We start from the raw sequence: 65379 nt of genomic DNA on the forward strand, positions 1-65379 counted from the left end.
CACTGTCTTAATATCTGAATCTGCGCCTGATTTACAAAAGGCTTTAGATGTGTTTGCAAATTATTGTGATATATGGAAACTTAATGTCAATATAGCCAAAACAAAAATCCTCATTTTTTCAAAAGGTGCAATGTCAAAGCGTAAATTTTTGTATAAAGGAGTAACTATTGAAAACGTAAAATCATTCTGCTATTTGGGTATTGTTTTATCAAGAAGTGGAAAATTTAATAATGCTAAAAAACATTTAGTAGAACAAGCGTCAAAGGCATTGTATGGTGTTTTACGTAAAATACGTTATTTTAGCCTACCAATTAATTGTCAGTTAGACCTATTTGACAAGGTCATTAACCCAATTTTACTTTACTCGTGCGAAGTGTGGGGTTACGAAAATTTAGATATTATTGAAAAGGTACATTTAAAATTTTTGAAATTTATTCTTAATCTTAAATCTAGTACTCCAAATTGTATGGTGTATGGAGAAACTGGAAGGTATCCATTGTCACTCTTTGATAAAATTAAAATGATAATGTACTGGGCAAAAGTTTTGACAGCCCACGATTGTAAACTCACTAATGTAATCTATTGTTATTTTTATAGATGTTACAAAAATGGATCTTTTATACATCCATGGATAAAATGTATACATGATATACTCAACTCGTGCGGGTTGTCATATATATGGGAAAATCAAACAATATGTAGTTATAACTGGCTTAAGTCAACAGTTAAAGAAATATTACAAAATCAATTTGTACAAGATTGGAGAAGTATTGTAGATAACTCACCAAAATGTATTAATTATAGAATTTTTAAAACAAATCTCAATTTAGAAAAGTACTTGTTGATTTTACCTACAGATCTACAGATCACGTTTACAAAATTACGAACATGTAATCATCGATTCCCCATTGAAACAGGTAGATGGCATAATATTGAAAAACATTTAAGAAAATGTACAATGTGTGATTCTAATAGTATTGGGGATGAATTTCATTATATTTTAGAATGTACATATTTTGTAAACGACAGAAAAATGTTTTTACCCAAGAGATATTATGAAAACCCAAATATTATAAAATTTAACGAGCTCATGAATACTTTTAATGTAGAAAAACTAAAAAACTTGTCAATATTTATTAAGAAAATATTCAAAGTCTGTTCTTCCAGAAACCAACTTTAACAACCTATTGTATTGTGATTTTAACTTTTTTTTTTGTCATTATTACTTTTACTGTACATGTGATCCTTGACTGTATTCGTGTACATTTGTATATACTGATTTTGAACCTCAAATACCAGTGAACTGGTCTTGAGCGAATAAAGAATTGAATTGAATTGAATTGAAAACGCATGTGTTTGTCTACCTATAAAAATTATCCTTAATCTGTAAATTACAATGGTGAATTCCATCTCGTTACAAAGATATAGATTTTTAATTGTTTATTTTCCTGCCAGGAAAATATACCTTTTCATGAATATTGATGAAGGAAAAGCGAAACCGACCTCATTGCGCATGTCCGCGGAGAACTAGGTGGTCGATATTGTTTGCCTAATTAAATATCCAACTTGATTTTTAATATGCTTAACAGTTGTTAATTTGAAATACATACATGTATAATGAGTAAAATATGTTTGTCATTCACGATACCCTTACTTCTGCATTAACACTTATAGGATCTATAAATAGCACATAGGGGAAAAACACAGGTCTACGTCATTTTTTTAAAGGAAGTATTCATATCTACTCACAGGCTTGTATATTTTTCTTTTGTTTGTACTCGTATATCGGACAAATTTATGCTTTACTGAAAATATCCTTTCCTTTGTGAAACTATCACAATTATGAAGATGTTGACCCTTCACCAGTTTTGGTATGATAGACTAAATTTAGCTGTCGATATCACGTGATAGATTGATATTCACGAGGAGGCATTACTTTCCTGGCAGGAAAATAAATATTTTTTAGTGTTTGATATTTGATATATTTGTTACGTGTTCGAATTGAGCATTATAATTAACAGCATATAGGTAACTTTTATTAGTAATCAAACATATACATTTTCCCCTTTATTCAAAATTGACGCAAATTATAGCGTGTATAGATTTAAAATTCCTATCTTATCCTAAGGGTAAGTTCATATTAAGGAAAGAAGAGGCACAGTAACAGCCGCAAGCTTGAACTTTGATTTTCGCTTGTGACGTTGCAGTTAATACGTTTAACGTTTAACGACAAATCAGCTTGAAAAACATTTTTACCGGTTTATTGAACCAATGTAAACAAAAACAGGGCACGAGCCTTGTTTACATGACAAAGAATTTTGAGCCATGTTTCTTGCTTAAAACTCAACGACTGACTCTCAAATTTTATTTGACCATTAGAAATGCATTCTTAAAGCACCGTATATGATAAAATATATGAAAAATAGAATTTGACAAAAATCGTGACCATGCCCCTTTAATTAAAACTCCAAACCTTCCATATCTTAAAATATGAAGAAGAAAAAAACCCATATATTTTTGGGAGTTGATTTTAATATTAAACTTTCCTATGTAGTTACTTTGCATGTCAAACCGGAAGTGAAACTGTGTTTTGAGCTTTGCACAAATAATTGCCGCTGATAAATTCGATGTAATGTATTCTGAAACATTGTTTTTTTAAGGAAACCTATTTATAAATACTTTTAAAATAGTCAGATATAAATGGTACGAATAATTTAGATAATTTTTGTAGTCTCATGTGTTACGGGTCATACTAAAACACGCCTGCCGACGCCTGCCGGGGAAAACACGCCTGCCGAGAGAAAACCGCACGCCTGCCGTTTACCTGATGGATTATTTTAATATTTTCTTTGATATTTTATTTAACTTAACTAAATTAAGTATCATAATAACAAGAGTTGACTTTATATTGATTATTTAGCACAAAATTAGCAAAAATGTTCAATGTTGGTAAAGATAGATAACTCTTACGTAGAATCCATACGCCTGCCGAGGAAATCTAGACGCCTGCCGTTAATTTGATGGATTATTTTACTTTTTTCTTTGATATTTTATTTCTTTTAACTAAATAGATGATAATAGAAATCAAAAGTTGATTTTATATTAATTAATTAACACAAAATAAGTAAAAATCGGGTAAGCTGATAGCTCTTACGAAGAAATCATACGCCTGCCAAGAAAATGTATACGCCTGCCGTTTAGTTGATGGATTATTTTAATAATTTCTTTGATATTTTAGTTTACTTGGCTTAATAAACGATAACAGAAATAAAAAGTTGACTTTAAATTCGTTAATTAACACAAAATTAGTAAAAATCGGTAAAATAGATAACTCTTACGCAGAATGCATACGCCTGCCGAGAAAATCTATACGCCTGCCGTTTATCTGATATATGATTTTGTTTCTTGGATATTTTATGTTTCCTAACTAAATACATGATCAAAGAAATAAAAGGTTATTTTGCATTCGCTGTTTAATGAAAATATTATTAAAAATGTTCAAAGTCTGTAAAGAAGACAAAGAGTTCTTACCCTGCTTACGCCTGCCGAGACACTGAGTTGTAAGCCTGCTGATTTAATCATTTATCCATGCCTTTTATTTTTATTTCTTGAAAAACTTCAGCTTTTTACATAGTTATAGTTTATTAGTGTTTTCATAACCTTATTTTTTGTTGCAATTAATTAAAGATATATTACAAACTCGAATCAGGGACATACATGTACTGTTAATTACGTGTATATACATGTACATGACTTTTGTATGTTAAGATTAAAGTTTTCGAAGAACCCTTAAAATATGCATGTATTTTACGTATAATCAAAATATTTTATGTTATACATTCTGAAATAAGAAGGAAAGTATACTGATGTGAATATATATATAATTAATGCACTGTTATACTAAGTTCAGAAATACGTATGGAGTCAAACTGTAAATACTGTGTTGGGTGAACATGTAAATACAAATTTCAAGACATAATATTTACACCAACTCAATCAATTCAAAAGATGCAATTCGATAATTTCATTTCTTTAGAGAAGTGGACTGGCATAACCTTTATCCGTGTATGAAGGCTATATAATGTATTTCTTAAACAAACAGGTTAGCGTACTTAAATTGTGTATGCATTCCAGATTTTATAAATATTTATGCTCCTAAATTATTAATTCTAGTAAATGTATATGGGGAAAGGTTAGACTTTTTAAGCAAAGTGCATTTACATTTTCGTACACAATTAGTTCTGTACAATGTTTGTAACTGTTTACATCTTGAAAAACTTTTTCATCTCAAGACTTTCACTGCCTAGTTCACCAAACTATATCTAAATCTCTAGATTCTGATTCTGTTTCGCTGCGTTTTTAAAATCAAATATTACACAGGACATTCATAAGCCTGTAGCAAAATTTTACATTGCATGATATCAGTGTAGCGGATAATTATTCCATTCAAGGGAAAGAGGGGTAGGGGGTATCAGTTTGAATATTTAAAAAAAAACCCGGCTTTTTCTAACAAGAAAATCTAACAGACTCAATCATACCCCACTATAGACTTTTGAAATCCAATACACGCTTAACCTTCCAGTGATGACTTATTCTGTTCGTAGAAGAAATAAAGCAGACTTATAGAGCATGCAATTACCAAATCAAAGCAGAACTCTGTAGGTTGATTCAATATCCAACACAATCAATATACCGGTATAATTATTGCAGCTACATGTTCAGTATATGCTTTATTTTGAGGTTATCATTCAGTATTAAGTTCATTCGATTTTTCCAAGCTGATGAAAATGTGACCGGGTTTAAATTTTACGATTTATGGTCTCAGTTTTAAATGGAGAAAAAAAGAACCCTGGTTTAATGATTAACGTTGTAAAGTGATTCAAATCGTGTCGATATTCTTGGTTATAAGCCTGGACTGTCTCGTAAATGATAATGAATGATATTTTCCCCTACAAAATAAGTTTTGTTTTCTTTATATTTTATAAGCTTCACGAAGATTATAGTAACACAAATGTTTCAATGTTTACGGTTATGAATGGACTATACAAAAGTCATGTTTTATGAAGAGGCGTAAGTCTGACCAATTAAAAACTGATGGCTTATTAATCAGAAATATTTTTTTTATTAAGTGCTTGTACATGATATATACATATACATGTATAAGGATAAAATCGTATTATTCTTCAATTTCATATCGATACATAAAAAATACAAATATAAGAGTCAGAAACCATGATATGGCGACCTTGCTCTATCAATTGGAATAATTAAAGTGGACTGCAAGGTTTTAATAATACTTTGGGTTAATAATTAGGTGTAAGTTCAAAGGCTATACATAGTATCTTAAGACATACTTAGGTAGATCGACTCGTTCATAACTATTTTTCTCAGTCACCTAAAACACATGAGAGAGAGAGAGAGAGAGAGAGAGAGAGAGAGAGAGAGAGAGAGAGAGAGAGAGAGAGAGAGAGAGAGAGAGATGGGGGGGGGGCTTGTGTACAAGGTGCGTGCTTCACGGCCGTCTTCCAATATACAGGTAGGTAAGGTCTATTGTTTCTTAAGAGACAAAAAACCGTTCAATTCACACAGAATACACAAGAAACTAACACGTGTATGTATACACGTGTATCAGTAGAGCAACGATCACTGGTTATCTTTGGACATGTAGCCCCAACCCCGATTCGCCCAAAATATTATAGCAAAGAACATAATGAGTAAATTATTTTGTTATTATTACATGATTTGTAATATAATGAGATAAAAATACATTAATCTGTATGTGCATGTTCAGATTGTGGTCCCGTTTTTCTATTTACAAAACTGTGAGTGTAACCGTTTGAGGGATAGTGAAGTGAGTGATATTGTAAGCCGTATGGTATGATTATATACATTGAAGAATCAATAATTACGAATGCATGCATTATTCTTTCTTCTTTTTTTTTTTTATCAATAAACATATCAACCTCCACGACGTACGATTAATTATAGTCAGTATGGTTGATTAATATAAAAATAATAGAAATAAATTAAAACCGAAAAAACCACTTCGTTCAGATGTCGAACATTTGGAATGTGAATGTCTTACGCTTACCGACTCGCTGCAGTTTTCTCCATATTTTTATTGAATTTTTTTTTATTGAAAAATACATGTAGTAGAACAGTTGAACGCAGGTGCAACTACATCTATAAGTATTTCTTTCTCTTGATATTTGAATTGTTTCCGTTATTGAAGAGAGAAAGAAAGAGAGGGCAGTGGATGGAAAAGACGGAGAGAGAGAGAGGAAGTGAAAGAAGGAGAGGAGACAAAGAAAGAGAAAGAGAAAAAGAGATGCTAGAAAACAGCTTAATTTCTTGCTTTAACACGCAAACAACTACATATATACACGTACGTACACGCCACGTTTCTTAAGCCCTCTCCTTTCTCATAAAGGTTTCCATATATATATCAGTGGCGTCGGAAGCAAAGGGCTAAACTAATCCTCTGAAATCTTGACAAAGAAGGAAAAATCCTTATCCGTGGGGGGGGGGGGGGGGGGGGTTATAGTTCCCAAATCTTGAAACTCCTAATCCGTTGGGGGGGGGGCTATTATACCTATGACTCCAACATCTCCATATTTCAATATTTCCATCTTTTCATTGGAAATGTGTGTGTGTGTGTGTGGGGGGGGGGGGGGGCTGAACCCTCTATGATGTTATGTACCCATTGGTTAGGTCTAACTTTGCAAAAAAAGTGTGTGTGTGTGGGGGGGGGGGAGGGGGGCTCAGCTCCCCTAGCCCCCCCCCCCCCGGTTCCGACGCTTATGTATAGGAAACCACTGGTATCACGATTTCTGTTGCTTTACATTTTTTTTTAAAACACGATTTGTTATCCAGTATTTAGAAAAACTTTAAAACAGGATTGGTCTATAGGCCATAAGATCGTGGAACAATATTATAGATCGATCCTTGTGATCAGTAAGCTGTCGTAGATTAGGATATTTCAATATCAATGTTTTTGCTAACAATAACAATGTTAGTATAACTCATTAACGTCCATCAAATATTCATATCAGTCACCATTCATTAATTTTTGGGGGGATGATCTAAGAATTTTTCTTTGGCTTTGTAAATGATTTTCACTCATTCTTTTCATGAGTTGATCTACTCGGGGGGAGGTGGGTAGAGTTACCCCCCCCCCCCCCGGTAAAACACGAATTTTTTACTGAAGTGGGGGTGATGGAGTCCCCATCTCCCTTGGAAAATAATTTTTTTTTTAAGTAAAATCACCAAAAATCTTGCCCCGACACCCCAACCCCGGACAAACCTAAATACTACCCCCCCCCCCCTGAAAAAAATATACTGGATGCACACGTTTCGTGTTACGTTTTAATATCATTGAAATCTAATTATTATGTCTTTATTCGTTTACTTGGTAAAGTTAAATGAAATATGAAATATTGTTTGAAAATACAAGATTATCAATTTTTGCGTTAGGCGAAAAGTTATGATATTGATTATAAGTATCCCTCTTTACAACACACAAAGTTTTATTTCATTCTTATTCTATGATCATGTACACAGTTGACGGAAGAAGAAAATTAATGAAAAAAATCATGTCATGCAATAATATAGGTATTCGACAAGCGTAAAAGCGTACACATGTATATTCCTTGGGCGTTTTGTATCTATAGACGTGTTGATAAATCTTACCCTGTATTTCTATCATAAAAAGCTTCAGCGACAGGCTTAATCAAAATATCAAATTCTGATAGAAAACAAAACTTTTGTCAAACTTAAAAGGGATGACATACATATTATATCATTCCGTATCACCCGACTTCATATAATATGATTAATCAATAGCAGCAATAAGTAAAGTTATGAACATAATTATAAGGCAAAATGTTAAGTCTATATTTAGCAATCTTTAAGTAATTTATAAATTAGTTTATACAAATAAAAATGACATAAATAAAATGGCAAGCGTGCATATTAAATCGACAGTCGTAAGATTTCTACATAAGAGTTTTCCCTTTATTTTTAGCCCTTCGCAATTTTTTTCCTTTTTATCTATGCTTGCTATTTAGTACAGTAAAATAAAATACTAACATAAGAAAAATATTAATTCATCTTCAGGTAAACGACAGGCGTGTGGTTTTTTCTCATGTTGTGTTGATTAAAAAATGTGGTAAATTTTTAATTAATCTGATCATTTATCAAGTTAGAAAATATGAAATATAAATAAAAAATTTAAAATCATCCACCAGGTAAGCGGCAGGCGTGTTCTCTTCTCGGCGGGCGTACATGCATTCTGCGTAAGAGTTATCTATTTTACCGATTTTTACTAATTTTGTGTTAATTAACGAATTTAAAGTCAACTTTTTATTTCTGTTATCGTTTATTAAGCCAAGTAAATTAAAATATCAAAGAAATAATTAAAATAATCCATCAACTAAACGGCAGGCGTATACATTTTCTTGGCAGGCGTATGATTTCTTCGTAAGAGCTATCAGCTTACCCGATTTTTACTTATTTTGTGTTAATTAATTAATATAAAATCAACTTTTGATTTCTATTATCATCTATTTAGTTAAAAGAAATAAAATATCAAAGAAAAAAGTAAAATAATCCATCAAATTAACGGCAGGCGTCTAGATTTCCTCGGCAGGCGTATGAATTCTACGTAAGAGTTATCTATCTTTACCAACATTGAACATTTTTGCTAATTTTGTGCTAAATAATCAATATAAAGTCAACTCTTGTTATTATGATACTTAATTTAGTTAAGTTAAATAAAATATCAAAGAAAATATTAAAATAATCCATCAGGTAAACGGCAGGCGTGCGGTTTTCTCTCGGCAGGCGTGTTTTCCCCGGCAGGCGTCGGCAGGCGTGTTTTAGTATGACCGTGTGTTACTACGCCGGAGTTCAATATAGTCTCGTTCAACCAGACGCTTGGCTGTTTCCGTAAATCTCCGACAAGCAGATAGTCTCTCTTGCTAGTCGGAGATTTACGGAGACAACCGAGACTAGACTGAGTTAAATATTGCTTGGATCCATACAATTTTTCAGAAATATTTTCATTACTGATACATAGTTTGATGGCATTAATTCAGTCTATAAATATTGCACAACATGATTCATGACGTGTTTTCCCGGAATTCTGAAAATTGTCGGAAAAGCCCAAAAATTCTTATCATAAAATTGTGCGTAATTCAAATACGGATAAGAAATTACTTGTCATGCGAAATTACATGCCGTTGATTTTAAGGTAGGTCCCTACTCAGGATTTTTGTGGTAAAAGTAAGGGTTTTTTTCATTTAATCAAGTAGAATAATACTTTATGTAATTAAAAACCAAAAAAATGCATGTCTTAACTATTTACTTTCATCACTAGAGTCTCTAGAAGATGCATAACCCCCTTTTTCGATCACAATATTTCAACAAAAATCATTATTAAAAAATATTAAAGGAAAACAAAGTTTCAAATGTTTTAATTTATCATTAAATATGTAAGAAAGTAATAACAAGTGTGATTAACATCATTTGGTTGATTAAAATGAATTGTTACAAAATGAAATGTTACAAAAATGCTATTTAAAATTTTTTATATAATTTCACATTTTTTAACTTATCTTAAAGTTTTTATGGTTAAACACTGATTTTAAACTTTAAAATATTAGATTAACGTCTACTGCAACCAAAACAGCTTTAAAAAAGTACTTCACATGCTTCTTTTTTTCTAAGACCCTTAGAACAATATACTCCATTATCAAATGCAGCTAAAAAGTGTCACAAACACAATTTAACAATAATTTATTATATATCAGAAAACAGCATTTCATTTGTTTGCTTTGATAAACACTTAAAGTCTTCTTTCAAAACTACATGTATTGAGTACAAATTAATATTTTGGATAAACAGTATCTTTCCTCTGCATATATAAACACAAACGAACTAAAATAAATTCACGGTTTCAATCTATTAGATTCATTGAAGATCAAAACCTTTATATACTGGTACTGTCTGGTAGACATTATTTACACTTGACTGCTTCTATCAAATTCAGAATTATCAATTAAACATTAAAAAATTAGAACCAAAAACGGTAAATCCGAACAAATATCGTTCTCGATTTTAAAGCTTATCATATCCGTTATATTGATTACGCGTCTGAGCAGGGATCTACCTTAAGATAAATAATAATCGATAAAATCAACCCCCGTCAGTACTTCAATATTTTGATTAGATTATTCTCCTCCGAAATGATGCCTCGGTCTATTAGTACTTTCAGCACTTTGATTTTAGTTTAGAGGAAGCAACATGACGTCATAGATTAGAGTTCAATGGCAGTGTTCATAGCAGTGGAAAATTTAAATCATACAAACGATATTTCCTGATTTTTTCATTGTTCCGGGCTTTTTATTGACAACCCAGGCACGTAGCATCGATTTTGAAAGTGGGGGGGGGGGGGGGGCAAACTCATCCAAAATATCTTGGCAAGCAAAAAAAAAAGGCGAATTTTATAAGAAAATTATTTTCTGCGAGAAAAAGTGGGGGGGGGGGGGGCTGTCCCCCGATGCTACTTGCCTGCAACCCAATCACAGTAAATGATAATTATTTGATTAATTGTGTTACATATGTATACTTTCCTTCCCTTTTAATGAAAGAAGAACATACACAGATCTATAGAGGAGCGGTAAAGGGTTTCGGCCGGACCCCCTCAAATAGCACATCCTGCATTAAACTTTATTTATTTGTTGTTGTTGTTGTTGGTTTTTGGGTTCTTAAAAAAAAATGTTTGTTTTTTTTGGTCATCAAAATGCACTCATCAAAATAACCAATATCAGATAATTGTTTATTTACTAATTGATGTATGCAGTATTTCACAATACAATTGTGCAATCTACTCTTTGCTTAATAAAATTACACTTCCTCATAGAGTCTTTCCGCATATATTATAAATGAATACTTTGGTAAATGACTAGGCCTACTACGTTTATAGTGATATTGGCCTCTTGTAAAGGGGAACATATGGGCATTTTCACAGCGTCATGACAAACGTTTCTAGCAAGAAATTGTGAAGGGTCTTAATTGACATGTTCTATAATATGCGTCCTTTCCTCGTTGATTTATAGCGCGGAAGCTGAATTTCATTAATATTTTTTGTCAACAACACAAAGAGGTGTGTTCCCGTTTTTCACACATTTATAGATACATGTTGTTAGGTATAGAACAGTAGGTGTGAGTTTAAAACAAGAAGAGTATAGAAATAATAACAAACTATGTTTATTTTTTAAGTGTTCAAATTTAAATTAATTAATTTCACTGTAGGCTTCAGTGATCAGTGCAAAAGGTTTTGAGAAATTACATTTGCAATTAAATAATTGATCTTCTCTACTACAAATTCTGAATTAGCCGATTTTGTCTGAAGTCAACTGGGTACAAAAATTTAGATCTTGCTTGCGCACATCTTCGCAAGCAAAGGTTCCGGTTAATTTTCTCTAATCAGAATAAACGAAACGTATCTTTGGCCGGCGAAGCACCATGACGATTGTTGGTCTTTTTCGACCTCATATTCTTTTTTTTTATATATAAATTCAAGACTTCAAACACGGAATCAATCAAAAAATTGCTTTGATATGCGATAAAACATTTAATAGATTTTAATGAATAAGAGAATAACACGTACATCAAGAAATTTCAGGGCTGGAGTCGATGACTCTCACAAGTAATTTAATTAAAGAAATTAAATTACAATTACTTTCGATTTTAAAAGCTATCAATTACAAACTGATTACATTCATCCAATTTTATAAGTAATCGATTACATTCGATTACTTTTTCTTCTTGTGTGTGTGCGTGCGAGCGCATGTGTGTGTGTGTTTTCCAAATGATCTTTTTTTAGTTGCGTAAATATACAAAATGTATCTATATTTAAAAAAAATGAAATTAATCCGTCCATCAAAAAGACTCAGTTTTAATTATATGGATACAACAGAAAACTATTTACATATATTAACTGACTGTGTTGACATAAATTGGTATGTTTTTACCACAACATTTAACACAATGGTTGACTAGGCACGCTTTAATGTATCGCTGTTGTTAATTAAAATTCTATAAAAAGCTTTACTATTTCAAACTCTTTGTCTTTGAATTCAAAATTTGGTATCACAAACTTTAAAAGAACTGTGAAATTGAGGTAGATCTATTAAAGCTGCTTGGTCGTATTTTATATCAAATTTAATGAACGGGGGATTGTTTTATGTTCAGTCATAATTGCTCGTAATTCATTTTGAAGTTCACTTTTTTAACTAATGAGCAGCTGTCTTTAATGACAAGTAAATGCCAAGTTGCGATTCATAATTCAATGTATTTACATCAAAATTGGACACTAATTAAATATTAATAAACATTTTACTGCTTTGATTAAAAACACCTTGTTCTGGGGTTTTTTCTCTTTTAAATCCACAAATATCCTTCGATATCTTTCAGAGAGCAAAGTCGCAGTTTAAAAAAAAAAGTAAATTACAGTCAAATATGGCTTGATCGGTTTGAAATATTTTCATAAAAATACAAATCGATTCAGTTCTCCCGTTGGCTGAACACTGCATTTCCCTGCATCGCCGTTTGACATCGGTGCTTTCTGAAATTCTTACAATGACGTATCACTTCAATTGGGAAAAAAAATAAAATAAAAATAATTTAAAACGGGGGTCGTCTGGCTAAAGCTTTATTGTTTTTATATTTACCACAACCCTCTTGATTTGGCATTTTGCTATCAATTAATTCTTAGCAAAAAAAAAATTCAACGGTCGCCTTCAATATGCGAGCGAGTCATGCTTTCTGGTTTTTTTTTCATTGGTATTATGTAACTATGTACATGTACATAGTTAACAATACTAGAACTGAAACGCCATAAATGTTCCATATAATATAAATTTTGATTATAAAAATTCGGCAGTTACAAAAACACACTAAATAGTTTATGGAACAAAGTCATTTTTTACTTTTATGGTGTGATCATTATGTACAGTCGGGCATATGATCAACCCCATTAAAGCCGTAAACCCAAATAAAGCCGGAAAAGCTTTATGATATATATGTATAGTATTTGATAACGTATCAAGTCCATAAAAATCAAAAAAATGATTCCTAAATACTTATATTTAAATCATATTTCAATAATTGTAAGTACAATTAAAACCATTAATATTTTTAGCTTACCTCAGCTAAGAGGTCAAGTGAACTTTTCCGATCACTTTTTGTCCGGTGTCTATCTGTCTGTCCGTCCGTCCGTCTGTAAACTTTTCTTTTCTGGCTTCTTCTTTAGGACCAATAGACCAATTTCAACCAAACTACACACAAAGCATTCTTGGGTGAAGGGATTCAAGTTTTTTTTAAGATGAAGGATCACGATCTCTTTAAAGGGGAGATAATTAAGATTTTTTTTTTTTTTAAATTGTATTTTTCGAACATCTAAAAATTATTCGGCAAACTTGTTGAATCTTGATCCCCGGAGGTAAGGTGGGGCCAAAATGGGGGTCGTATTTTTACATGGGAATATAAAGAGAAAAATCTTTAAAAACTAATTGTCTAGAAAAGCTATAGTTTTAGTGAAAGCATTCTCAGAAAATGTAAATTCAAGTTTGTCAAATCGTGATCCCCGGGGAAGGATGAGGCCTTGTTTTTATGAAAACCCCGCTTGTGCCCCAACAGTGAATGTCGATTTTTCAAATACTATAGATTGTGTATTATCATGCGGTGAAAAACAACTAGTAATGGTACTTAACGCGCCAATTTTAGGCAATGTGCTAATGCTGAATTTTTGTTGGCCGTTCCACTTTCCTTCTACGCTCATTCAATTTTCCTATGACTAGGCCACACGATCCAAATAAGGATATCTGTTAAAACAGAAAATGGAGCAGACGAGCCTACAGATTTTACACGAACTTGCGATTTTTGCACGCCATAAGGTTTTCTCGATAATTTACGGCACGGTACGTTTTTGATACGACGAATAATTTTCTTGCTTGGAATAGCATGGCTTTTACACGCTCAATTACTCTAGTGGAGTGACAAAGCTAGAAAAAGTGGCTTATTTATTCGATTTCAAGTTTCGTAAAGTTATCATCCTCTTCAAACATTTTTGCTAGGTCGTATAGTTTTCTCCAGTCAAATATTCCTAAAAGTTGATAAAATCGAGGATTTTAACGTGTTTTCCCTTTGTTTTGCAACTGGATATTCTAGTTTATACAGTTTAACATTAAGATGACTATATATTTATGGAATAAGAGTAATTGTAATCCCGAATGTCGAAGAAATATATTTTTCATATCATTTTTGTTTTCATATTTTGTCTGTATAATTTGATTTAATAATTATTTTTTTTTAATCACGTCGAAATGCTTTTATATCAAACCAGTTCAAAAACATTAAAAAAGGCATAAACTATTCCTAATATATTCTTTTAATGTAAACTAGACTTTTACCCGTGCGTGCACGGGTTGACATTGCATATGATATCGGGCATTTACAAAATATATACATCGAAACACCGTATATTGTTGACATTTGCTTAACGAAACTTCAAGCTTACAATAATGCTATTAATTTCCCTACACTCTGCTGAGTTGGAATAATCTAACTGTGTCTCGGGAAATGCCTTCATCACAGTCAAAATGCCTCCATCGTGGGAACCCACAGGTTTTCTATCCGTTACACTGCAGTGTAACGGATAGAAAACCCGTGGGTTCCGACGGTGAAATGCCTCCCATATACCCGTTATGTTGCAGAAAATTGCTGAATCGCTCCAAAACGATTTTGGAGAAAATTAAGTTGCATTGAATATTACAGTCCAATTGTTCACAAAAAACATTTTGAAGCTGTAAATACCTTTCCTCGAAAAGTTTAAATCTATTGCTAATTGCAGAATCCAACATATTTCAACAACGTTTTTTACACATCTTGTTGACATTCAAAGCTCTCGTGATTTTTTCTAGTAAATGCACTGTCTTAGAGTTATCTCCCGTATTTTCTTTGATGAACATAAAAAAAATTCGAATAAAAATTAACACACATTTGTTTTATCGTTTCCAAGTTTATCCATGCAAATATGATATTGTGGAAAACATAAAATAAAGAGCCTCTAGTGATTTAGCTTGAATGTAATGCGCATGCGCAAGATTATAAAATCCAAAAAATTCAGATGATTTCCGGAATTTTTTGAGGAATTTTCGTTGATTATTAATTAAAGAAGCCTGATTGAGAAAAAATAAAAACAAATTGGTAATCTTCAAGTACCAATGATGTTTAAAATATATAAAACAAAAGACAGTACTCTTCCGATTTATCGGTATTAAAGCTAAAAAAATTCGAGTCTATTATTTTAATATAGTAGTATGGATGATCATTGCTTTTTTTCCTATTTCTATGAAAACGGATCAATTTACAGTGTCATTAGCTATAGCTACAAATTATGCATATCATACTTAAAACTTCGTCTGCATGAACGACTGTTTCGGGCGCTTTGGCCTGCCGGAAAAAAAATGCATCATAATCTATCGTAAAGTTTGCCCCACCTACACGCAGCCGTTTGTATTTAATAAATACATAAGGCCTTGGAGCTGCATTAATGAAACAGTTACCTGGCTGGAAGCGGTGTTTTCACTTCGCACGTCGATTTCACCTGGATAATGCAGCTACGCTATGACAGACATAAGGATAACACTGATTGTATGTTTTATTGGATACATAACGTTGTCTGTTGCCCATTTCCTACCAAATCCATCATTTCAACCACCGTTTCTTCCTAACCGAATCCGTCCCTATCCTTATTTGCACGCTGGGAATTATGGTCGTCGTCCTGTGTTCAATGTGTTTCCCCAATTTTTCCCCTATTTACATTTCCTTCATGTACATCAAGCTCAGTCTCAAAGAATGTTCAACATGCATTCGCATTTAAATTTGCACGGCAACTGTCCAAGCGAGCAATTTTCTGGAAGACAGGCGGTTTCACACACGAAGGTAGCTCGGATTTCATCGTACGATCATAAGGATTTACAGACACAACCCCCTGTACAAATGTCGGATTTTAAGAAATTCCATCCAATTGTAAAACCAAAACCTACCAACTTCGTTCGCGACGTTGCTAAATTACATACAATTCCACCGGAAAGCAAGTTTAGGAAAGCTCCGAATGCACAATATTCTGAAAATATTATCATGGTAAACCCAACAGAAAATTCAAATACTAGTCAGAAAGTTGGTGTAACGCCTACTCTCAGATTGGGAAGTCCTAAAAGTTTAAACGAAACATCCGGTGATCCTAAAAATCCAGACTGGAATTACTTTGACTTTATTACTAACAAGGACTTCATAATCAAACTTATAGAAAATAAGTTAATCAAGCTTCAGAACCAGGAAAAGTTTGTTGGAGGTATATCGGTGAATACTCAGTTGTATGACCAAATAAAGAAAATAGAGGATGCAATGGGTATACATGTAGCGGCATCAGTGGGGAATTGGACAACAACTGTACCCCCTGACCCCGTTCCGGCAATTACAACAGGTAACAATTCTTTATAGGAAATGATAATAAATCTAAAGGGTTAATGAGATTGAAACTGCATTTTACACTTTAATTTTCTTGATTGTGTACCGCTATATGTATGTACATGTATGTATGTATGTCTGTACGCGAGATGAACATATCGTGATTAAGCTCTGTCATTTTAAATAGATTCGTAATTGTCATTTAGTAACACACGAGGAAATTAAATATAAAAAGGACCAAAATGTCTCGTTGACCGAATTTGCATTTTTATGCCACTTGATAGTTAATTTATTTTACGTAAATACGAATAAAGGTGAAATGTACAATGACTGACTGAGTCCATATGGAGAAAGTCGTGACAACATCACATTAGAGTTCCGTTTCAATATTCGTAATCTATCTCAAAATGCAAGAATAACTTAAATAGGGCAGAGTGTATTCAAATATTAGCCATGCATCTTTTTTGCTACTTGATGCGGTTGATATGTTCTATCATGTTTGTGACCCTTAAGATGTCACAACACTATTTCATCGAAGGTTTACGTCAAAACATGGCTGAGGCAAAAAACATTCCCGAATTCCCCTTTGAATTTGGGGTGTTTCCGCCCGCGACAGGGGCTGATTTTTTCTGAAATGAAAAACAATATGTAAGATGTCTGACGATCCCAATTTTGTTAAGTGCAATGCGAGGTCATTTTTGATGCGTGTCGTAAGGAACGCGATGGCTGCCTTATGAGAAGATTAATTATATTGAGCTCAATTATATTATGCTGTGGTTATTTCATAAGAAAATGGTGCTTCACTATATGATGATGGTGCTTTATTATATAAAAATGGTGCTTTATTATATGATGATGGTGCTTTATTATTTTTTATCACTTTCTGAAAACTCATTTTATTATTGCTAAGTAGGTGAAGTGTTCAACGGAATATCGCCATTCAGCATTTAACGTTATTGCCAACAGAGTTGGGGTCAATTACTTTGAATAGTAATTAATTACTTTCAAATACATTGACAATTTTATCAATTACTTGCAATTACAATTACATTGATTTTTTAAAATGTAATTAATTACCAGGCTTGGGGTAATGCTAAATGTAATGGTAATGCATTGTAATGCATTACATGTTTTCAAAGTAATGCTAGTAATGCGTAATGCCACAAAATTAGCATTACAAGTAATGGTAATGTAATTCATTACTTTCCAAAATCTAGTGTAATGCTGGCATTACATGGCATTACTTTGCATTACTATGCTTATTTATGAATGTTCACTTTAAAAAATGTGATGAATACATGTAAATGAATAGTTGAAATTGAATTTGACTAAATTTATTTTTTAAGAAGAAAGAAATAATTCTTGAGATAAGATTTTTTAATTGTATTATTAAAAAAAGATTTTCAAAATTTTATTTTTGAATTGTTAATATCACTAAATATTACAGCAAATTTTCATAACATTTTTAAGAGTGTTGGTATTAAGAGTTTTTAATCATTTAAACAATTTACTCCAATTAGTTTGCACTTCAATAAGAAATGTGTCAACAACACACTATGCCCTCAGGATAATCTAAGTATCAAAACAATCTATTGTTATAAGAAGTGCTAAATACCCCAACCCCCTTCCCTTCGCTATGTCCAAATAGAATAGGAGACAGACATGCACCTTTAAAAGCAAAATGAATGCACTGTCCATCCATGATGAAAATCAATATCACTTCCAATATTATAACCCATTTGAAAATAATTTTACTTACTTATTCTCTCTCTCTCTTGTATATTAAGTACACTGTACATTAGTTTGGACTGATAGAAAATACAAGATTCATGTATTTTTTCTATTATTGCACTTAATATATCTTAACATAAAGATAGTCAAACAGTACTTTTCAGTCCAAGCTTCGACTGCTCCTGTAAAACATTAATTTAGTATAGCCGGGAAGATTACTAACAGGATGCAGTTAAAAGATGAACCCTTTGAAACTTCGATCATAAAGTGCAACAGCAATCTTTTGTCTTAAAGTGTCCTCATTAGAAAGAAATACATTCAAATACAGTATCTTAAGAAATATAACTGGGAAAAACCATCTGTTTATGAATTATAATACAATTAAGTGTCCAAAATTATAAAGATTTGTGTAATCTGGGGAAATATCTCTATTTAGCTTTTGATAACCGCAACATTATTCCATAAATTGTTTTTTGTTATGCATGTAATTCTGTGTCTCTATTTCGTATCCTACACTGTATCATGCCAAATGTCTATAGATATCATTTTACTTATGTAATATGTTGTTCATAATGCCACAAGATGATTATATATTGAGCAAATAAAGAATGACTCTTGTATAGTCATTGAATTTGAACCTGATACTGAGCATGAAGCTGTAATTATGTTAAAGAGTGTTTTATATTTGAAACATTTGCAAAAACTCTTTATTAGCTTTACTTTTTTAAAACAAAGTAATGGTAATGGTAATGCATTACTTTACTCATGTAATGGTAATGTAATGCATTACTTCAAGAAAATCAAGTAATGGTAATGGTAATTTAATGCCCAAATTCATGAAGTAATGGTAATGTAATGCATTACTTTACAATGTAATTCGCCCCAAGCCTGTTAATTACTCTCAATTACTTTGATAAATGTAATTAATTACATTTCAATTACTTTAGTTTATTTTTTTAAATCTTGAAAACATATACATATATTAACAGCATTAAGATATACACAGCTTTATGTACGGTTATGTTTTTAAAGGTTGTATAGTTCAGTTCAGATTTCTTGAAAATTTCTAGAAAAATTTTCTTTAACATTAAATTCATTAAGTACCATTGAGTTCATTTTTGGTTCTGAATAATATTTTCTCTGTAGTGAATTATTATTTTTTTTCACATATTAAAACTGTGTTTATTCAGAAAGTACAACTTTCGGCAGTACAGCATATCAGTATATAAATAATCATTGCTATAATTCACAAGAATGAGATATTTTGACTCCCTTAAGTCTAAAATCAGTGGGGGTTCTTGGGTATTAGAGGAGTTCACACCTCCACAAAATTAGATCTTTGCCTATTGCCCAGGGCAGTGTGTTATGCTGTATAAACATATGAAACATTATGGGACATTTAATTTTTGCATAAACAAAAGTCCATGCACAATATTTTTGGAATGTATTTAAATACATTCAATTACTTGTAATTGAAGACAGACTCAATTACAAATTACTTTCAATTACTTTGAAAAATGTAATTAATTACACTCAATTACAAATACTTTTTTCAATTACCCCATTCCTGATTGCCAAGTATAAATGTAGTTTTTAAAGCGCTAAGCATAGCTCAGCGCTTTATTGTCGTTAGACTTCTATTTCCGGTGCAAGGAATAACTGCCCTCTATGAGCAGAAATAAACATCATTTAATCTGGTAAGAGGTATAGGGAACCAGTTATCTGGGTGACGGAAATGGCCGAGTAGATACGATTGGTTTGCGGGGCTTACGTACATCAGCACGGGATGCTACGCAGTGATGAAAAACTATCGTACGTATTCAGAAGCTAAAATATAGAAAATAAAATCGATTCTTTGCAAGAAAATGTCAAAAACTGTGATAAATTACTGTTCAAAAGGTATAATTTGTGATTTTAACATATCTTTTTGCGAATTCGTAGTTTTGTTATATTACTGCGAATGAATACATCGAACACATCATCTTCAGAAAGTAACATATATTTAAAGAAATCTGGCCTTCGATACTTTAAATTGCTATTCATTAAACATAAACCAAAATTTCAATAAGACTCATTTCCGCCTACGCTTGCACACAGTAAATTTTCTTAGAACCAAGCTAGGTTAGCGCTTTTCAGTACTTTCAGTACTTTGATTATTGAAATATCATTAAATTATCTTTTTTTCATAAAACTTCATTTAGATCTCTTGCAACAAAAATCAATCTCCTTAAAATTCTAGTGTTAAAAAATACGCCTGCTTTATAATATATGTTAGTTTCATAAACCAACTGGTCGTGTTCTGAAGGTATCTCTCTCCTCACGTTTTGAATTCATTGCGCAGATGATCATTATATTTAAAATGAATAGGATTTCATTTATTTAATCATCACAGAAAGATAATTATTTCATAATTACTCAACATTCACAAAGACAATCCATTTGAATTCAGAAACAAAAAAGTTTTGGTGAAACTATTTTTTCATGCGGAAGGATTTTTAGACGAAAATGACAGAAACAAGCAGTTTTATGAATTTTCAATATACTTTACTTTCATTATTCATTATTTTCATTATTCATTTTCTTAACATTTGATAGTTTAGTTATTCTATGGCTTCTGTGTGACATGTAAAAAAACAAATCTTGAGAGATTGATAGACGTTTAGCATAACATCAGACAAATATATAGAAAATGTCTGAATTTTTTAAGCCAAATAATAAAATTTGACATCACTGACCCCATGTTGAATTATGTTAAAATGATACTGAATGAATATATAGGCAAACTGGATTAATCTTCTTGATATTCAAAAAGTTCTTATTTTAGATCAAATTGTAAGTACTATAGAAATTGTCTATTTTAAGTGCAAAAAAGGTCACTAAAAATTTATGCAGCTTCGTACAATTTTGTTTTGTAATCCCTATATTCAGTGTGACCATTGTGCATAATGAGAAATAATATTTGAATAAATAAGTTCGCTTAATTAAAAATACTGACAACAAATTCTAATCAGACTGAAATTGCATTTTAGGTGCAAAAAAGTCAAATTCAATGTGCCATGAGTGATAAAATTCAATACTGACACCCCCCCCCCCCATTATTTTTGTATTTTTTAAGTGTGTTTTGTCTGCAGATTTCTATGATATACTTATAAAATTCTTGATACAACAACATTGAGGAGTGGGATACCTTTAAGATTCTTTGCACCGTCAAAATTTATTCAATTTCGCGTTTTAAGGGGGAACACGACGCTACAGTGTTAAATTATTTATTTATTTATTTATTTTTGCGTTTTTCAACACATTAACAATAAGATGTCTTCTACAACAACTATTATTTTCATGACTTCTTTCTTACCTTGCAAGGGAGATATTTTGAATTATATTCCAATTTTCTGGCATTATGAATTTCTTTAAAAATTTCAATCACCTGTAACCATTATTTTATTTGATGGAATTTATTTGCATATTATATTGATTGATTTTAAGAACGGAAACAAATTTCAAAATTATTTACAACATTGGCTGTTTTACGTCGCAACATCATAATTTTATCAAAATATTGCTAAATTCAGCACTTCAAATTTTTGATTCTAACTTTGAACAAAATGTAATGGCACATAAAAAAATTTTTAATGATTAAAAAAAAAATTACATATTAACCTTAGCATGTGCTTATAAAAAATTTTCATGGCGAGTTTCTTGACATTCAAGGGAGATACTACAATAGAAATTACCCCTTCCCCTTATTCTGGAATTATGACCTTTTGTGACAAATTCTGTTTTGAACCATCAAAAAAGTAATGCATTTTTTATATTTATCAATTAACATGAACATAATAATTATCGGAATATCTAAAACTAAAATTAAACGCTGTTGAGTGATTATGTACATTTACATTTCTAAAATTAAAAATGTTAAATTTACCCAAACTCACTTGTGAAACTGACTACTTTTAAGGAAGGAGACTTCTCGTTATCAAACATACTTCTTATGATAAGAAATTCATGAGATTTTGACACAGTTAAACAGATCATATAACCAAATGATTCTATCCGTTTATTTCAAATCTGACCTTCTTGTTTTCGCATAAAGGTCAGGTCAAGGTCACTACCTTTTTCCTTAACTTAAAGGAGGATAAAAAAAAATGTAGTTCTTTGCAGTTATGTAGACATATAATTAAGATATGGAGATTCTATTCTTTAATGAAATGATAGAATATTAGAATGTCTATCAGCTTTCACTACTAAATTGGAATAAGTATTTAAACTAAAATTGGTATTGCTTAGCCCGCATTTCCTCTAATTCTCATAAATTTTAAAGATATTTTAATTTTTTTTATGCTTCCAATATTAAAATATTCTGATTTTTACATATTATAAAACAATTACATAAAGATATAAATTGACAGAAAATATAATAAAGTGACTATTGTATAAGAGAGAAAAACTTATTTTAGTTATTTTTTCACACGAATCAATGTATAGAATAGAATGGACGCTTTTAAAAGCTTATAAAAATGTAATTTGAAAGGCAAATCATTTTTTAAAAACATATTCTGAAACTCAAGTATTATATTAATTGCTCACAGTAGTTAAAAATCCAACATTAATGTCATCCCATTTTTAAGAACAATAACATTAATGTTATTGTTTTTAAAATGCTAAAACAGACTCATTAATTAATCTACAGCAATTCTGAATTGCAAAACATGTGATATATTCCTACGCCATTGTTCCGCCGTAATATAGTTCTTGTTAGATTCTGAACATTGATTACTATTTCTATGCCAAGTTGTATGATAAATGTAGTAAAAACGAAAGAAAAATGTAGTATTTTAATTTCCTTCCATCTTCAATTTTTTAATGAACAATTAATCAAATTTACGTTTGACAAGTCGAAAGCCAGATTAAGCCACATCTTGTTTGACGTCATAATGGATAAATGATAAAATATCATCATACAATCAAATCAAATAAGACGTCGTAATAGAGTAAGCACATCAATGCATCATTGCAATGATAGTCACGTGATCACCAACCTGTTTCCCCATAATGTTATTTATATAAAATGGTTATTGTTGCGGCATTAGGCTTGAATAACAAACGGTATAGATTAAATTAATACAAAATTGCACGCGAATTGAGAAAAAGCACGAAAGGAAAAGGTCAAGTCTAGCCCTTATCTTGTTTGATTTTAATCTCTTTCGGCTTACAATGAGCAGCTGATATAAAACTTTTACCGTTTGTGTTTCTTTTTCTATGCTGTCAAAAGACTATGTTGAAACAGCAATATATCTATGTTCAGTTAATTACCTGTAGGTTAAATCATGTTTCTAGACAGCTCATTTTTCTTATTTTCATTATAAGACTCCTAAAAATGAATTCGTTTAAGAAATATTCAAATGTTTACCTTGTCTTTTAACCACAGAGATATTACATCAATTGGTGCTATTGTGATTTGATAAATGATTCGAAACCCCTTTAGATCACAGATCATAGAGATGAATTCACACAGGTCTATTTATTCTTCCATTAATGATCGTAGAGGTGAAGGAAACAACTTACTTTTTTTCTTATTTCATCTATTATATAACCTAACTGCAATATTTTGCTATTACATTGATGGTATACTAAATAATATTTTGGATAGCTACATTATCATTTATATATCTAGAAAGGGTGTTAAGATAGAGATAAAACCTATCATTTATTCGGACTAGTATGCATTTATGAATCGCCATTGATTTTTTTTTTCATTTCTATTTTAGGTAACAACAGAGACGGTCAGTACACTGCACTTTCAACGTTCATGGGGAATTTCTTCTGTGCATGGTGCAAAGCCCATAACGGGATGCAGAGAAGCACTTGTCTTAAGTTTTGCTTCAATGATATAATTCGCAAAAATGGTCGCTCTAATGAACGCGATCAATCAAGTGATCAAGAGAGGAAAAAGTAAATTCGCCCATAATGACTTTATTTACTCAAGCCTTAAAATACTCAAAGAAACTACAAAAATGATATGGTTCTGTTTTTTGTACAAATTGATCATGAGGAATTCCATTATTTATATCATAACTTTAAGTGGTGTTTGTTGTTTTGGTTGAATATTTAATTTGGGTTTTTTCTGTTTAACATCTAATTGTTCGTTTTTTCTGCTTTGTTTCGTGTTTTTGTCCGGTATTTTTCATACATGTACATGTTATTTGGTCACCTGAAAAAAAAAAAACCCTACTTAATTTTGTATATGTCAACCAAAAAGTAAATGTCGCAGATGCGATAAATTCATGAAACCTCACCGTAAAGCGACAAATTTGGAACATTGAAATATTTAGATATATTCTCAAAATAACATATCATAAAAAGCGTGATGCAAGAAAGTCGCCGCACGCCTTTGACGTTATTTTTCTGTCATTAATTGTATCACAGGTGTAATATTCGTCAGTCGAGTGTGAGACAGAAGTGTGGGAATGTTTTTCATACACTGTTTACTACAAAGCCGAAGTAAAATTTTAATCAAACATCGTCTGTTGTTAAAAAATGCTAGAATGTGCAAATCCATGAAGTAATTGTTCTGCTCAACTCATTTAAATTTCTTTATATTTTATTTTTATTGAGAAAAAAATTGTCGTAGGTTCGCTTCCTGACTTGCACTATAGATTCAGGCTGGTTCAAATTATGATTCCCTGGGGTAGGGTGGGGCCGTAAGGGGCGAGGTCGAATTTTTACATAGTAATATATAGAGATTTTTTTCTAAATCTTCTTCTCAAACACAAATTGGTCAGAAAAGTTGTAACTTGTGGGGAAGCATTTTCGGGTAGGGTAGATTCTGGTTTGTTAAAATCTTGATCCCCAGGGGTAGGATAGGTAGCGGCAATTTTTACATAGGAAAAAAATTAAATTCTTCTTGTAAACTTCAATGTAATGATATATGGTTTTACTAATACTGTATGGGAAAATCTTGACATATTATTAATTCTCAACTGCTTAGACCCTGGTAAATTTTTGGGCGCCAATATGGCTTATGGATTATACACCTTATGTTATATGACTTTGAAGTCATCCTGTTTAAAAGTGGCTCAATGTTTAACATAAGAATATCTGAAGAAAAAATATTGAAAATCTTATTGTACAGGATCTATTCTACTACATCGTCCAAGTATTTTGTATATGACTCCATAAATATGAGTTCAATGTGGCTATTGATTGCTCATGTGGCCCATGGGCCTCTTGTTAATGTTAAATGATGAGAGAAGAAAAGTAATCACTCATCATATACTCGTGTGTGTGATAGTGAAATTTCACCTCTGAACCAAGATTCACGGCCCAGGACTCACGTCTTGTCCCTCAATCGATGGAAATTCCTTATCCCACACACGTTATAATGAATGATTCTATTAGAGTATTCATGAAACAATACCTAGAAAATTTGAAATTTATTAAAATATTTTTGACTAAGGGTCAATTGTACCTTATGATATTTCCCTGCATAGTGTGTTTTTGTCACTATTTTAAAATGTATGCATTTATAAACATTTTTATATAAACTTTGTGAAATAAAAGTTTTAATTGATGACAGCTTTATCTTCTTCCATCATTTAATTTGTATGTTGATCAAATTCAAAATCGCCGCCTTTTGAATATTGCGTATCAGGGCTATATTTGGAAGAATGCCGTACATGTATTTATGTAAACTCCCGCCATCCTTTTAGCCATTTATCGCATATCTAAAGCAGTAGATACAGATTGAGGGATGGTTTTTATTTAAGACTGGTGTAAAGCGCCGTTTGGTTGAATCGGTTGTAAGCTTAATCAGGTCCATAAGTAGGCCCAGATGCATCATCTATTCAAGTTTACTGTTTAGTGAAGAGAGGACCAGTACTAACTTAGATACAGAACCATACAGGCTAACGTCGAGGGTTAAGCATAAGCTCCTCAAAACCTAGAAATTGGTACCAAGATATCTGAGACTAGGTTAAATAAAGAAAGACAATTCCTAAATAGAATCTTTCAATTTCATTCCATTTTATATTTCAACTCATTAATCAACTAATATTGTGAATATTTTTTAGATTTTTTCGTATTAATGTAATTTCAATAAAATTTATACAATCTTCATTCGCGATGAATTAGTTTTTTCATTTCAAACTTTATAACGTTTCACTTTCATTAGCATTTTAAAAACAGAAATGTTTAAGAATTTGACAAACAAGGGGTACCTGAAATAATACTAATGTTTTTTAAAAAATCTAGAAAATAGAGTAAATATTTTACTTTGAGGTCTTACGCTGTTGAATACTGGGTCTACTATTAATAACAAATGCATGCAACAAAATATCCTACACTTTAAATAGAGAAAAGAAAGAAGATAGGTGGATAAGACGTGTAAAATGCATGTACACTCAAACTCAATAAATGGGTGCAATTAATGTCGCCGTGAAATTACCAAAAAATTAAAATCAGCAAAATTGTAATTGATTTTTTAATACAAAGTTAGTCCATAAATGTTTCCAAAGCACATAAAAAGATCAGTGGAATGCGTTTATTTCCAGCGAGAAATCTATATTAAATGCTAAAACTGACATGTTCGTTACCGTCGCCATTTTGAAATTTCATTTTGAAGAGGATGTTTTGCCATATTAATTGGACAATGTGCGGAATAAGTTCCTGCATATTATTTTTCAGTAAGAAAATTTAATGATTTAAAAGACAATAAGTTAAGTTCATTAGTCCAAGAATTACTTAAATTAATTTGAACATTGTCTCCAGTTTCGGTGTAAACTCCGTTACTTTAGATATATAACCATCACAAGAGTCGCACATCCTATTAATAAATATAAATATCTTATTAAGAACAGTGTGAGGTATTTTTGTCCACATATATGTTAAAACATTTAATGTAATTCCTTTTGTTAAATCATATCAGTACAAAAAACAAAAAAAGAATGAGCGTAGATTTAAGACTGTAATGTTCGTTACTGCCGAAACTGAGAAAGTAAATGCAACAACTGTTAAAGTGAATATTGAACATACGATAGTATTTGTTGCCATCAAAAAACTGTCTTTGATAAACACTACAATTTTAATTTGAAGCCGCCTAGGCACGTAAATGTTCGTTACCGAAATGTTCGTAACGGTATTTTATGAATCTCTTTGTAATTTCAATCCTAGCTCAAATTGTTTGATGCTAATAAAACACGTGACAAATTGTTGGTTCAGCAACATCCACCATTAGTGCCAAGGACATACTGGAGTATCTTCAAATTATATCCTTGTAAACTAGAGTGACGCACATATCATACGAAAGTATCGAACATTTCATTGACATTTTCACACTAAAGGAAATGATTAACAGCGAAATTATTTAATTTGTTAACAGAAAATATGGCCAAATCAAGAGCTAAAACCCTTGGGAAAGTCTAGAAGGTTATTTCTAATCGACAATGAACTTTGGGAAAAAACTCGATAATCTTTAGGTAACGGACATTTCCTAAAGTTGATTCAAAAACAGTTTAAATATGTTACTCTGAGCGAATATGGTTTTGTTCATGTTTAAGTTGCTATTTCTATTTTAAATGTTTCATCATTTACAAGAAACGAAAAGTTTTATAAAGAATTTAATTAAAATTAATACATTTTGCACATTGTAACGAAAATTACTACACTTGTCTCTGTTATATTACAAACAATATGTTGGGGTTTTTTAACAGATGTCTTTGTAATTAATTAATCCAAAGTGTATTACATTTTCCAAAAACAAAACATGTGCTTTAAGAAATTAAACTTATTTTAAAATTAATGTATCTAAACTGTGCAATATTTCATACACAAATGAACATAAAATCGATATATATCCATCAGTATCAATATTAGTATCAATATTAATTGAAAATGGGATTAGTATCAGTCACTGTATTTCTAGGATGAACATAAATACTATGCAAGATAATCTTTTAGATATGTTTATAATTTTGAAATAACAATTGTTTAATTCTGTAATGTTCGTTACAATAGATGTACTATTTTTTAATCTCTGTTTGAAAGATTTATCAATGCTTTTTATTTTGTTTAAACTGTTAAATGTTTTGGTGTTAGTTGAATGAATAAAATTTGAGCAAACCTGTAGTTCTAGTCTCTGTCTATCAAATATGAAATAGTTTGTATGATTAGATTATGTAACATGCTTTTTGATTTTGTAAAAAAACATATTCGGGTCGTTTCTTTTAGCTGACAATAGATAGAAATTAATCAGAAGTATCAGCAAAAGCCTAATACTGATTTGCAGCTATTTTATGTACTTCATATAAAATAAAATTTATTAGGATCCTTTCCTTTTTATGTCTCTTTGAAGCATCTACAAGCCATAGGTGGATTAGTAATGGATATTTCCTGGCACTAAATAGTCACAGAAAAATGGTCAATGTTTGAACTGAGCTCACAAAAATACGCTTTCTTTAATGTTAAAAAAAATTCAGAAAAATAAACTTTATCTATTAAATATAATCTTTTGAAAAAACAATATTCCACCAATAAGGACACTGTTTCATTTTTCTTCCAATACACACTTTTATTTGCACTCATAGACATGCAGTGTGATAAGTTACTGAAAAATGAAACTATCAATAAATCTAATATTTAAAAAAAAAACTCAAATCAATATATATAATTAACGTATCATAGATTTTTAACCGTTTATGTACATTGTATATTCGATACTTGGAATGTGTTGACTCAAACAGGAGTATTCATACCAAAGCCTCCCAATAGTTTCATTTTTTAGAGCGTCACTGCCTTTTCTTTTGTAGAAAGGGTCTGTGCTCCACATGTTTCTGACAGCCTAAAAAAAGTCTAATGGAAAACAAACCGATTTCAATCAACAAAACCCGTGAAAAGATGACCAACTATACATTAAAAATATCATTTTGTATCCAAACAATTCAACGTTTTCAAAAGATAATACAAGTCCATAAAATCGTTGCCATAGTCACACATAGTATGTCAACACGTACTTTGTACTTTGATATGGCTCAGTGGTTAGAGCACCAGACAAAAGCTAACCTTATGTATCTAAGGTTTTTATGTTGTGGGTTCGATACCACCGACATTTAAGGCAATATTTTTTTCTTATCGTTTGTTAAATATATAATTAAAAACTGAATATAGTTAGAAATTGTGCTTTTGCAAACTTGTATTATAAATTAAATATATTTGAATAGATTTAATTGGAAAACATAGGTAATCACAGATTACAAAGCTAACCGAGACGAGGCATCAACTTTATGAGGCATCACCTTTATGAGACCACCTTTATCACACTATATGAAAACCATAGTCAATGATCTTGGATATTCATAGATACTGTTTCAACACAATATCGTATATCATATGTTAAAATATTGTATGATAAACATTTGATCATGTCATACAGTATCATAAGATACAATGTTTATTAATACAATAATACAAAATATGATATTGCATCCTACGATACTTACAATATATATCATATAATACAATATAATACTGTAATGAATAATTATGCAATATGATATTGTAACATTTAATATGACATTGTATCGTTTTATACATTATTGTATCTAATCACATCATACAATATCATAATATCTAATATATAATACAATTTAGTGTTATATGATACTATATCATATCACATAATACACCACAATATTATAACATATGACATTGTATTGTATGATACTGTATCATATTTGGTTCATAATGATATTGTATCATATGATACAATATGATTTGATAAAACATATCATATGGTACAATATCATCTGCTATAGTAATATATTATATAATACAATATTTTATTATAAAATAGTGTATCATAAGATACAATATTATATATTACAATCTCATATTATACAATTAAATGTATTAATTAATATATTATATAAACAAAAATCATATTATACAATATCGTATCATATGATACGATATCATATGTTTTACAATATCATATCATATGATAAAATATTATAAACTGTAATATAATATGAAACAACATAATTCAATAAAATAACATATAATACAATATCATATTATACAACATTGTATAATAATGTCCAATTATATACATAAATTATCATTATACAATATCATATCATAATGTACCAAAAATATACAATATCATATTGTATCTTTTAACTTTTTTACAGTATTATTCGTGATATTTTATTGTATCATATAAAACAATACTGTATCATATCGTAGAATACTATATAATAGAAATCATGTTATATCATTAAACAGGAGATTTTTTTAGCATCCATGATAATGGAGATCAGACTCTGCATCTGAAGCAACCTCTGCTATCTATTTATATTATAGTTAAATCGACTATGCAAGTTTGAAATAGTGCTATTATCTATTAAACATGTGACCTGTCCCAAAAAACTCAATCTCACCCAACATCCGAAACCTATGGCTCAGATTCAGCATTCAAGCCTGTCCGGTGCATCAGTATCATATGACGCACCATCCAGTATTTTGGTTAAGTTAGGATCATCAATAACTAAGATATAATCATCAGAGGGAACCTGCTCCAATTACTTTAACCAGCTCTAAAATCCTTAACCTCCTCCAGCATCCGAAACCTTTGGCTCAGATTCAGCATTCAAGCTTGTCAAATGCATCAGTATTATATGACGCATCATAATCTTGAAATAAAAGATACCACAGAGTCTGCGTCATCTGTTTCATATTTGGATTTTTTACTGGAAATGGACATTGATGGTAACCTAACAACAAAACTTTATGATATCAATTTTTCTATAGTCAACTTTCCTTACTTATGTAGCAATATACGATCATCACCTGCATATGGTGTTTTTGTCTCTCAGTTAATTCGATATGCAAGGGCATGCTCTTCGTATAAATAGTTTCTAAGGCGAGGTAAGCTACTGACAAACAAGTTGATAAACAGGACTATCAACAGTCTCGTTTAAAGTAATCTTTCCGTAAGTTCTATGGTCGATACAACGACCTTGTCAGCAAATATAATCTTCCATTGGGGCGCATGCTGACTGACGTTTTTTATACTAATTGTTAGACCATAATAAATCACCCAATTGTCTACGGACTTTTCTGTTTTTTCCACCGATTACGACGAAGATCGCCGTGTGACCGGTCAACAGAGGATGCTCACTCCTCCTACGCACCAGATCCTACCTCTATTTTTTTGGAGGCCCGTGTTGCTCTGCTTTGAATTTCTATTTCGTTTTATGGATTTTTGAGATGGTTAACGCTTTGTTATTGTCATTTTTTCATCATCCATGCAAGTTTGGTGAAGTTAAGACCAGTAATAATAATCATCAGAGGGTACCTACAACAAAAACTTTAACCAGCTCAAAAAAACTTTAACCTCCTCCAGTATTCGAAACCTTTAGTTCAGATTCAGCATTCAAGCCTGTCAGATGCATCAGTATCACAAGACGCACCAACCATGCAAGTCTGGTTAAGTTAGGACCAGTAATAACTAAGATATGATCATCAGAGGCCACTGCTCTAAAACCTTTAACCAGCTCATGAAACCTTAACCTCCTCTAAGGTCCGAAACCTATGGCTAAGATTCAGCATTCATGGCTTTCAGGTGCATCAGTATCATAAGGCACACCATTCATGCAAGTTTGATAAAATTAGGACCAGAAATAACTAAGGTATATTTTTTAGCATCCTTGATAATGGAGATCAGACTCTACGTCTGAAGCTACATCTGCCATTTATTTAAATTATAGTTAAATCAACTATGCAAGTTTGAAATAGTACTATTATCTATCATACACATGACCTGTTCCAAAAAACTAAACTTCATCCAGTATCCGAAAACTATGGCTCAGATCCAGCATTCATGCCTGTCAGATGCATCAGTATCATATAAGATGTAAGTTTGGTTAAGTAAGGACCAGTAATAACTAAGATATAATCATCAGAGGGGGGGGGGGCTGCTCTAAAATCTTTAACCAGCTCTAAAGCTCTAAAGCTATGGCTATGATTCAGCATCCAAGCCAAGCAGGGCAGCAATATCAAAAGACGCACCATCCATGGAAGTTTGGTTAAGTTATGACGAGTAATAACTAAGATATAATCATCAGAAGGCACCTGCTCCAAAATCTTTAACCAGTTCTAAAAACCTTAACCTTCTCCAGCATCCGAAACATGTTGCTCAGATTCAGCATTCAAGCCTGTCAGGTACATCAGTATCATATGAGGCACCATCCATGCAAGTTTGGTGAAGTTAGGATCAGTAGTTACTTAGAAATACTATCAAAGGGCACCTGCACCAAAAACTCTAACCTGATACAAAAACCTTAACCTCCTCCAGCATATGAAATTCATGGTGATAGGACAAGTAGTAACTTAGAGCGTTTTCTTCTGGAACTCTAGCTCCGTATCTAGTCACCCGTTTTTGAGATAAACAGCGAGAGTTTAAGGGTGTTGTTTACTCAGGGTTTGAGTTCTCGAATTCGGATTGTTATAAAGTTCAATGTCATGAGTAAAATTTGTTCTAAACACAAAAAGTATCTGTGAAATGAATTATTATTGACATAACATTCGATATTTCTATTATATTATTGAATTATGCCAAAACAAAAATAGACTTTTAGCCAAACAGAGGAAATTCGGACTAAATTTTGCAGATTTTGTTTTTTGCTAAAACATTCTTGGAAGTACTCTAATACTAAAAGTTAAGATTTTATATTTTAGTCTATATAATTTTGCATATTTTCTGGTAGTTTTACCTCATTTATTCATTATAATAACCGTATGGCATGAATTTAAAAAATATTGAAATATGCTAAAAAACGAGAAAAGACACCATATCTCAAAATTTTGATCATTGACCTCATATAAATTATATGCCAACAGAATAAGATCAATATAAGTAGTTTAATACTATAAATGTTTTTGTATTATCATCATTCAATTTTTTGTAAAATTGGATCGAAAACGGGTAGGAATTTGAAAAGTGATAGAGGAAATTCGGACTGGAATATTTATAAGAATTGTGAAGGAAAACTTAATGCTTTGTATGTATTTAGTGTCACTGCCATTCATGAATTGTATTTCATTTTCAAAAGTGTTGAGCAATTTGTATTATTTTCACATTTAAGAAAATTTCAATCATAGTGTAAAAATTTTAAGTGATTTTCCTTTAATTTTCCAAAAATATACAATGGCCATTAACTCAAAAAGTAGGTCATTGACCTACTTTTTTGAAAATGAAAAATAACACTACAATAAAAGGTCTATAACACACAATAGTTGGTTTTTCATTATCATCAGTGGAATTTTTTTTCATTCTGAGTAAACGTCATCCTTAAACCCGAGTTTACATCGAGTTCGACTCTCGATCTAAGGAGGGTCAGGACTCTCCAACATGGCGGACATTGATCCATCAGACGACGTCTAGATTTTTTTTAACGTATTATTTCGATGAGTACATATGATATTATAAAAATAAAGAATAAATTGAAACACATCTTTTATACTTTATTATTAGTTTGTTTTACAACGAATTCCGTATAAAGATCTTTCGAAAACATTCTACAGATATCGACTAATGTATATGGTTTTATGTCTGATTAATTTGAGTCATTTTTTTTTTTAAAGTTTGTGAAAACTTTTTATATCAAAAGGAATCAAAATTTGAACCTATTGTCTATATTTATTTCAATTATTTAAGTTACGTTTATTACCGATACAGGGTCTTTTGTTAATTTAAAAATGTAAAAAGGAACAAAAATAATTGCAAATAGTGCAATATAAAGTAATGCATTACTTTATCTGTTGTTTTTATTTAAGGAAAATTTCAAGGATAGGTACATACGCATCTCATTTTCATTCGAAATTTCAAATTTTTAAATTACGGGGCATGATATTAGAGAAATATTCCATTTTGGAGAGTACATAGAGTTAATTTTTCTGTTCGTCTTAATTTGTGCGTGCGCATCAAGAGGTTGGTATCTAGAGTGAAAACTCGAGTTCCAGGAGAAAACGCTCTTAGATACAGGACCTGCAACAAAAACTTTAACCAGGTCCGGACGCCAACGCCGATGCCGGGGTATACATGTAGCATGATCATTAGACTTCGTCTCGGTGAGCTAAAGAATAAATTCAAAATTGTATTCCACGGCTAAACCTGTAAACCGAATGGGCATTTGTGCTCAGTATTTTATCCTCATATCTTCTTTAAATAAACATCAACTGTGACACTTATATTGCCCCTTTCGGGGCCAGGGATCCCGAGGGGACCCCGTGTCCCTTGGAATCCGGTTTTACCTGAGTGGACAAGTCCTAAAATTAATATAGTTTGAGCGCTAGGCGATCTGTTAAGATTATTCTTTTTCAATCGGGATCGGAAAAAATCGTATATATAGGCGATAAATCTAAACAAATTCGTTATTGCTGAGCAGCTTTGTACCTACTCTTTGGTCAAGACTGTCGTTTGCACTCGAAAATATTATTTTAAAAGAGACAATTCATGTATTGTTTAATCAAGTTGTTTGATTTAGTGATTATAGATTGAATGTACTTCTACTACAGAAAAGTATTTTCACAAATTTTGGATTTCGAACATAAAGTAAATACGTTGAAACACACAAACTGCAATGAAAATGAATAGGCATGTGTGTAGACGGATCCCCCTGTGCTTGCAAAACATGGGATTCAATTTCAGGCACTGTAAATTATTCCATTGTAACGGTGTACTGTTTGACCAAAATGCAGTGACTTTTGAAAATATTTTGTCTGAAGAGAACAAACTTAGAGTTCTAAAAGCACTTCAGAAGTATGACTTGCCTTCTTTGAGAAAAGTGACAGTAGCTGGGGATCATAGGAAGGCAGCTGTATTAATCCCACTGTGCTCTGTAAAAGGAGAACCATCTATTCTGTTTATGGTGCGGTCCAATAAAATCCCTGCCCACCGAGGAGAGGTGAGGTGAGTATATACTTGCTTACCTATTTTTAAAATGACATTCTTTAGCCTCCAAGAAACCATAAAAAACTCTTATAATTTTATGTGTTTAACGGTCAGACGGTAGAACAGCTGACTATAGAGATTCAGTGGGCCTGGGGCAGGTTGGAATCCCTGTCAGGTGTATCATTATTCCACTCATTACATTTGGTGCCCTTTCAACCCCCTGGAACTCACCAGGTCCATTATAAATTTATAATCTTTTGATTTAGCTAAACTCTGCCCCAAGATATTTATGCAGCAACATTTTCGTAAATTATTCGATATTTAGAAATAACTGTGGGTTCAAACAATGTCCATTCAATAGTTTGAGAAAATCCCAAGATTTCTCCATTGAAACGCCCCCTCTATAGCATGTCAGGTTTCAATACACTGCTAAAATTTAAAGTCTACAGGAATTTAGCATTGCAAAAGAGATGATAACGTTGAAGAATTGTGCAAGGTATTCCGAATGACTTCCATTTGGAGAAAAATGTAAACATTTTCCATCATAAATCTCCATAAGAAATTTGTGTTTGTTCCTGTGAATTTTTCAGAATGAAAAATAATAATGTGTCAATGAAGATATCTTGGTAAATTTGATTAAATGATGAAAGGAAATTATTTTTCTTTCTTCTTTAAACCTATCAAACAGCTTAGCTCAGATATAATAATCAAAGTTTACAATCTAACAAGGACGATATTTTTGGCAAATTAAACCTAATGGCATAGGAAAATATCATATTCTTTGCAATTCAGAATTGCTGTAGATTCATGAGTTTATTTAGCATTTTAAAACCAATAACATTAATGTTGGAATTTTTTAACTAATGTGAACTAATGATAAGATACTTGGGTTTCAGAATATGTTTTTAAAATATGATCTGCCTACCAAATTACATTTTTATTAGCTATTTTAAGCGCTCATTATATACCTGGATTTGTGTGAAAAAATCACTAAAATCAGTTTTTCTCTCTTAATAAATGGTAAATATGTTAGCTTTTCTGTCAATTTATATCTTAAATTTATATAAAGTCTTCATAATATGTAAAAATCATAAATATTTTAATATTGGAAGCATAAAAAAATAATCAAAATATCTTCAAAATTTAAGAAAATTAGAGGGAATGCGGGTGAAGCAATATCAATTTTAGTTTAAATATTTAGTCCAATTTAGTAGAACAAGCTGATAGACATTCCAATATTTTATTATTTCATTGATTAAAGAATAGAAACTTCATATCTTAAACAGATGTCTCCATATATCCAAATAACTACATTTATTTTCATCATCTTTTAAGTTGAGAAAAAAGGTAGTGGCCTTGACCTGACCTTTATGCAGAAACAAGATTGTCAAATTTGATTAAACTGATAGAATCATTTGGTTATTTGATCTGTTCGACTGTGTCAAAATTTTATAAATTTCTTAATATATAAGAAGTATGTCTGATAACAAGAAGACTCCTTTCTTAACTTATTCAGAATAGCTTGATAAATATATATTATTATAACAGTAAGTTGATCCAAAGGCTCGGATCAACATGTCGAGTTGCCAGGCGCGGATCATTAGATCAAATAAGACTCAAAGCGTCGACTTTGATCTGATGATCCATGTCTGACAATGATACCTGATCCAACTCTTTGGATCAAGTTACTGTTATAATGATAAACTTTATATACCCTTGTCTATTTAAAAGCTTTAATCACAAAACTATCTTTTTAAAATCAACTGCATGTTGTTTATTTATATAACAAAGCTATTTTGAAACAAGCTCTTTTAAAATGTGCTAAAATAGTTAATACAGACATTATTTAATGTTTACTACGTCATCAGCTTCAGAGAGTGGTGATACGGAATTGGAAAACCACAGTGTGGTGATCCGGAAAATCGGATCACACTCTGTAAAATTGACAGTACCAAGAAGGGAAAAATTGATGGGTATATAATAAAGCTATTTACATGCAGTTACTTACTAGAATTTGATGTAAAAAAGATTGCATGTTTGTTACTACATTATAATTTATACTCACTATTTAAAAAGCAACTCAAATTAAAGATAGTTTTAACTTGGCAGCTGTTGAACACTTTTAAGCAAAAAATACATTTCCATTGTTCGGGTAACTGTCCATCACATCGTGTGCAATGCGGTGTGGATAAGTATATTGTGCTGAATTATCTTGTTTATCAGAATTGGCCCTCTTTATATGTCATTCAACTCAAGAAGTTACTATGTAGTCATGAATCAATTGCCTCAAAACTTTTAGAAGTTTAAGTGCAAAGTCTCTTCAGAGACATAATTGTTGAATTTTTATACTTGCTGAAAATATTACACATTTAAGAGAAATGTATGACAAAATTAGCTAAATCAAGCAATTTGGAATTGTCATAGCTTAATAATGCTTATTAAGGTCTTCCGTTTCCAACGGAAGACCTTATTGTTTTCGTACGATTTCTTTTTCCCTATTATTATTAAGGTCTTCCGTTTCCAACGGAAGACCTTATTGTTATTGCTTTGTTTCTTTTTCCCTATTCTTCTATATTATTATTTTTTTTTCTTACAAATTTTGTGCACGCGAGATCTCGAAAACTACTCAATTGATTTTCATGAAACTTTGGGATCTAATAGAAGATTATATGAACCGTATTGCAAATTTTTTTTATTGATGACGTCACTTCCGGTTTTGAGATATAGTCGTTTTATCGATTTTCAGAGGGGTATTTTGTCGGCAGTACTCCTCTTAAACTATAGTAGATATAAACTTGAAATTTTCAGCGATGGTAGACGGAAGACTGAAATTGTGCATGAAGGTTTAAAATCATTTCGATCGCAAAAAGTGTCGAAGCTCGCCTGGACCCGAAAATTGGGATTAAAAAAACGTCGTAATTTTTTGTGGTTTTCTTTAATTATCTCTTTTCTGAAAAATATTTTGTTAAGACATGTAATGTAAAAATAGTTTCTATTTACAAGACCTTTCTTTTAAAATCAAGAAAAAGGGGCTGACCCCTCAAATTAGGGGACCAAAGGTCTCTAAAGTCTTTAATCTGTAGCCCTTTACTGAACGATTTTTTGTGAAATGTTATAGAAGCAATTATGTTTATCTCACAGTTATGTATCTAAGCAATGTAATGATTTTTCCATGTGTTACGTAATTAAGGGGATAAGGGATCGGCCCCTAAAACCTTTTTTCTTATATATCTCCAGAACAGTAACAAATTTCTAAACACTTGTTGAACAAAATGTGTTTAGAATTAAGTGACCTTTTATTTGATATCAAGAAAAAGGGGCTGGCCTCTTAAATTAGGGAACCAAAGGGCTCTAAAGTCTTTTATCTATAGCCCTTTACTGAGGGATATTTTGTAAAATGTTATAGAAGCAAATATGTTTATCTCACAATTATGTATCTCAGCAATGTAATGATTTTATCATGTGTTATGTAATTAGGGGTTTTAAGGGGCCAAAAGTCCAAAATTCTGATCACCCATATCTCAGAAAGGAAAAATATATTGAAATGCAGTACAGAAGAAAAGTTGTTCAAACTGATGTTCTTAACAATATGCAACCCTCAAAATTTCGTTAAACGGCCCCTATAAGGAGATAAGGGATCGGCCCCTAAAACCTTTTTTCTTATATATCTCCAGAACAGTAACAAATTTCTAAACACTTGTTGAACAAAATGTGTTTAGAATTAAGTGACCTTTTATTTGATATCAAGAAAAAGGGGCTGGCCTCTTAAATTAGGGAACCAAAGGGCTCTAAAGTCTTTTATCTATAGCCCTTTACTGAGGGATATTTTGTAAAATGTTATAGAAGCAAATATGTTTATCTCACAATTATGTATCTCAGCAATGTAATGATTTTATCATGTGTTATGTAATTAGGGGTTTTAAGGGGCCAAAAGTCCAAAATTCTGATCACCCATATCTCAGAAAGGAAAAATATATTGAAATGCAGTACAGAAGAAAAGTTGTTCAAAATGATGTTTTTAACAATATGCAACCTTCAAACTTTCGTTAAACGGCCCCTACAAGGAGATAAGGGATCAGCCCCTAAAACCTTCTTTCTCATATATCTATATAAGATATATATATAAGAACGGTAACGAATTTCTAAACATTTGTTTACAAAATGTGTTAAGAATGAAATGACCTTCCATTTGATTTCAAGAAAAAGGGGCTGGCCCCTTAAATTAGGGGATCAAAGGGCTATAAATTCTTTTATCTATAGCCCTTTACTAAGAGCTATTTTGTGAAAGGTTATTTAAGCTGAATTAGGTATAATAGGTTTATATATCCTAACAATATAATGATTTTCTCTTGCGTTACGTATTAAAGGGACTTGGGACACGATTTGACTTAAAATTCTCAAATTTTATTTTTCCATTTTCAATGTTTATACTGATAAACATAGAAGTTTATAATGCTATGTTAAAATTTAAAACTCAAATATCGAGTTATAAGCAAGATACAGAGTTTATATTTCTTTGTTTTGTAAACAAAGCTCGAATATTGTCATTTTTACATATTCATTTTATTGGTGTCAATCAAATGTAACTTTCTTTTATTGATAATAATGTTTAAGAAGATATTGAATTAGTTTAAATTGTTTTTTACATGTCATTTTGTCTAAGAAATGATAATTCTCTACATTACATTTTTTGTAAACAGCTATAAGACTCGAGCTTTGTTTACATTACTATCATTTCTTACCTCTGTATCTCGCTTGTTACTTGAAGTTAACATCTAATATTTTGGTCAATCATTTAAAATGCACCAATAAACCATTTTAAACAGTAAAAATGAAAATAAAATTTTTGATCTCAAATCGTGTCCAAGTCCCTTTAAGGGTTCTTTAGGAGCCAGAGGTAAACAAGTTTAATCTTTTCTATCTTAATTTGAAGAAATGCAAGTCTTTAAAAAGGCAATATAAGATAAGTTATAAAATGTGATACAATAAAGCATTAGTTCTCCACTCTTTTTTCCATATCACGTTTTTTTGTCGAAAATCAAAGTCGATGATGTCATATTTCCTTCTAAAAATCGGACGGAAGACCTCCTCGTTGCTCGCAACGAGATCATTATTCTTTTTTTTTCTTACGCATTTTTGTGCACGCGAGTTCTCGGGAACGGCTTGGCTGATTTTAATGAAACTTTCAGAACTAACACATATTGGTCTGAACCTTATTGGAAATTTTTTATATTGATGACGTCATTTCCGTTTTAGAGATATTGACGTTTTTAAGATTTTTAGAGGGTCGGCTTGTCCGGTGATTTTCTCCTAAACAAAAACAGATATTTGATTCAAATTTTCAGGGTTTATAGACCTATGTTTGTGGATATGACAGAAGCATTTTCATTCTTCTGTGACAAAAAACACTGAAGCTCGCCTGAGCTTAAAAATTGAGATAAAAAGCGTCATGATTTTTTTGTGGTTTTCTTTGAATATATTTTTTCTCAAAAGTATTTTGTTAAGACTTATAGAACAAAAAAACTTTAAAAAGTCAAGAACTTTCATTTGACATTAGGGAAAAGGGGCTGGCCCTTTGAATTAAGGGCCGAAAGGGCTCTAAAGTATTCTAATAATATCTTTTTAATGTGAAATATTTTGTAATACTTTATAGAAGCAATTATGTTCATCGTAACGTTATGTACCTATACATGACAGTTGTTTACTCCTTTGATATGTATTCAGGGATTTTAAGGGGCCAGCAGTCCGAAATTTTGATCTTATATATCTGAAAATGGAGAGAAATTTTGAAAAGCAATGTTGAACAAAAGATGCTCCAAATAATATCGTTAACAATTTGCAACCAACATTTTTTTGTTATCCGGTCCCTAAAAGGAGTTATAGGGTCGGCCCTTAAAACGATCTCTTCAAGACATCTCGAGAACGGTACATAATTTCTACATACTTGTTGAACAAAATGTGTTTAAAATGACAAGAGCTTTCTTTTTATATCACGAAGAAGGGGCTGGCTATTCAAATTAGGAGCCGATAGAGTTCTAAAGTCTTTTAATCATAACTTTTAATTGTGAAATATTTTGTAATACATTACGGAAGCAATTATGTTAATCGAAATGTTATGTACCTATACATGAAAATTGTTTACTCCTATGTTATGTAATAAGGGATTTTAAGGGGTCAAAAGTCCAAACTTATCATCAACGTCCCAAAATTAAAAAAAAAAGCAATTCTAAGGAGCATTATTGAACAAAATACGCTAAAAAATGTGATTAACAATCTGCAACAAAAACTTGTTTGTTATCCGTTCCCATGATCTCTTCCAGATAAATCAAGACCGGTTACAAATTTCTAAACTTTTTACACAAAATGTATCGAAATTAAAAGACCTCTTAATTGATATGAAATAAAATGTGGCTGGTCCCTAAATTAGGGATCCAACGGGGTGTATAATCCTTCATCCATCGCTCTTTTAGATCACATCTGCATTTCCTGATATGTTTCGTTGATGAAGATAAAAGGCAAGGTCATTTCCTCTTCTAAAAATCGGACGGAAGACCTCCTCGTTGCTCGCAACGAGATCGTGTCTAGTTATTATTATTTTTCTGCCTTTTTTTGTGCACGCGATTTCTCAGAAACGGCTCGGCCGATTTCAATCAAATTTTAGGATGTGATAGATAGTGGTCTGAACTTGATTGGAAATTTTCTAGATTGATGACGTCACATCCGTTTTTGATATATTGAGATTTTTCTAATTTTTATATGGGTATTTTGTCTTCTGTTGTTCTCCTAAACTATAAGAGATATTAAGCTCAAATTTTTACGGTAGGTAAAGGAAAGATTGAAATTTTGCATGATTGTTGTTTTGTATGTTTAGCACTACTGGCGCCAAAGCTCGCCATGGCTCGAAAATTTACATTAAAAAAGCGTCGTGAATTTTTGTGCTTTTCTCTCTTTATCTTTTTTCTGGAAAATATTTTGTTAAAACATGTAATGTAAAAAAAGTTTATATTTATAAGACCTTTCTGCTGATATCAAGAAAAAGGGGCTGGCCCCTCAAATTAGGGACCTAGAGGGCTCTAAAGTCTTTTACCCATAACTCTTTACCGAGGGATTTTTTGTAATAAATTATAACAGCAAATATGTTTATCTTACAGTTATTAAGCCAAGCAGTATAACGATTTTCTCATATGTTACGTAATTAGGGGTTTTTAGGGGTCAAAAGTCCAAAATTTTGATCACCTATATCTCAAAAAGGAAAAATATTTTGAAATGCAGTATAAAAGAAAAGATGCTTAAAATGATGTACTTAACAACATGCAATCTAAAAAATTTGGTTCAGCGGCCCCAAAAAGGAGATAAGGGACCGGCCCCTAAAACATTCTGTCTCAGATATCTCAAGAATGGTAACTAATTTTTAAACACTTCCTGAACAAAATGTCTTTATAATCAAATGACCTTTCATTTGATACCAAGAAAAAGGGGCTGGCCCCTAATATTAGGGACCTAAAGGGCTCTAAAGTCTTTTACCAGTAACTCTTTACCGAGGGATATTTTGTAATAGAATATAGAAGAATATATGTTTATCTTACAGTTATGTATTCAAGCAATGTAATGATTTTATGATGTGTTACGTAATTAAGGGTTTTTAGGGGCCAAAAGTCCAAAATTTCGATCTCCCATATCTCAGAAAGGAAAAATATTTTGTAATGCAGTACAGAAGAAAAGTTGTTCAAAATGATGTTCTTAACAAAATGCAACCGTCAAAATTTCGTTAAAAGCCCCCTAAAAGGAGATAAGGGACCAGCCCCTAAAACCTTCTTTCTCATATATCTCTAGAACGGTAACAAATTTCTAAACACTTGTTGAACAAAATTTGTGTAGAATTAAATGACCTTTTATTTGATATCAAGAAAAAGGAGCTGGCCCCTAAAATTAGGGGACCAAAGGGCTCTAAAGTCTTTAATCTGTAGCCCTTTCTGAGAGATATTTTGTGAAATGTTAAAGAAGCAAATATGTTTATCTTACAGTTATGTATCTAAGCAATGTAATGATTTAATCATGTGTTACCTAACCAAGGGTTTTTAGGGGCCAAAAGTCCAAAATTTCGATCACCCATATCTCAGAAAAGAAAAAGGATTTTGAAATGCAGCACAGAAGAAAAGATGCTCAAAATGATGTCCTAAGAAATATGCAACTTTCAAAATATCGTTAAACGGCCCCTAAAAGGAAATAAGGGATCGGCCCCTAAAATATTCTTTCTCAAATATCTCAAGAACGATAACACATTTTTAAATACTTATTGAACAAAATGTGTGTAGAATTAAATGACCTTTTATCTGTTATCAAGAAAAAGGGGCTGGCCCCTCAAATTAGGGGATTAAAGGGCTCGAAAGTTTTTCATCTGCAGCCCTTTACTAAGAGATATTTTGTGAAATGTTAAAGAAGCAAATATGTTTTTCTAACAGTAATGTATCCAAACAATGTAATGATTTTATTATATGTTACGTAATTAGGGGTTTTTAGGGGCCAAAAGTCCAAAATTTTGATCACCCATATCTCAGAAACGAAAAGGATTTTAAAATGCAGTATAGAAGGAAAGATGCTCAAAGTGATGTCCTAAGTAATATGCAACCTTCAAAATTTCGTTAAACGGCCCCTAAAAGGAGATTAGGGATCGGCCCCTAAAACATTCTTTCTCAAATATCTCAAAAACGGTAACAAATCCCAAACACTGATTCAAAAAAATGTGATTAGAATTAAATGGCTTTTTATTTGATATCAAGAAAAAGGGGCTGGCCCCTCAAATTAGGGGACCAAAAGGCTCTAAAAAATTGTATTTGTAGCGCTTTACTGAGATATATTTTCTGAAATGTTACAAAAGCATAATAATACGTTTATATACCCTGTATTTTTTTTCTTCATGTGTTTACCTTATTAGTGTTTTTAGGGGCTACAGGTAATAAAGTTTAATTTTTTCTATCTTATTTGGAAGAAATGCAAATTATTTTTAAAAAAGCTACGTAAGAGAACTTATAAAAAACGAAACAGAAAAGCATTAGTAATCCACTCCTACTTCCAAATCATGTTTTGTTATCGAAAATCAAAGTCAATGATGTCATATTACCTTCAAAAAATCGGACGGAAGACCTCCTCGTTGCTCGCAACGAGATCGTGTCTAGTTATTTTTCTTTTTTTTCTTACAATTTTTGTGCACGCGATTTCTCAAAAACGGCTCGGCCGATTTTCATGAAACTTTCAGATCTGTTAGATAATGATCCAAACCTGATAGGTTTTTTATTATATTGATGACGTCACTTCCGTTTTTGAGAAATTGACGTTTTAGCGATTTTTAGGGGGGTTGCTTGTCCGTGGAACTTCTCCTAAACTATAAAAGATATCGAGTTCAAACTTTCAGGGATAGTAGACAAAAGATTGTAGATTTGTAATTTAATTTTCATTTTGATCTGTCTTGAAAGGCGCCGAAGCTCGCCTGGACCCGAAAATTGAGGTGGAAAAAACGTCGAAATTTTTTCTGGTTTTCTTTAATTATCTTTTTTCTGAAAAATATTTTGTTAAGACATGATATGTAAAAAAAGTTTCTATTTACAGGACCTTTTCTTTGAAATCAAGAAAAAGGGGCTGGTCCTTCAAATAAGGGGTCCAAAGGGCTCTAAAGTCCTTAATCTGTAGCCCTTTACTGACAGATATTTTGTGAAAGGTTATAGAAGCAAATATGTTTATCTCACAGTTATGTATCCAAGCAATGTAATGATTTTGTCATGTATTACGTAATTAAGGGTTTTTAGGGGCCAAAAGTCCAAAATTTCGATCACACATATCTCAAAAAGGAAAACTATTTTGTAATGCAATACATAAGAAAAGTTGTTCAAATTAATGTTCTTAATAAAATGCAACCTTCAAAATTTTGTTAAAAGGCCCCTAAAAGGAGATAAGGGATCGGCCCCTAAAACCTTTTTTTTTATATATCTCCAAAACGGTAACGAATTTTTATACACTTGTTGAACAAAATTTGTTGAAAATTATATAACCTTTCATTTGATACCAAGAAAAAGGGGCTGGCCCCTAAAATTAGGGGTCCAAAGGGCTCTAAAGTCTTTAATCTGTAGCCCTTTACTGAGAGATATTTTGTGAAATGTTATAGAATCAAATGTGTTTATCCTACAGTTATGTATTCAAGCAATGTAATGATTTTATTATGTGTTACGTAATTAAGGGTTTTTAGGGGCCATAAGTCCAAAATGATGATCCTCCATATCTCAGAAAGGAAAAATATCTTGTAATGCAGTACAGAAGAAAAGTTGTTCAAAAAGATGTTCTAAACAAAATGCAACCTTCAAAATTGCGTCAAACGGCCCCTATAAGGAGTTAAGGGATCGGCCCCTAAACCTTCTTTCTCATAGATCTCCAAAACGGTAACGAATTTTTAAACACTTGTTGAACAAAATTTGTTTAGAATTAAATAACCTTTCATTTTATATCAAGAATAAGGGGCTGGCCCCTAAAATTAGGGGACCAAATGACTCTAAAGTCTTTAGTATATAACCCTATATTGAGAGATATTTTGTGAAATATTATAGAAGCAAATGTGTTTATCTTCAATTATGTATCAAAGCAATGTAATAGTTTTGTCATGTGATTTGTAATTAGGGGTTTATCAGGGGCCAAAAGTCCAAAATTTTGATCACCCATATCTCAGAAAGGAAAAATATTTTGAAATGCAGTACAGAAGAAAAGTTGTTCAAAATGATGTTCTTAACAATATACAACCTTCAAAATTTCGTCAAACGGCCCCTATCAAGAGATAAGGGATCGGCCCCATAAACCTTTTTTTCTCATATATCTCTAGAACGGTAACAAATTTCTAAACACTTGTTAACAAAATGCGTTCAGACTAGAATTAAATGTCCTTTCATTTGAATGCAAGAAAAAGGGACTGGCCCCTTAAATTAGGTGATCAAAGAGCTCTAAAATCTTTTATCTATAGCCCTTTAATGAGAGCCATTTTGTGAAAGGTTATTAAAGCTAGATTAGGTATTATACGTTTATATATCCTAACAATATAATGATTTTCTCTTGCGTTACCCAATTAGGTTTTTTGGGACCAGAGGTAAACAAGTTTGATCTTTTTTATCTTAATTAAAAGAAATGCAAGTATTTAAAAAAGCAAGAGAACTTATAAAAGGCGATACAATAAAGCATTAGTACTTCACTCCTTTTTCCATAACATGTTTTGTTGTCGAAAATCAAAGTCGATGATGTCTTATTTTATTCTAAAAATCGAACGGAAGACCTCCTCGTTGCTCGCAACGAGATCGTGTCTAGTTCAATCTATATTTCTAAACCAAGACATTGTACTGGACCTGCTGACAGGTCAACTCCTGTCAGGAGAAGGAAACTGGGGATGTATCATCAAGGGCAAGGATCATTTGATGTACATGACAGGCTTAGATGCTGCATCTGAGTGGTAGGTTTTGGATGCTGGAGTTTGATTAAACTATGATTTCTTAGAGAAAAGTGGGGCCACAAAGTTGGATGGGGGTTATAGGTATAAAGAAAAATTTTACAAATACTAAAACAAAAAATGGGGTTTGGGATTTCACATAAAAATATGTCATAGGTCATTTGGCTAAGGTCAAGGTCACTGGCAGAAAAAGTGCAAAATTTGTCTGGTCCATTATATCTTTCTTATGGAGAAGCATTGGAAGGTCTTACTTCACACAAAGATTGCTTATGACCTGGGGGTGTGTCATAACCTTGACCCAAGGTCATTCGGGCAAGGTCAAGGTCACTGGTAAGAAAAGTGCAAAATTCGTACCAGGTCCATATCTTACTTATGGAGAAACATTGAAAGTTCGTACTTCACACAAAGATTGCTTATGACCTTGGGATGTGTCATTATCTTGACCGAAGGTCATTTGGGCAAGTTTAAAGTCATTGTTAAAAAAATGCATAATTCTTGTCTGGTTCACATATCTTGTATTAATGGAAATTATTAGTAGGTAAAATTTGACACAATGCTTGCTTGTGTCAGGCCACATAAAATTAATTGTTAGATTCTCATCCTTGTCTGCCACTCTGAAAATGACCTGCCCCGATGTACTTGATCTTTTTTTGTATGGAAAAATTGTATGGAAAAAAATTAATGAAAAAAAATAATCAGACTCAGTATACTTAAAATTCAAAACATTTAATGGCTGCTTGACATGTGGATTAAGGTCAAGATCTAGTAAATGAAAGGTGCCTACAGGTTTATAAAATTTAAAATATAAATTCTTTCAATGATGCTTCATAACAATAGCTTTGTTTGATAGGGTGTACGGGGCTAAAATATTTGGTAAACACAATGAAAAAACATGTTTTAAACTGTCATGTTCAATGAAATATGAAGGAAATAAGGAACAAACTTCGGAGATTTGTCCATTTTTGACAAATAAAATATATCTAGAATGTCTACAATCTCTTCCAAATAGGAATTAAACAAGCTCTTGACCTCCCCTTTAAAATGATGTAAAATTGAATATAGGTATCGGGATTACTTTTTCTATGATTTAACATAGAGTGTCAAGAATTTCTTTAATTTTCTACGTAATTTTTGAAGCCATAAGTACGGGAAAAAGATTCTTCAAATAAATTATGACGTCATAATGGTTCTAGCACCAAACAGACACTTTGGAATCATTTACTAGATCTTATTAAGGCCCCGCAAGGATTTGCGGGTGCCCTATAGTAATCTGTCCGTCCGTCCTTCTGTCCGTCCGTCCGTCTGTCACTCTTCTGTCCACAAATTTTCTTTTTTTTTCTAATAACTTTTTTCATGGTTGCCCAATCAAGTTCAAATTTGGTATGGTAGTTCAGTAGGCAGAAATACATATTTTGATGCTAAGTTTGGTTCTCTATGTCTTCTGGTTTGGAGCTGGGGTGGTGGGGTAAATTCCTTAACTATGCATAATGATAATGGGCAAAGAGAGATAACTGCTGAGAATGTTACCATTGTATACAGTATTTGGAAGGCTGTGCAATATTTGTCCTTTGGGATTAATTAACCTTCCACAGAAAGAAAATCATTGAGATTAATTACTGCACTACCTGTGTCTTCAAAATGAACTTTGTATTGAAGTTAAGGTTAATTTTGAATGATGTATAGTATTGTGTACATTCTTAGAAATATGGATTTAAAATATATAATATTCATACTTTATTTTGGTTAAAATACCGTACACAATGATTTATGAAATTTTATTGAATTCTAAAATCAAAATATATATTAAGATATCCTTTTTCACTATTTTATTTTTTAATTATTAATTTTATTTTTTTCTGCCTTTATGCTGTTAATTTTAACAGGTAATCAGATAATAACCCCATTCTGTCATTTCTGAAAAAAAAATCTTATTGTAAATTTAGAAGAAAAGGATGAGAGAGCAGAACAATTAATCCCCTGGGATTAATTATCTTGCCTGCTGCAGAAAATTTAGAGGCTTATCTCTATCTGTCATATGAAGATTAATGAACACCTTTGTCTGCAACTGATGTTTGTTTTGAAGTTGAGGTCAACCCTGGGTGATACAATGTATTTGCATTCACTGAAGGCTTGCATTTTATAAAACACCTGTTTAAATCTTTTTTAAATACACATTTCATTTAGTTTTTTTTACAAGACATGAGGTTATCCCTGTTTTATGCAGATACAAGGTTACTATTTTGAGTTTTTGGACATTCAGGAATTATCTTGAAATTTTAAAAATACAGTTCTTACTTATAATTTTCATTTCTTTTTTTTACCACCTTATATATATTGCAGTTCTTTACATCTTATGCCGGGCATTTATTTTTCATCATTGTTAATATAAAGAGGATGGAATTCAAAGTTTTTTTCACTTCTCTATATTAATTGTCATAGCGGGGCCCTTCCTGACTGGTCAGTTTTCTAGTTTGACCTTATAACGTTTGATTCAAGTCATGATTGTTATCATAAGGATGCAAATATCTCCATGCATTAACAGTTAAGTTGAAATAAAATGGAATTTTAAGAATAGAAATTGGTTTTTTTCTGGGGGGGGGGGGGGGGTAACATTTATGAGCTTGCTCACAGTACCTGTATTTTTAATCTGTTCAAATATCTCCATGAGTAATTGCAAAAAGGAACAATTGAATTACTTTTTCTTTCTAAAATTAGTTTTCCAGGAGGAATGATGGATGATACAGATCATGACTTGATAACAACAGCTTTGCGGGAGACACAGGAAGAAATTGGTTTGAAAATTCCCAGAGAAGCTGTTTGGGGATCACTTCAGAGCTTACCAAGCAGAGTAGTATAGTTGAACCTTTATTCATATTCTATGATATTTACATTTGATGATAAATTTCCAAATATGAGCCTTTTGATGTGCAGAAATTTTCCTTAATTAATGTGTAAATTTTTTAAGTGGTCAAGAGATCATATTTATGAGATCATATTTATGCAGATGTTACAAAGATCATAGCAAATGAAAGCTTATGTTTTAGTTTTATTGTAATTAGGAACATCTATTAATAAAACAATTATATTTATATATGTAAACAATCTGATTTTATCATATGCATTTCATTCACTTTCTTTTTAAAAATTGAGAATTTTTAGATCCCCGAAGTCACTAAGAGCATTAACAATTTTACATATGTAAACAATCTGATTTTATCATATGCATTTCATTCACTTTCTTAAAAATTGAGAATTCCCTTGCTTCTTCATATTTAGTCATTAATCATTGAATATCAGTTTTTAAACTTTTTAGATAAACAAATAGACTTGTTAATAGTATAATAATAATTGGCTAACCATAATCCCTGATAAACAGTACATGTAAAATGATTTTGGTATGAATACCAGATGGTGATTCAGTTCAGAGGTAGCATATAGAGCTAGTAATTTTTTGTTTCAATGTCCACAGGGAGAGTTTCTGTCTGCCCCTGAGGGATGGGAGGTTGTTTTAAATAGAACAAGTATACTAGCCACCTTGTTTTAGTTAATCTATGAAAACATATACAAATAAAACCTATCTTGAAAGTTAATGAATTTGGGAAATTTATTTTCTATCAAAGCCTTGTACCTTTCCAATACCAGGTCATGTACTCTATTATGATTTTCAAAGTTTTTCGCCAAAATTATAGATTTCATAGTCCTTTTTAGCTCACCTGAGCTGAAAGCTCAAGTGAGCTATTCTGATCACATTTTGATCGTCGTCCGTCCGTCTGTCCGTAAACTTTTCACATTTTCAACATCTTCTCAAGAACTACTGGGCCAATTTCAACCAAACTTGGCACAAATCATCCTTAGGCAAAGGGAATTCAAAGTTGTGAAAATTAAGGGCCACACCCTTTTTCAAGGGGAGATAATTATAAATCATCAATGAAAATTTTTGAGAAATTTTCAAAAATCTTCTTCTCAAGAACCATAAAGCCAGGAAAACTGAAACTTGTGTGGAAGCATCCTCAGGTAGTGTAGATTCAAATTTGTGAAAATCATGACCCCTGGGGGTAGGGTGGGGCCACAATGGGGGGTCGAAGTTTTACATAGGAATATAAAGAGTAAATCTTTAAAAATCTTCTTCTTAGAAATAATCAGCCAGGAAAGCTGAAACTTGTGTGAAAGCATCCTCAAGTAGTGTATATTCAAAATTGTGAAAATCATGACCCCCGGGGGTAGGGTGGGGCCACAATGGGGGGTCGAATTTTTACATAGGAATATATAGAGTAAACCTTTAAAAATCTTCTTCTCAGAAACTAATCAGCCAGAAAAGCTGAAACTTGTGTAGAAGCATCCTAAGGTTGTGTAAATTCAAAGTTGTGAAAATCATGACCCCCGGGGGTAGGGTGGGGCCACAATGGAGGGATCGAAGTTTACATAGGAATGTATAGAGTAAATCTTTAAAAATCTTCTTCTCAGAAACTTATCAGCCAGATGATTCTTTATAATTGTTAAGACTTTTGCTCCAGGACAATTCTTCGGCCTCACAAGAAGGTTCAGAGTTTGATGTAGCTTTATATCCCATATATAAACAATTGTTAAAGATCCTTTTGAGAACTGCAATACTCAACATGTGATATGACTATAAAATCATCCTGTTAGAAAAGGGACTAATGAATATAAACATAAGAATATCCAGGGGGAAAAATGGATTTTATTTATATAAGATCTACATGTATTATTGTACATTGTCCAGATAGTTTATATTATGACTCCATTAAGCTGATTTTATCACACCTATTGTTCCTCAGGTGAGCGATGTGGCCCATGGGCCTCTTGTTTGATATCAGATTCTTGGTAGCAATCCATGGGCGACGATTAAAGGATCTCATTTTAATCATATATATAATCAACGGATTAAAGTCAATATATATGATAACCCGAAAAGGAGAATAGTGATTTTTATTTAGCTGAGTATCTGATTATACGGTAAATAGCTATTATTTTTTTTAAATAGAATGGAAAAACTTTGGTGACTCCAATTATAGCAAGCATTGGTGAACTACAGAACCATAATCTACACCTGAACAAGACTGAGGTATAAAGTCAAATTGTCTCGACACATTTGCATTTAGCAGATTAACCACCATTAATTCTGTACCTGATCACTTGCTATTCTAAGTGTTTTAACATTTTTTTAAATTGTTGTAGGTAGAACGTGTTTTTACAAGGACAATTTCATCTCTTTGTGATAGAAAAAATGTTGGATCCACTCAATTTAAAAGAGGAAAGTTACCATCACTCAAATCTGGCTATACGCTTCCTGTATATCTTGGGGGAGAACATCGAATATGGGGACTAACTGCAATTACTCTACACATGTTGTTGCCGATTCTGGCCCCAGGACTATACAAATTTAATTTGTTGCATAAAAATTGATTATATGAAGTACATGTTAAATGATTTATAGTCATTCTGAATTACCATCGGTGAATATGATGAATGTTTTTGATTTATGTACACTGATATCTAATTTATTCACTATTGTTATGCTATTGTGGATATGTAAATACATTTTCATTGGAAATCTTAAAAATTATCTTGTTAAAAACCATTCTGATTGCACACACAAGTACTCTGAAGTTGACATTAAAAAGATGCTTGAGTTTCTGATAGACAACATCTATCTAGTTTTTGAAAATCAAGTCTTCCAACAGTCTGTTGGAATTTCCATGGGTACCAATTGTGCCCCATTGTTAACAGACCTATTTTTTTATTCTTATGAAGCAGAATTTATTCAAAAACTTGTACGTGAAAAAAATATAATGGACTCGATATATCCCAGTGAACTTGAAATAAAAGATACCACAGAGTCTGTGTCATATGTTTCATATTTGGATATTTTACTGGAAATGGACATTGATGGTAACCTAACAACAAAACTTTATGATAAAGCGATGACTTCAATTTTTCTATAGTCAACTTTCCTTACTAATGTATCATTATACCTTCATCACCTGCATATGGTGTTTTTGTCTCTCAGTTAATTTGATACACAAGGGCATGCTCTTCGTATAAACAGTTTCTAAGGCGAGGCAAGCTACTAACAAGTTGTTAAAACAGTCTCGATTGAAGTCATTTTTTTGTAAGTTCTATGGTCGATACAACGACCGTGTCGGCAAATACAATCTTCCACTGGGTCGCACGCTGACTGACGTTTTTCATACTAATTGTTAGAACATAATTAATCGCCCAATTGTCTACGGACTTTTCCGGGGGGGGGGGGGGGGTCCCGATTACGACAAAGAGCAAAGGATGCTGACACGTCCTCGGCACCTGATCCTACCCCTATTTTTTTTTAGAGGTCCGTGTTGGTCTGCTTTGAATTTATATTTCGTTTTATAGATTTTTGAGATAGTTGACAGTTTGTTATTGTCCTTTTTCATTACAACATTTGTGCTTTCTCAAATGTACAATTCCATGCAATGTGTATCACTACGACCCTTTCAAATTAATTATTATACCTCACAAAAAATTTGGAGGGGGGATTATATAGTAATCTTCTGTCTGTCTGTGCAATCTAAAAAAAAAAGGGTACAATTCATATCCGCGGTCTATATATTTCCTACGGAGAAACATTGGAAGTTCTTCTAACAAAGATTGCTTCTGACATTAGGGCAAGTTCAAGGTCAGTGGAATAAAAGGTGCAAAATTCGTTTCTGGTCCATATCTTTCTTATTTAGAAACATTGGGAGATTTTACTTCACACATAGATTACTTATGACCTGATCATCTGTCATGATTTTGACTCGAGCCATTTAGCAAGTTTAAGGTAGGTTGAAAAAAATGCATAATTCCTGTCTATGTCTTATCTTGTAATAAAAAATAAGTCGAAGCTAAGTTTTGACACAAAGACTCAGTGCGACCTGCCTTGACCTTGAGCATTGGTCACTTGTGCAAGTTCAAGGTCACTGTAAGAAAAATGGTGCACCCATTACTTTCCGATAGAAAAATACTTAGAGATATAATATATTTAGCGGGGGTATCATTTGTGAAATTGCTAACAATACCACTATTTTTTAATTGTGTTTCACCTTCTCAAAAAGACTATGAAGAGTTCAACAGCGTGTTTAGGTTCCTTTTTCTCATCAAAACCTGTAAAATTGTATAATCGCTTTTCTAAGATACGCTACACATAATCTTACAACATACAATGTCACCACAAGTTTGAATGTTAGCCAATCAGATTCAAGTTTATATAGACAAGTAAAAAGAAAAAAAATGACTGACGTTTTCTTTGATACGTTGCTCAAAATAAACATTACTGAATCGAACTAAAATCTTTTAAACAAATAAAATGTATAAAGTGTCATTCATGAAAAGTGTAAACAATGTTAATACACAACAATATCAGCAACAACATGGCAAAATGAATGATGCAGAGTTACTGAGCTGAATTTAAGAGGGATGTGCGGCCATCTTGTACATTTGAGGATAATGTAATCATTTCTTGAACTGGCTTATTTCTGTCCAAAAATGTTGCCAAAAGATATAATAAGCAATAAATAACTTTTAAAAATTTTAAAGAATTACCACCCACAACTACCAAGTGACCCACGAACATTATTAAAATCCCAAACACAATATATGTTGAAGGAAATGTGTGGTGGTTTGTATGACCATTTTGGGGTTGTTTGCCAAGTGAAAGGATAAGTAGAAGATAACTTTTCTAATGGGTGTTATGACATCGATACAAAATTAAAACTGCAATTGAATATTGATGGTCTACCCCCGTTTAAATCTACAAATGACGAATTTTGGCCAATTCTAGGGAGAATGGAGAACTTACCTGATAGCAAACTGGGAACTGGAGAGATATGGCCTAGAAGTTGATGTTATCAGTCATTTGTGATGCTCCTGCTAAAGCTTTTATAAACAATTTTTAAACAGTTTTCAGTGTATTATGGTTGCGATAAAGATGTGCAGCCTGGAGAATGGGAAGGAAAATGACTTTCCGAAAAGTAAATGCAGATTTGCGTACTGATGCTGCTTTTGATGAAATGCGTGATGAAGATCATCATAAAGGTCCTTCACCATTTCATAATACAGGTATTAAACTTCAAATGGTGTCTCAATTTCCTTTGGACTATATGCATTTGGTATATTTAAGGGTATTTTATAGTCAAACGCCTCGTGTTGTTCTGGATGAAAGATCCTTTAGGAAATCGTTTCAGTAGTTACATGGTTAATGAACTTTCTGAAATGCTTAAAAGTTTTTAAAAACACATTCCCAGGGAGTTTTCAAGGAGACCTAGATCTGTAGCTCGTATTGACAGGTGCAAAGAATTCCGCCAGTTTTTGTTGTATACAGCTGTATAATTGTACTAGCTGACAAAGCATACAGGATTGTTTCTGAAAATTTTATTATTTTTATCAGCTGCAATACACATACTACTTAATGCTACTCTTTGTCAGAACTATCACAATTATGCAAATGAACTTCTGGTGATTTTTGTTCAACATTTTTGAAATCTCTATGGAAGGAATTCTCTTGTGTACAACATTTAGCAGATGATGCATATAGGTATGGTTCATTAGATAAAATATCTGCATTTCCTTTGAAATCTTCTTGCAGAAATTTAAAAGCATAGTACGTAAACCTTCGTTTTCTATTCAACAAGTTATCAGGAGGTTGTCAGAAGGTACATATAGTTCAGAGGCTGAGCAAAATCTGCTGGCCCATTCTAAAAGGGGGAACACCAGCATGGTCCAGTACCTGAAGGATTTGGTCCCTGCTCCAAGCACAGTCGTGTACAAATAGAAAATTATTGTATAACCTTGAAAGAAAATAATAGGTGTGTAAGAGTCAATGACAATATCTGCATTGTTTGAAACATTAAAAGATGAAACGGGTGTTTTTTTGTGCATCAATATTTCTTACGTATAGAACATTTAAAAAAAACATAAGAATTTGGACTTTTAGAAATAAACAAGGTTTCAGAACTTAGTGACGAGCTGAAACATAAACTCGTACATTAATGAAAATAAGTTAATAATACTGTAGTTCTGAAAAAGTATGAAGTGTTTTCGTTTTAAGCTTGCATGTTTAATGATTTTTAGGTCATTTTAGAATCTAAGTTTGTCCTCCAGGATGTATTTTGTTGTGCTTTACTGAGTTGTCAGTGAAGATCATTGGGCTGTTTGTTTCCTTAGCCCACCCGAGGTTAAAATCCAAGTCATCTATTTTTAGGCGTGTTCTTGGCATTGTAATTTTTCCAAATTTCTATCTTCTTCAGAACCACTCGGCCAAACTAATGAATTGACATTAATTTTATTAAAATGAATTGACATCAAGTTTATTCAAATGAAAGGATATGGTTAAGAATTATATTAAAAACCCTTCTCAAAAACAAAATATATTTGGTTAAGTTTAAAGCTTGTGTTCAATCAAGGTTGTTTTTATCATAATTCCCAGGGATAGGTGGGATTACAATGGTAGAGAAGGGGGGGGGGATTGACATTAGAAAATCATTCAAAGGGTTTGGGTGTTAAATATTACTAATAAAATTGTTTAAAATGTTGAAAGAAAACAACACTTTGATGAATTTGAAGAGTATATCTGGACTGGCTAGTATTTGATTTATTAAACTGTATAAATCAGGCGAGCAATATGGTTCCTAGGCTTATTATTTAAAAGATGTTCTGTTATTTTTCAATTAATTTACCACTGTAGAAATCTATGTAAAGGCAATGCTAAAGCTGAAATCAGCTGAACTGACACCATCCCTTGAAACTGATGAAGAAGATAACCCAACCAAGAAAAGATATATAATATATCATTGTGTAAACACTAAAATATTCTCAGGTCATGATTTTTAAATAGTACTGTTCACAACAAAGATTACTCTTGCAAAAATCTTAGCTAAAGTTAGGTGATCAGCGTTTATGAATAATAAAATAATTAACATTTTATGTATTCAAAGGCCAAATGAAAGATACGAGTCCGACGACGACGATGACGGCGACATTGCATCTTCGCTAGCCAAGGGTTTTCGGTCCACTTTGCTCCCCATAAACCCTTGGCCGATTTCATTACGAAAACTCGGTGACAAGCTCCGTTTTATGATTGGCTGCAGCTGTGAGTAGCTGATCCAATCGCAGTACTTTAGAAGAAAACACATGTGTGATCGTTGGTAATGCATTTGGTGCGTTTAACAAGTTGAGACACGAGTTCTCGAGAACAGTGCCTCCCCAACGATGGTCTAACCAGATATGGCTTTAAAAACCTATACATTTTACTAAGACTGAACATAGTTCTACAAACTTGTCAAGGCTCGCGTGATAGCATGGGAAGTAAACATGGCGAATATAGAAGTTGCCTATCCCGTTAGTACATGTATATACGTTCCTGCTTATGGTTATTGCTTTTAAAGGTTCAATGAGTTGCGTTTTATTTAATTTCTTTCGTCCGCAATATTCACGACAACGATACCTGGTTTTATTGCATGAAAGCATTCATATAAATCGGCGAACAAGTAACAAATGTATTTCGAAATTCTACAATTTTAGAGACTGCTCGAAAAAAACCGAGCGACATCTATTAAGATATTGAAAATACCATCAAAAAGTGGCTGAGGTACGCAAAATACCAGGATGGAGAGAGGGATGAAGAAACGAGCAGAAAAGAAAAAGAGGGAGAAGGTGGCTCGAGGGAGGGAGATGGAAAGTGCCAGAAGCAGTGCATAAATTTTTTTGCTGTTTATTACTGTGGCATACCCGTTTGTGGGTATCAATTTCTATTTTGAGGTAGAAAGTACACTGCAGATGCCGGTGTAATGAAGAATAATGACCCCCGTAGAATAATGACCGGGGGTCATTTTTCGACGTAGAATAAAGACCCCCCGGTCATTATTCTACGCAGAAAAAAGACCCCCCGGTCATTATTCTACGTAGAAAAATGACCCCTTTGCCTGAAGAATAAGTGTCATTTTCATAAAAATGAGCACACTCCACATGAAGAAAAGTGACCCCTGTAGAATGATGACCCCCTTGTAAATTAAAGCTTTTCAGTATATTTTTTTTTATTATTTGTAAAATAGTCTTTACACTATTGTAATTTTTACTGCTGCAGTTTACAGAAAGTAACAGAAATTATAATTCATATTCAAATAAACTTAAAGTGAAAGAAGGGTTATATCTTAGAAAATAAAAATCCCTCCGTTATAACAAGATCTGGACGTATTGCATCGGGGTATGGTTGTCATCTTAAAGGGGCATGGTCACGATTTTAGTCAAAAAATATTTTTCCGATTTTAATGTTCCCAATGCTTCAGTAGGGCATTTTTAATAGGCAACCAAATTTTGAGTGTCATTCGTTGAGTTATAAGCAAGTTACAGAGCTTGCAATTCTTTGCTATGTAAACAAAGCTTTTGTTTACCTTTGGATGTTGAAGTGAAAATTCCAATTTTAGACCTAATGAATGTGTTAAACGTAAGAAACTGTTTATTTATGCCTCAAATGAATAATAATATCGAAAAATCAACTTGAAAAAGATTTTTACTGATATATTGAACCTATGTAAACAACAACAGAGCACGAGCCTTGTTTACATTACAAAGAATTGTGAGCCCTGTATCTTGCTTATAACATTACAACTGACCCTCAAATTTCATTTGATCAGTAGAAATGCTTTCCTAAAGCATTGTAAATAATGCCAACAGAAAAATAGAATTTGACCAGAATCGAGACCATTCCACTTTAACAATTACATTTACATATTATATTTATGGTGTTCCGATAGGGCCACTTCGACCTTAGGGCGAAGATGCGAAGTTTCAAAGGCGATGGAGCAAAAGATGCGACGACGAAGCGCGAAGAGGTGATGCCTTAAGTGCAAAGGTGCGAAGGCGAAGGAGCGATACTACTATCGCTCCTTCACAACTTCGCACTCTGGCCTTCGCATCTTCGCACTTTCGCCTTCGCCTTTTTTGATTGCATTCAGCAAGTCTCGGTCGATTACATAGAATTTAATGCAGGCACCGTAATCGCTACGGTTTTCCGATTAATCAATGCTATTATTGGTGTGTATGCGCTAGGCCATCGTGCTTACTATGAATGTTTATAAATATTTTTATGTGTACATGCGACATATATGTTTACCAGTGCTGGCTATGCCTAATCATTATATACTCCACATAAAATGTAATGTCCGCCATAATGTGAACATATGCACTTCCCGACTCCTGTCGCTTACCAGCCGTCTGTTTACCGTGGACCAAACACATTAACATTCTAATTTCATTATGCGACACTCCTTGCTTATGCATGGATCTAGAGGGGAAGAGGGGGTCCGCCCTCCCCTGGAAAATTCAATATGAATAATTTCACGGAGTAAAAAAAAGGGGGGGGGGGGGAGGTCCGGACCCTATCCCCCTGGATAATTCAATTTATTTGCTTTATTTATTTATTAATTTTATAAAAATAAAATTTTTAAAATATGCCTCGGAACCCTTTAAACGATAGAGAGCTCCGCAATTATAAAACATAGGTAATCACAGATTACAAAGCTCACCAAGACGAGGCATCACCTTTATGAGGCATCACCTTGATGAGACCACCTTTATCATATTATATGAAAACCATCCTTTATGATCTTGGATATTTATGGATTCTGTTTTGACACAATATCGTATATCATATGTATATCATCTTATCATACTTACAATATATATCATATAATACCATAAAATACTGTAAAAAAAATGTGAAGTATGATATTGTAACGTATGATATGACATTGTATTTTGTTATACATTATTGTATTTGATCAAATAATACAATATCATGAAAGACATTACAATATAGTATTAAATGAAACAATATCATATTGCAATAATACATCATAGCATTAAAACATTGTATGATACTGTATCATATTTGATACATAACATGATATTATATGATATGACACAATATAATTTGATACAACATTGTATCATATCAAATTATACAATATCTTGAGATAAAGTAAAATATTATATAATACAATTATATTATACATAATGTATCATATCATTATGATACAGTAATATATATAACAACATCATAAAATACAATTTCATGTCATATGATAATATTTCATATAAACCAATATCATATTATACAAAATCGTATGATACGATATTTTTATAATATTACAATATCATATATACAATTTCATGTAATATTATTCTATATAACAGAAACCAATATCATATTAAACAATTCTGTATGATACAATATCATAGAATATATAATATTATATCATAGGATACAATATTATATATGGCAATGCCATATGTTATAGTATCATGTGATTAAATAATAATTTAATAATACTATATAATATTATACAATATTGTACCATAATATATATAATACTATACATAACAATATCATTATACAAGATCATATCATAAAATATCAAAAAAATTGATACAATATCATATCGTATCATATAACGTTTTACAATATAATATATGGTATTATGTTGTATCATATTAAAAAATCGTGTTTTATATCTTACAATACTATATTATAGGTATCATGTTATATCGTTTAACAACAACCACGTCTATCTATCAAGCAGGTTTGAGTGAGGTAGGAGATTTCTTGAGCATCCTTGACTATGGAGATCAGGCTCTGCATCTGAAGCAACCTCTGCGTTTCATTTATAACATAGTTAAATCAACTATGCAAGCTATAATCTATAAAAACATGTGACCTGTTCCAAAAACCTAAACCTCATCAAGAATCATAAACCTATGGCTCAGATTCAGCATTCATGTCTGTCAGGTGCATCAGTATCATAAGACGCACTATCCATGCAAGTGTGGTGAAGTTATGACCAGTATTAACTAAGATATCATCATCAGAGGGCACCAGCAATTAAAACCTTTACCTCCTCCAGCACTCGCAACCTATGGCTCAGATTAAGCATCCATGCCTGTCGGGTGCATCTGTATCATAAAACACTCCATCCATTCAAAGTTAGGTGAAGTTAGGACCTGCAGTAACTAAGATTTATTTTTTAGCATCCTTGATAATGGAGATCTGCCTCTAAATCTACCTCTGCGATTCATTCATATTACAGTTTAATAAACTATGCAAGTTTGAAATAGTACTATTATCTATTAAACATGATACCTGTTCCAAAAAACTTAACCTTATCCAGCATCCGAAACCTATGGCTCAGACTCAGCATTCAAGCCTGTCAGGTGCATCAGTATTACAAGACGCACCATCCGTGGAAGTCTGGTGAAGTTAGGACAGGTAATAACTAAGATATCATCATCAGAGAACACCTGTTTCAAACCCTTTAACCAGCTCTTAAAACCTTAACCTCCTCCAGCATCCGAAACCTGTGGCTCAGATTCAGCATTCAAGCCTGTCAGGTGCATCAGTATCATAAGACCCACCATCCATACAAGTTTAATAAAATTAGGACCAGTAGTAACTAAGTATATAATCATCAGAGGGCACATGCAACAAAAACTTTAACCAGCTCTAAAAACCTGAACCTCCTCCAGCATCCGAAACCTATATACATGTAGCTCAGATTCAGCACTCAAGGCTGTCTGGTGCATTAGTATCATAAGACACACCATCCATGCAAGTTTGGTGAAGTACGGACCAGCAGTACCTTAGATATTGCTATCAATGGGCACTGCAACAAAAACTTTAACCTGCTCCAAAAAACCTTAACCTCCTCCAGCATCTGAAAATTAGGAACCAGATTCAGTAGGTCCAGATGCATCATCCATGCAAGTTTGGTGAAGATAGGACAAGTAATAGTTTAAACAAGATATAGGACCCGCAACAAAAACTTTAACCAGCTCCGGACGCCGAAGCCGACGCCGGGAGTATAGCATAAGCTCCCCTTGACTTCGTCTCGGTGAACTAAAATGGCGAAAGCGCGAAGATTTGAAGGCGAGAGTGCGAAGTTGCGAAGGCGAATGAAGTGTAAATAAGAAGTATTCATATTCCTACGTTACCTGCCTCCCTTGTCTTTTTCCTTTAAAATATATACATGTTTCATTTTTCGATTGACAATTCATTCACCAATGAATATTGCTAATATTAGTACATGTACAACAATTATTCGTTCATGATTATTGTTCGTTATTTATCACACAATATCCTCATTGTGTATGAATTTGGTTTTCTTTATTTACGTCATTTCCCGCCATATGTCGACGAGAGAAGTGACGTAACTGTTAACAATCAATTTGTGGTAATGTAAGAGTGTTTTGTGTGTGCTTGCTACGGATACGAAAAACTATACACATCGAATTATTTAAAAGTTCGGTGTTTAAAACTTCAAAATCAGTTGAACAGAGTGAAAAATTAAGTAATTTCAAAGTCATATCTTGGATACGCAGTAACCAATTTCTATTCATGTTTAGGGGGGGGGGGTCATTTTTCTATGGGGGTCATTTTTCTTCACGTTTAACATGAAGAAAAATAACCCCTGGGTCTTTTTTCTTCAGAAAAATCCAATCATTCTTCAGCTAAGGGGGTCATTATTCTACGTTGAAAAATGACCCCCGGTCATTATTCTACGGGGGTCATTATTCTTCATTACACCGGAACCATTTATTTCTGAATGTGAGCCATATGGCAGGATTCATTTTTAGTTAGTATTATTTTAAGCCCAGGAGGTCATTGTTTTTTTTAAACTTGCTTATTGCATTAATGTGAACTCTACCGCTTTACGCAGTGAACTAGTATTCACATCAGAGCGAGGTTTTAACCATACATATACTTCTACCAGTGAGCATTTCTACTTTTACTTATTTTGCGTGAATGTAGAACAACTTACATTGCATTCCTTGTTGAAGGTTATCCTATGGGTTTTGTGAATATGCGTTATTCTTGCAGATATGGTATTTTAAAAAGGGCTTTTACCAAAGACCTAATTACAAAACTAGTCTAAATTGTATTACAAAACTAGCCTAACGTTATTGTATATTTTTTGTTTCAATTTTGAGGACAAATGAACGTTAGCTCAAAAATCATTTTTGCCGAAAATTGAAAGTATACAGTGGCCCAACAATGGCCCTATATTGTCCGCTACATTGGCCCAACAATAAATCAACAAGTTGGTCCGATGAGCAAATTGCCGTTGGCCCAATATTAGTTGCTTACATTGGCTCAGCTGTGCAAAAATAATGTTTGTCCAACATTCAAACGAATACAGTGGCCCAATGTTGTCTGTTACATTGGCCCAAGAGTAACCCAATAAGTTAGTCCGATTAAGGGCCGATGAGCAAATTACCGTTGGCCCAATGTTAAATGCATACGGTGGTCCAACATAAGGAACATTGTTGGCCCAACAATAACGTCCTGATATCTGGGTTGATGACTTACTCTTCATAAGAGTGTTTGTTAAAATCAATGCCTTAAGTTTTACGGCGAGACAACTTGCTAAGGCAACAGGTAAAATTATTTCACTCTCTCCCGACTTCGCGAATGTTTGAAGAATTATGACACGCTGTTGTTATTTGAAAATAGTGTCAATGTCGACTTGGGATAGTGTTCTCAATTAGAAACAAGAGGCCCAGGGGCCACATCGCTCACCTGAGCAACAATTGCCTTAATTCTGATCAAATTAGCATTACAGTATCAAAATATCATGACAACTGAGTACAGTAGATCTGCTAAAAAAAATTGAAAATCTGCCAATTTTTATCCACCTCTTATTTTTTGGTAAATACTAAGCCCCTTTTGTTGTTGTACCTCTAAGATTTTTCTCTATTCCTATATACCCCCCCCCCCCCCCCCATTTCGTGGCCCCACTATTCTCTAGGGAATCATGATTTCATCAAACTTAAATCTACCTTTAATCTCATAACCTGTGCTTTCACACTAAGTACTGAGTTTTGGACCAAAAAACATTCCCAGACTATTATTTAAACAAACTTGAATCTATATGATCTGGGGATGCCTCCACTCAAATTTGAGCTTTCCTGGCCTAATACTTTTGAGAAGAAGACTTTTAAAGATTTTCTCTATATATAAGAATGTATCCCCCATTGTGGCCCCGCCCTACCCCCAGGGACCATGATTTGAACAAACTTGAATCTACATTATCTGAGGATGGTTACACGCCAATTTGAGATTTCTTGGCCAAATAGTTATTAAAAGAAATTTTTTAAAAGATTTTCTCGATATACTCTTATGTAAAAATTGATCCCCCAATTGTGGCCCCACCCTACCCCCGGGGACTATGATTTAAAGAAACGTGAATCTACACTACCTGAGGATGCTTCCATTTTAATTTTAGCTTATCTGGCCTAATAGATTTTGAGAATAAGATTTTTAAAGATTTTCTCTATCTTTATTCCTACGTAAAACTTGATCCCCCAATTGTGGCACAACCCTACCCCCGGGGATCATGATTTGAACAGACTTAAATCTACACTACCTGAGGATGCTTCCATTTTAATTTGAGCTTTTCTGGCCAAATAGTTTTTGAGAAGAGGATTTTTAAAGATTTTCTCTATATATTCCTATTTAAAACACGATCCCCCTATTGTGGCCCCACCCTACCCCCGGGGACCATGATTTAAACAAACTTGAATCTACACTACCTGAGGATGCTTCCACTCAAAGTTGAGCTTTTCTGGCCAAATAGTTTTTGAGAAGAGGATTTTTAAAGATTTCTCTATATATTCCTATTTAAAACACGATCCCCCTATTGTGGCCCCACCCTACCCCCGGGGACCATGATTTAAACAAACTTGAATCTACACTACCTGAGGATGCTTCCACTCAAAGTTGAGCTTTCCTGGCCTAATAGTTTTTGAGAAGAAGATTTTTAAAGATTTTCTCTATATATTCCTATGTAAAACTTGATCTCCCAATTGTGGCCCCACCCTACCCCCGGGGATCATGATTTGAACAATTTTGAATCTACACTTCCTGAGGATGCTTCCATTTAAATTTGAGCTTTTCTGGCCTAATAGTTTTTGAGAAGAAGATTTTTAAAGATTTTCTCCATATATTCCTAAGTACAACTTGATCCCCCAATTGTGGCCCCACCCTACCCCTGGGAACCATGATTTAAACAAACTTGAATCTACACTACCTGAGGATGCTCCCACTCAAAGTTGAGCTTTCCTGGCCTAATAGTTTTTGAGAAGAAGATTTTTAAAGATTTTCTCTATATATTCCTATGTTAAACTTGATCCCCCTCTTGTGGCCCCTCCCTACCCCCGGGGACCATGATTTGAACAAACGTGAATCTACACTACCTGAGGATGCCTCCACACAAGTTAAGCTTTTCCGGCTGAATAGTTATTGAGAAGAAGATTTTTGAAAAATACCAACAAATTTTAATAATTCTCAATTATCTCCCCTTTAAAAAGGGCGTGGCACTTCATTTGAACAAACTTGAATCCCCTTCACCTAGTGGCGCTTTGTGCCAAATTTGGTTGAAATCTGTCCAGTGGTTCTTGAGAAGAAGATGAAAATGTGAAAAGTTAACAACAACGACGACGACGACAACGACGACAACGACAGACAACGGACAAATTGTGATCAGAAAAGCTCACTTGAGCCTTTGGCTCAGGTGAGCTAAAAATAGAACACATATTGAAAGTGTTGAATTGTTGGCTACTGAATATTTTTGTATCTAACAAAACGAAATTATGTAGTGTTTTT

The 65379-nt window shown here is 32.5% G+C and overlaps 1 protein-coding gene across 1 annotated transcript; it reads left to right on the plus strand.

Annotated features, from left to right (window-relative positions):
* The first annotated feature begins 37080 nt into the window (after window positions 1-37080).
* On the plus strand, window positions 37081-52532 carry LOC105324348 (mitochondrial coenzyme A diphosphatase NUDT8). The gene is made up of 5 exons (XM_034482429.2): window positions 37081-37185; window positions 46577-46694; window positions 49407-49542; window positions 51694-51774; window positions 51888-52532. The coding sequence occupies exons 1-5, from the start codon at window positions 37182-37184 to the stop codon at window positions 52113-52115; spliced, it is 567 nt and encodes a 188-aa protein (XP_034338320.1). The 5' UTR covers window positions 37081-37181; the 3' UTR covers window positions 52116-52532.
* The last annotated feature ends 12847 nt before the right edge of the window (window positions 52533-65379 follow it).

The sequence above is a fragment of the Magallana gigas genome, chromosome 3 (genome assembly GCF_963853765.1).
Source record: "Magallana gigas chromosome 3, xbMagGiga1.1, whole genome shotgun sequence".
Classification (NCBI taxonomy): domain Eukaryota; kingdom Metazoa; phylum Mollusca; class Bivalvia; order Ostreida; family Ostreidae; genus Magallana; species Magallana gigas.

Coding starts and splice junctions, on each gene's coding strand:
- LOC105324348 (XM_034482429.2), top strand. Junction 46,695..49,406: donor TTAGATGCTGCATCTGAGTG/GTAGGTTTTGGA, acceptor TTCTAAAATTAG/TTTTCCAGGAGGAATGATGG. Junction 49,543..51,693: donor AGAGCTTACCAAGCAGAGTA/GTATAGTTGAAC, acceptor TTTTTTAAATAG/AATGGAAAAACTTTGGTGAC.